We start from the raw sequence: 72,089 nt of genomic DNA, 5'->3' as shown, positions 1-72,089 counted from the left end.
AGAAACAATTAAGTGAGAGCCATGCATTTGAGATTTTATTTGGCGCGGCGCACCTCAATTCCATTTCAAAAGGATATTCAAACGAAAGCTCGGAGGGCCATAAACTATTTATTATCTACTATGGCTCACCTCAATCTATTTTGGCAAACCCAATATTTTATCTAGAGAAGATTTGTGGAGCTTCTACCCCATTTAAATAAAACCTCAACCCTACCAACTAAATAGTAAATATTGGACTAAAAAGGCGTTAACCCCAAGACCCAAATCCATTTTGACCTACCAGGGCCACATCACTTAGGAAATGAACGCTGGGCCCAAATGAACCCAAACAAAGTCTCCAGGTCGGTCACTGGAGGTCTCGTATTTGAGATCGAATCTCTCCATGGCCAGCAACGCATGCTGCAACCTTTCCCATAGTGACAGGCCAAGCTCCAAATTACCAAGTCTAAAACCTCATTTTACCAACATTAAAACATTTAACTGATTCGTATGAAAATTTAAAACAAAATGATAAGCAAATTCAAACTACATCTACCATGAATACATGTCTGAACCTCTCATGACAACCAATTCTGCATTTAATGATGTACCCTAATACTTTAAACATAATGGACTATATATCAACCACTTTTACCTCTAACCTATAGTTATCACAATAGCTGTTCTCATACAAAATTACCTACAAACAAGAGCACTTATTTCAACCAGAATTAGAGCTAAAACTCAGATGTTTGAAGAAGTATACTGCTGCAGTTCCTTGACAGTCCAATAATACCATACACTTAACTAACATGGCTTATCACAAAACCTAGCTAATGGTCAATATTTTTATCAAGTTCCTTGCCTCAACAATCCAAAACCAACTGTAACAACAAGAATATTAGAAAGCAAATAAGATTACTGCCAGGGCTATACTAACTTTAACAGAGGCAAATCGACTAATAGCTCCCATGTTGAGCATGCAACACATCAATTAACTCAAAAAAAACAACTGAAACTAAACTAATAGATTTGAATATGCAGAAACCACATTCGGAACTCCGTATTTCATTTTCATTTCTTCAAATCCACATTCACAATCAATAGAGCTTTATAGTGTGTACCTGGGAATGAAAAGACAAAGGGAAGAGTAAGGAATCAGCAATATCAAGTGCAGAAATTAGCACCAGCAACAGAACAGCCCAGATTCACTACCCAAGTTTAAACCATTTTTGACCTCAAATAGAATCAGCTATTGTTCAGAGAATGAAAGAAAACTTCAAAGTTCAAAGCAAAAATTCCAATGGAACAGTATTTCTCTCCAAATTTCAGTCGTTTGTTCTTTTCAGAATTTTCTATCCCTGAAGTTCTCTTCCTTCCTTGAAATGCAAGGAAGAGGTGCCTTTATAGGCAAGGAAGTAGGGCAGCAACTAAGTCTCAGTTTTGTAATTAAGCCTTTTTAGAATTTTCATTATAGCCTAGATACCCCCTTAATCTAATTTTCAGATTTCCAAACAGTCCCCAACCCACTCCTTAGGAAGCTTCCTATTCGGTTACAAAATATTCCCTACCATAGAATCCCTAAACTAACCTTAGACCAACTGGTTATTAGAACCCCTGCCCCCTCCTTTGAGACCCCATCTAAGTTTCTATGCTTACAATTAACCCCCATATGGATCGACAAACAAGACCACTCAAACAAAAAGGCCCTTAATCAGATCAAAACAAACTTTCAAAAACTTAGAAACTTTGACAATTTAAAAGTTAGAAAACGAACTTGTCGTGAACTTCACAGAATTACTAAGCCAACTAAGACATGCTCAACATTTTAACAGAAACAAAATCCGCAAACCCTAATCCCATTAAACTAACATGATTTAAACAGCTTTAAACACCTAAATTAACTGAAACGAATGTTTGAAGTCTCAATGACCAGTGATTTAATCATGCTGACATCTGAGGACAGAAACAATCAGAAGAAGAGAAAGACAAAAGAAACTAGACTACACTAGGCCGAGTTTTGCAAAGCAGAGATACACTTAAACATGGAAGAGGAGAAGAAAAGGAACACGAATCTCAGGAGCATAAAGGCACAAAGTTGTACCTGAGAACAGTATTAAGGGAAAATCTCGCTAGATTGAAACCAACGGCCGGGACTATCTCGAAATGACTGGAAATTGAGAATAATCAGTTGTTCTTTGACAAGAACAACTAATTAGCCTTTGTTTCCGGCCAATTCGAAGCTTGAAAATCACTCGGAAACATGGTGTGGATTCGTGACTTGGGGTCAATAGCAAAGTTTTCTGGAGTTTAGCCATGAAATCACAATGAACGAAGGCCACAAACAATGTAATTTGAGTTCTGAGTGATTTGGGGGAAAGTTAGGCTTTGGGTCTGATTTTCGATCCAATATTCCAGCCAAACTAGGGGGATTCGAGGGACATGGGTTAGGGATTTGGAAAGAGGAAGTAATGGGGATTCCGGGGTGTAATTTTGGTGGCGTTTGGAGGTGGCGCCGCCGGGTTGAAGGTGGTGGAGAAAGGGGCGACGGGTTAGGGTTCGTTGAAAGGTCTCTGAAGAGAGANTGAATGGAAGCTGGACCGGGTAAAGACGGGTTCTGGGCCTCAATTTGGATGGGTATGGAGGAAAAATAACTTGGGCCTGGGGGGTTTTAAATGAATTTGGCCCAAACAGCCTTCCTTCTCTCATTTTCCTTTCAAATTAATTCTTTTTTTTCTTTTTTTTTTCAAAATATAAAACTAAAATCCTAAATTAAGTTATAAAACCAAGTTAACATATCAAAATTACTAACTAATCCTAAATAATTACCACAATTAATAAATTAAAGAAAAACTACTCAAAAATCAAAATTAAAATTAAAAGGTGCAAAATAACTATTTTTGTGATTTTTTTTATAAAACAAACAAATAATTACCAATTAATTCTTTAAAATACAAAGTTAAATCCTAAATGCACATGCAACATATTTTTGTATTTTTTATTAATTAAATAAAATAAACGTGCACGGACAAATGCAAACAATTGACAAAAAATGCCACAAAGATTCACAAAATTGCAAACGATGAAAGGAATTATTTTATTTTGAAATTATGGGAGTAGTTCATATAGGGCAAAAATCACGTGCTCACAAGCCCTCTAAAATAAAATTCGAGTAGAAAGAATTACAGAAACTGAAATAAACACAGTAACACACAAGAAGATGAGACCAAAACAGGAGAAAATAATAACAACATTTTGCCATGGAAAAAAATAACATGCTTCACATCACTTTGCAAAAACTCACATATATGCATGCCGAAGAAAGAAGAACAGTAGCTTTAAAATGGTAAATTAAAAACAAAATAAACAAAAACGTTATTTAGTTGTTTCAACTTTCAGTCCTACGTCAAATACATCGCGTAAATTAGTGTGCACAATGCTGCTGTAGTGACAATCAACTCATTAGAACCTCATATCTTCTAGTGCTTCCCAAACATTCTTCTTCAACATTTTTTATTCAAGAGTTTCCAGTGCTTCTTATGCACTCATTTTCAACCTTTCTTGAATATCAACTTTGCGAATTTTTTTAGTACTAAACCTGTTAAAATATGATTGAACCCTTCAACATCAGACATGGCGATTAACCTACCACCTCCTCTGTTGTCACGACCCGGATTTTCCACGGCCAGATTCGTAATGGCGCCTAACCTTATGATTGCTAGACAAGCCAACATATAAAAATTAAATATGCTACCTCTTTAATAAATTCGCTAAAGACAATAATTTAAAACAATACGATTTAATGAAATGCAGAAGTTTATAATTGCCCAAATGTCTCAACACCACTACCCAAAATCTGGTGTCACAATTCACGAACTTCTAAGAGTCACTACAAACACTGACTGAAAGAAAAATACATCTGTCTCTTAATTTAAGTAAAAACAGTGAACTGGAATAATTGGAAGGGGACTCCAGGGTCTGCGAACACCGGCAGATCTACCTTGGGTCTCCTGTAGGACTGAAGGTAGCACCTCAACTCGGGTCAACACGGCCCAGTACCGAAATCTGCACAGAAACTGTAGAGTGCAGTATACGTACAACCGACCCAATGTACTGGTAAGTGGTGAGCCTAACCCCGACGATGTAGTGACGAGGCTAGGACACGACAATAACATGAACCTGTAGTTAAATCATATACGAGAAGATAACGACAAATGGGAAATTAGGAGATATTAACAGGAAGGGGAAAACATGCTGAGGGGAATATCAAATCCTGAAAATAGTACATCAAAGAAACGCAGTAAATAACATGCTTTGCACCAACGACAATAATGACATAGCAAACCAGCGCACAACATCACCCTTCGTGCCTTTACCCTCGTCCTCACCATACAAAACAATAGAAACGGTACGGCATCACCCTTCGTGCATTAACTCTCTCATAACATGGCACGGCATCACCCTTCGTGCATTAACTCTCTCATAATATGGCACGGCATCACCCTTCGTGCATTAACCCTCTCATAACATGGCATGGGATCATCCTTCGTGCATTAAGACTCACAGAATACGGCACGACATCACCCTTTGTGCATTATCACTCACTCACAAAACATTACACGGCATCACCCTTCGTGCTTTAACACTCTCCCTTACAAAGACAATGAACAATAACAATAGGGAGATGGAAATATCAAGAACCAGTCTTACATCAGCATTTAATTCCACAATACCAGCCTCATCTCTGAGTTAATACTCAATCAGTACACACTTTCGTAAAACATGATAACAGTTGCTCAACACATGGAATAACAAGTCTAAATATGAAATATATGATCAAAGAGTACAACAGTTACTAACTCGCATGCTATGACTCGACAACAATGTACAGGTACTCGTCACCTCACCTATACGTCGTACTCAACAACCAAACACATAGAAAATAAGGCAACAATACCTAATCCCTCAAGCTAAGGTTAGACACAACACTTACCTCGCTACCATGGCCAAACTCAAACCTCAATCACTGCCTTTCCTTTCACACTAGCCTCCGTGCCAATAGAATCTAGCAATTACCAATCAAACAATTCAATTTAAGCCTTAGGAACTACCCACGATTGCAAGAAATTCAATTTAGGTTATTTTTTTAAAAATTCAACAAAAGTCAACACCCGGGCCTGCTTAATCCAAACCCGAAATTCGGACCAAAACTTGATTACTCATTCACCCCCGAGCCCGGATATATAATTGGTTTTGGAATCCGACCTCAATTTGAGGTCTAAATTCCCAAATTTTGAAATTCCTAAGTTCTACCCAAAATCCCCAATTCCACCATGAAAACCCTAGATTCTAAGATGAAATCTTGCAAAAAAAAAAAAGAGTGAAAGAAGTGAGTTAAGAATCACTTATGATTTGGGGAAGAAGAAGTGTTTGGAAAATCGCCTCTTATGTTTTAGGGTTTGAAATATTGAAGAATCAATGAAAATCCCGCATATATAGCACCCTCTGATCCTCACTACGCAGTCTGCGAAACCCAAGGCGCAGCTGCGAAATCTCCACCGCGGCAGCGTTCCTCTACCGCGGTCCGCAAATTTCCCACCGCGGCCGCACTCCCCAGATTCGAGACCTGCAACTTTGCAACTATCCCACACTAGATTTTTCTAAGTCTAGACATCCTGTAGCATATTTGAAACTCACCCGAGCCCTCGGGGCTCTAAACCAAACACGCACACAAGGCTTAACACATCATATGAACTTGCTCGAGCGAACAAATCGCCAAAATAACACCTTGAACTATGAATTTAACGCCAAATTGCATGAAATCTTCAAGAGTGTTTTAAAACTTCTAACTTTTCAACCAAATGTCTGAATCATGTCAAATCAGTCCCGTTTCTCTCAAAATTTCACAGATAAGGTATAAATATCATAACGGACCTGTATCAGGCTCCGAAACTAAAATACGGGCCTGATACAACAAGATCAAATTCTTTAAATTACTACATTTTCAGCCTTTTAAATTTTCTTCAAAAATTTATTTCTCGGGCTAGGGACCTCAAAATTCGATTCTGGACATACGCCCAGGTCCCATATTTTTCTATGGACTCACCAGGACCGTCAAAACATGGGTCTGGGTCCGTTTACTCAAAGCGTTGACCGAAGTCAACTAAAATCAACTTTTTAAGCCAAAAATTATTATTTTTCTAAATTTCCACATAAAAGCTTTCTGAAAATGCGCCCCGACTGCGCACGCAAATCGAGGAGGAATAAAATGAGGTTTTGAAGGCCTCAAAACCCCGAGTTGGATTCTTAAACATAAGATGACCTTTCGGGTCATCACATTCTCCACCTTGAAAACAACCGTTCGTCCTCGAACGGACATAAAATAGTACCTGAGTTGGAGAAAAGATGGGATATCTACTTCGCATATCAGACTCGGTCTCCCAGGTAGCTGCCTCAACCCGCTGACCTCCACTGCACTCGAACCGAAGGATAACTCTTCGATCTCAACCGACGAACCTGTTGGTCTAGAATAGCTAGCGACTCCTCCTCGTAGGTCAAATCATTGTCCATCTGGACAATGCTGAAATCTAACACGTGGCTACCTCTCCCACTTTATCAAGGATCTCAAAAGGCCAGATGAACCTAAGGCTTAACTTGCCCTTCTTCCCAAATCTCATTACGCTGCTTACCGTGAAAATGGTAATAACAATTAAATTTGTTGATGGGACTCTAAAAATACATGATCTATTTTTATGCTAGTCGTGGAGCAGTTGATGCTGTGAGTGCGTAGTTTGAGGGTGAGACGCGAGCTAAAACAAAGTAGTAATCGAACCGAGAGATAGCCGTTCGGGGCCTCGAGCTGGTCGATTTGGGGCCTCGAGGTCGTTTCTCGAGCTCGGGCTCGAGCTATCGGGGGAAATCGGGGAAGGACTAACAGATGCAATAATATTAAAGGAGACTCTTTATAGCCAATGATAAGCAATAAACAAGCAATGAATATGAAACAAGTATGAAAATAATAGGATAGAACAACAGTGTCGAGGGAGTATCTTAGAGAGAAAGAGAGAGAGTTATCATATATTTCATGTAGAGTCTTTGGAGCAACATCGGTCCGTTACAAAATAGTTAGAATCCCCTTTATATAGAAGCGGAGAAGTTTATACGGTAAGGCACACATTAGCTGTAAAGGTGTGGAGATGGGACGGCTGAAATGACGCCTCGAGTAGGGTTCAGAATAGCCTGGCTATGCTTTTCCAGACTTAGCCGTGACAGATTTAGCCGTGTCTTGGAACTCCTATTTCTGCTTTAGCCCCGATCAATATCCTCACGAGGCCGGGTGCCGATGGGCCCCGAGGGAGAAGACTCGAGCACATCTTTGCAGCCTCGAGGCTTTGAGTCGATCTTCCGAAATGCTTAAAAGACGGGAAATTGGACCCTCCGATTTTGCCGTACACAGATAGTCTCCGCGTTTACCAGATCGAAGTGAGAGAAAACGAATTTTATGCCCAACTCTTTAAGTTCCCTACGCCGATGTCATATCGGTGACGCAACCTATGACGTGAGCCTTTGTGACAACCAGGAAATCCCTTGGATTTGTCTTTTCGACGCCATTCAACGCACTGTCGATTCTCATTTTTCAAAGCGGCAGTACCGCCGTCGATTTGGTTTTCAAGAATGCATTGATTGCGCCTGCCGATCTGTCTTTCGAAGACATCGAAGACCGTGTGATTCCTCCCTATAAATGGGCGAACTTTGATGCTATTTCTTCAGCTAAGTGTCTTATTTCCTTCATTCATCCGTTCCTCTTTGCTGCCTTTACACTATCTTCTCCTATTGTTAATTGCTATGTTTGGGGTTCATGACCCTAAAGTTGTATGGCAACGTCCTTATCAGCTGTATAGGGGCCTCCTGCCCGAGCTTCTCCATGTCGAACGAGATTATACCGTCTCAGCGCTGCTGCTGTTGCTAGTATGGCTGCTATTGCTGCCGTTACTGACTCGAGATGATGATACATGGGGGGCCGATTTCTTCCGGTTCGAACAGGCGTTCGGATTCTACACCGCTGCTCACTCTCCTATCCTGGCCTGGTGTGGCACCTCATCCCTTGGGTTTTTTCCCAAGGGATGCACAAGCGGCTATCGAGGCTGGGGCCCGCCGGATCTTCAACCTTTGGCTTCGGCGGGCTATGTCTCTTTTTTCTGCCTCTTCTGCGTCCTCCCTCTTTTCTCTTCTCCGTCTTTTCCCTCGAATATGTAATTCCGAGGGATTGAGCTAGGAACCTAGAGGAGGTGGCGGTCGAAGGTATCGCCTTTGAGGACGCAAGCTCGAGGAGGCGGCGCTTTGGGGATACTGCTACCGGAGATGAACCTTCGAGGAAAGACTAGGTTTATGCTTCGCATATCCCCCTTTGTTTCCTTATCTCTGAGTAGAAGCCTTCTGTAAGCTTTTGTAATCATATGTAAGGACCCCTCGAGAGCCGTTGTAAGCAAATTCCCATAAATATAAAGATATTTTGTGACTTCTGCCTTTGATGTTTACTATATTTCCTTTGATTTTTGCGAGGACCCCAAATGTATGCTTCTGCTGCCGATCATCAACACTCGGCTTGAGCGCGATATTTTTCTCGGCTTTGTTTGATAGAAATGGCTCCCTTTCGAGCCCACCGTTGTTTCTCAGACCGAGCTCGAACTGGTCTGATAGACCCAGGCCATCGGGACCCTCGAGTCTCATAGAGATAAGACTTTGAGACTTGAAGTTTTTGAGGGCGGTGTCTGAGTGAAGTTGGCTTAGGACGCCTGGAGATTTGCCTTGAACTTGTTAAAGATAACCCTTCTAAGACGCCGTAGATAGGTCCTAGATGATGGATTACCCGAATTTTGGCGGTGCTCTGAGGCCGGGCCTCTTTGGGCGGAGTTTCAAATTTCCTGTTCCTCCTCTTGGGGGGTTCCTTCGAGTTCAGCTACTATCTCGGGCCCCATAATGGTGTTGGAGGTTTTACGGAGCCTGGCTTCACGTTGACAGAGGTCCGCGAGGTCCAGTATTGCCTCGGGACTAGAGATGATGTTTGCTGGCTTCTTGTAGCTTTACGTTGATGGAGTTCCTTGAGGTCGAGTATTGCCTCGGGCCTATCATTCGAAGTCATTGACTTCCCAGGGCATATTTCGGGCAGGCGGACCGTTGCTGTTCTCGCGTATATATGGGGTTATTCCGCCTCTTGGAATATTCACTTTTTAGATATTTCCTCATGTTTCGGCGTCGAGCCCTTCGTTACCTTAGTACTAGAGTGTTTGTGCAGGTTTCTGCTTCGGCGCCTCTAGTCTTGCCATGGCTATGACTGCTGCTTAGGGGTCCGCTTGTCAGAGAGGGGAGAGCTCTGCTCCCAGTGCTCAGGATCCGCGGGAGTTTAACTTGAAGACTACGTCTTTGACAAGGGAAGAGCACCTTGAGTTGGTGAGGAGAGACTGCGGATGGGGGGAGGAAGTAGCGCTACAGGTGCTTTTCCCGGACGAAGTTATTGCCAACCCTGCCGATGGGTTCCTGAATGTATATACGTATCCCTTCACACTGGGACCTCTCGACACGGTCGTGCTCAATTTTTTTGTAAAGTATCGGGTTACCTTGGCGCAGGTGCACCCGTCATTTTGGCGAATCGTGTTGATGATGAGGTTTTTTGCGGAGAAAGCGGGGCTTGAATTCACGCTTAGCCATCTCGTCAGGCTGTACCGGCCTTCCCACCACTGAGGTCTGCTAAACTTGAGGTTCCGTTCGTCTACGCCTTTTGTTGTTGATGATGATGAAGGTGGAGATCGGGAGTGGGCCAGTCGGTTCGTCCTGGTCCGGACGGCCGATATTATCCCTGTGGAGCTTATGCCATTCCCTGAAGAATGGAACTATATGCGTGAGTGGAGCGTCTTGTGCTGTCCCAGATTCGTTCATGTTGAAAGCTAACCTCCTAATCGCGTTTCCTTCCTTTCTGCAGCGATTTCGTGGGCGCCAGGTGACGTTCCTGATCTACCTGGTTGGTTCCGAAAGCTGGCGACCCACTCAACTTGCAACGAGCGCAGGTGGCGAGCTGCATCCCGGGGCAGGTGGGAAGCAAAACGTCATGGTGCGTGTGTATATTGCTTTTCCTTTGTCCCTTGTTTATTCGGAGAGATATTCTCCCTTTTTTATGTACTAACCTTGATGTTGTAGGTATCGGAGAGCCTCCGAAGGCGAGGCTGTGTCCCTCCATAGAGGAGGAGAGGTTGCCGGCGTTCGGGGCAAAGTATGACAGTAATAAGCTCGAAATGCACTTGCAGGGAGATGGCGCTTGTGGCGAGGCGATACAGGGTCGGGCCGTTGAGACGGGAACATCGCCCGAGCCTATCGTGCCCGAGGTTACTGGTTCTGGAGAGATGGTTCCTTCGAACGGTCGTGTTTCGACCGGGGCCAACTCTTCCGGAGCCGAGGGTGCTAGATCGACAGATATGAGCTCGGTCTTCTAAGAAGTGTTCCAACTTCATTTTGAGGTGAGCTTCGTCGTAGGCCTCCTAAATTTGCATCTTCCTTTTCTTACCGAGTTTTCCATTTTGCAGGCCTTTGACAAGCTTAGATCCGAGCTGCTCCGTCCTGGGGCTAGGCTCCGAAAAGCTCTGGATGAGGGCAAATCCCTTAGGCTCCTGTGCGAGGAGAAGGAAATTGAGTTGGCATACTGGCGATGTGAGGTGTATCGGAGCCTGAATTACGAGAGCTATTTGATGGAGCAGGTAACTTCCTACCCTGGTTGAGTATGCGTTTTGTTTTTTATCTTCTAAGGTTAATTCCTCATATATCTCAGCTGCAGAAAAAGGTGGAGGCCTTGGAGCGTGTTAGGGGCAAAGCGGAACAAATCAGAAATGACTGTACCAAGCTGAGAGCTCGAGCGCAAGTCCAAGCTTTAGAGAAGAAAGATGCATCGGCTAGACTTTCGGCCCTTAGAGTCCATCTCCATTTAGCCCGTGGCAACGTTTCAGTTCAAATGGATATGATCGCGAAGCTTGATTCCGTTTGAAGGTTAGGGCTAAGATCGTTGATGTTCGGGCCGAAGCGGTTTTGAATCGTACTAGGCCCGATCAGGAGATGGCTCTTCATTTGAAGGACGCTACCGATGCTCAAGCCAAGTTGAAGAGGGTCCTTGATCGTGGAGAGAAGATCGAAGAATATGCGCGTTGCAAATCTCGGAGAAAGCTTCACGAAGAAATCAGTGCCAGGGGTTTTGTTCTCTCAGAAGAGTTGGCGCGAGCGAGGGCGAACGAGTGTGATGCTCAATTACTCCTGTTCGATGCCGAGGAGATTGAAGATGATGCCGATAGATCGTAGCTCTCGGGGGTGGGGCGTAGACCCTTCCATCCCGTACGTAGTATCTTTTTTGAGTATGTTTGTAGATGGAGAATGTATTTTTCCACGTATGTACCTGAAAAGAAAAAACCATTTTGCGGCTTTTTTGTTCTTCTGTACCTCTTTTTTGTTTCACTTATGGCTAGGCGGACTGGTTTCAGAGTCAGTGAGATTTATTAGATTCGTGGTATGGCCTTGGGGCTCATTAGGCGGGCCCGGGGGCTCTTACACGCTCGGTCGTTGCGACCTTTAGTGTAAGCAGGCATTCTGAGCACTTATGATTTTGCCCAACTGTTTCGGGTGGAGTCTTCGAGTTGGCTTTTTACTCGAGCTCATATATTTCTCGAGCCTTTTATGTTTGCATGGGCCGGTGGCCATTACGTTTTAACTCTCTTGGATCCAGTCTTCGAGTCGGGCTATGAGTCGAGCTCAGTTGACCCTCAAGTTTTACGTTTTTATTGGGCGGGCGAAAAACGCTCCTACACCTTCGATCGAAACGATCTTTTATGTAAGCTGGCGACAATGGCTCTTACGCTTCGCCCTTGTGCGTATGTGTATGGCCCTGAGGCTCGATAGGCTGGCGATAATGGCTCTTACGCTTTACCCTTAGGCATATGTGCGGCCTTGAGGCTCGTTAGGCTGGCAACAATGGCTCTTACGCTTCACCCTTAGTCGTATGTGTGGCCCTGTGGCTCGTTAGGCTGGCGACAATGGCTCTTACGCTTCCCCCTTAGGCGTATATGCGGCTTGAGGCTCGCTAGGCTTTATTTTCCTCTCGTTAAGGACTTTTGCAATGATTTTGCCTGACCTGTCGTCGGTTCGGGAAGAACCTCGATTTCCAGTCGTTAGCGGCGATGTTCGAGCACCTCGTAAAGTTCGGCTTGTAGGCTGAGTAGCTCAAAGCCTTATGAATTGGAGCTGACATGGTCGAAGCTCTTTTGCCTGTTGAGGGTAGCCTGTTTAACCGGTTCTTTTTGAAGTAGATTCGAAGTAATGGCCTATGATTTTGTAGTGACGGTCGGGCGTCCCCGAGTCGTGTTAGTTTGGCTGGTGCAGCCGTATGACCGTAGTCATTTATGTTTGGTCGGAGCCATTTTTTGATCCCGAGTATAGTAGTTTAGGCGTCTATATCGAGGGTATGCCTTTTTAAGGGTCTTACAAATTCGATATATATCCTAAACTTCGAGATTGATTTTATGCCTGTAATGAGGTCTTACAAAACTTTTCATGCCTTTTGAGGTCTTACAGTTTTTGCTGATACTTGATGCAAGTATGATTCATGCCTTGCTTGAAGGTCTTACAGTTCGTGTTGTTGCTTTGTGCAAGTCTTACAAGACCGAGTCTGCCCGCTCAAGGTTTTACGACCTCGGGTTTATTGCTGAATGGCTATGGGTGATAGTCTCCAAGTCATCGAGTTCATTTTGTCTTGAAAGCCGTTACTCGTGAGATCGGGATTGCCTCATTGAGGGCTTACTACTTTGGAGATTCCGACCATGAGGTCGTGCGTATGTGGAGTTCTTTGACGCCAGTCTCCGAGCATTCGGGACGCTTTCTTTTTGGAGATTATTAATGATTTTTGTGCTGCCTCGTTGGGGGATTTTTAGTCCAGAGTTTCGACCCTGAGGTCACGCGGGTGCCGAATTATCGACGTTAGTCTCCGAGTATCCGGGACGTTTTCCGATGGAGAAATCATTCTGGCGAAAAACGCTGGGTTTTCCTTGGAGCATGAATCCTGTTGGCAAAAAGCATTCTTTGATTATTTGACACTAGTACATGTGCCTCCGCCATCGGGGTGCGGTTGTGCAGACACGGTTCATTCGACCGTTTGGTCCAGTACAACATTTTCTCATCGGGATCCTATTTGGCATCTCTTGGCTTTTCTGGGCAGACGACCTTCCGAAAGGGCGTCCATCGGCGCTTGTGGTTGATAGCAAAAGAAGCCTTGAGGACCTATTAGTTTCCCTTCAGGTAGCATATAGGTGTTGCCTCGTTAAAAACCTTGCCGGCAAAACCCTCTTCGGGACAAAAAGCTCGGTCGAAGGAAAAGAGTGCAATGGATGTCTTTAAAACCAAAGGTTCTTCGGGCTGGGCGTGCATATCTGACCGCTTTGATCGAGTGCCTGTATAAAATGATTAGTATGAAATATAAACTGAAAAGGGAGATGGTTATACCTTATCGCGGGATGCGTTTGGCGACGTTCCGAGGTTTGGTATGCCTCTTTTGTTCGCGGCGAGGACTCAGTCGGTCCTCCGCCGTGTTTAATCGGGCTTAGCCGAAGATGTAGTTTGATTGTCCTTAGGCTCTCTCTAGAGCGGAGATATTGGCGCTGGTGCAGCGTCGTGCACTGCGAACATTTCCCTTGCCGCGTGTTGCATCCCGTGGACAGTTTTAATCCAATCTTTTGTTGGGAATTTCATTATCTGGTGGAGGGTGGACGGTACCGCTCTCATGCAGTGTATCCACGGTCGCCCGAACAAGGCGTTGTACCTCATGTCTCCTTCGATGTCATGGAATTTGACGTCTTGAGTCGCGCCGGCCATGCTGATCGGGAGAGTGATCTCTCCCTTTGTCTTCTCTCTTGCCATGTTAAATCTGTTGAGGACCCGAGTGGCGAGCACGATTTGGTCTAGTAGTTTGTGCTACTCTACTACCTTCGACCTGATAATGTTGGCCGAGCTACCTGGGTCCACGAGTACACATTTTATCTGAAATTTATTTACGAGGAAAGAGATTACCAATGCGTCGTTATGAGGTTGAGACAGGGTCTCGAAGTCCTCCTCGCTGAATGTGAGGGCATCTTCGGGTACGTATCCCCGGGTTCGCTTATCTCTGGTGATGGAAATTTTTGTCTTTCTCATCACGGGTTCTTGAGGAGCGTCGATCCCTCCTAATATCATGTGAATAACATGTCGTGGCTCTTTTACTTCATTCTACTTGGCTGCCTCCCTTCCTCGGAACTGATTCTTTGCTCGGTCACTCAAGAATTCTCTGAGATGACAGTTGTTGAGTAACCTGGCCACTTCTTCTCGTAGCTGGTGACAATCCTCGGTCCTGTGGCCATGCGTGTTGTGAAATTTGCATAGTAAGTTATGATTCCTTTGGGAAGGATCCAACTGTAAAGGCCTGGGCCATCTGGTATCCTTGATTTTGCCGATGGCGAACACGATGTCTGAAATGTCAACGTTGAAGTTGTATTCCGATAGGCGTGGTGCCCCTGTTGGCACTGTGTTTCCATCGAATGACTCTGTTAATGAACCCTCGGGGGTTCTGCCCTCGGTTGACCGATCGATCGTTGCGAGGTGGGTGGCGTCTCGGGTCGTTTCTCCTGTCTTTGGTGTATGGCTGATACCTTTCTTTGTTCGGCTTCGACTCTTTTGCTAAGAGCCTGTTTGGGTTTATTGAGCTCGAAGGGGCTCCCAATTGATCATCCTCGACCCTGATTTTTGACCGGTATTGGTTGTGGACATCCGACCAGGTTACGGCGGGATACTCGATCAGATTTTCTTTTAGCTGCCACGAGGCCACAGAACTCCGCTCGTTCAGGCCCTGAGTGAAGGCCTGTACCGCCCAGTCGTCGGAGACTAGGGGTAGTTCCATTCGTTCCGTTTGAAAGCGGGACACAAACTCTCGCATTATTTCGTTCTCCCTTTGTTTGATCTTGAATACGTCGGACTTCCTCGTTGCTACTTTGATGGCACCGGCGTGTGCCTTTATGAAGGAGTCTGCCAGCATGGCAAATGAGTCTATGGAGTTGGGAGCTAAATTATGGTACCACATCATGGCCCCCTTTGAGAGTGTTTCCCCGAACTTCTTCAGTAAGACGGACTCGATCTCGTCGTCTTTTATGTCGTTGCCTTTTACTGCACACGTATAGGCAGTAACGTGCTCGTTGGGGTCTGAGGTCCCGTTGTACTTCGGGAGTTCCGGCATTCTGAGCTTTTTTGGGATGGGTTTCAGAGCTGCATCCTCCGGGAACAGCCGCTTACGAACTTCCTTGAGTCTACGCCTTTCAGGATCGAGGGTGCGCCCGGTATTTGGTTGACCTTGGAGTTATAAGTTTCGACCTTCTTGTCGTTGGTGGCTATCTTCTTCTCGCCCGACTCGATCCTTCTGGAAAGATCCTCGAGCATTTTTACGATAGCAGGATCGGTCGTCGAACCATTATTGCTCAGTCCCTCCAGTACCTGTTCGGCTGGGGGAGTTGTTCCTGGTGCTACGGTGCTGGGAGTTTTTGGATGGCTTTGCAGCTGAGAGATAGCCAGTTGTTGTGCCTGTAACATTTCAAAGATAACATGAAGGCTATCTTCCTGTTCTTCCCGGGCTGGGGTTTTTTTGGCTTCCTGTTGGTCGTCTTGCTGTATGCTCCTGTCGGTGCGTGAGGTTTCGTCGATCTGCTATGCGTCTTGTGAACCCGCGTCCGCTGGAATCGGTCCAGGCGCGTCATCGGGGTTCAGTGGTGGCGTGCCGACGATCGGAACTACTACACCGTTTTCTCCGTGGTTTTCGAGGTTGTTGTTCCCAACTCTGTTCACTGAGCCAGACATTTTGACCTGCAACCGAAGATCTTGGACAAGAAGAAGTGTGAAAGATAACTTGTGTTGTGTGACGAAACTAGCAAGAAAATAATCACTATTATTTTTAGCCCCACGGTGGGCGCCAAACTGTTTACCGTGAAAATGGTAATAACAATTAAATTTGTTGATGGGACTCTAAAAATACATGATCTATTTTTATGCTAACTAGTCGTGGAGAAGTTGATGCTGTGAGTGCGTAGTTAGAGGGTGAGACGCGAGCTAAAATAAAGCAGTAATCGAACCGAGAGATAGCCATTCGGGGCCTCGAGCTGGTCGATTTGGGGCCTCGAGGTCGAGTCTCGAGCTCGGGCTTGAGCTATCGGGGGAAATCGGGGAAGGACTAACAAATGCAATAATATTAAAGGAGGCTCTTTATAGCCAATGATAAGCAATAAACAAGAAATGAATATGAAACAAGTATGAAAATAATAGGATAGAACAATAGTGTCGAGAGAGTATCTTAGAGATAAAGAGAGAGATTTATCATATATTTCATGTAGAGTCTTTGGAGCAACATTAGTCTTTTACAAAATAGTTAGAATCCCCTTTATATAGAAGGGGAGAAGTTTATACGGTAAGGCACACATTAGCTGTAAAGGTGTCGAGATGGGACGGCTGAAATGACGCCTCGAAAAGGGCTCAGAATAGTCTGGCTATGCTTTGCCACACTTAGCCGTGTCTTGGGAACTCCTATTTCTGCTTTAGCCCCGATCAATATCCTCCCGAGGCCGGGTGCCGATGGGCCCCGGGGGAGAAGACTCGAGCGCATCTTTGAAGCCTCGAGGCTTTGAGTCGATCTTCCGAAATGCTAAAAGACGAAAAATTGGACCCTCCGATTTTCCCGTACACATACGCACTTCATGGGAGACACCCGAAGCAACACTCTCTCTCCGACCATGAATGCCACATCACGAACCTTACGGTCGACATTACTCATTTTCTTGGACTGAGCTGTACAATGTCTATCCTAAATGATCTTAACCTTGTCCAAGGCATCCTGCACTAAATCTGTACCCAATAACTGAGCCTCCCCCGACTCAAACCACCCAACACGCCGATCGACACTGTCTACTACATAATGCCTCGTAGGGAGCCATCTGGATGCTCGACTGATAACTGTTGTTGTAGGAAAACTCCGCTAATGGCATGAACTCCAAAGTTAATAACACAGGCACAGAGCATATCCTCCAAAATCTGAATAGTACGCTCGGACTGTCCGTCTGTCTGAGGATGAAATGCTGTGCTCAACTCGACCCGCGCACCCAACTCACGGTGTACTTCCCTCCAGAAATGTGAGGTAAACTGCGTACCTCGATCAAAAATGATAGACACAGGCACACCATGAAGACGAACGATCTCACAGATATAAATCTCTGCCAACCACTCCGAAGAATAGGAAACTGCCACAGGAATGAAATGCGCTGACTTAGTCATCTATCCACAATAACCCAAACAACATCAAACTTCCTCTGAGTCCGTGGGAGTCCAACAACAAAATCCATAGTGATAGCTCCCACTTCCACTCAGGAATCTCAATCTTCTGAAGCAAACCACCAGGTCTCTGATGCTCGTACTTTACTTGCTGACAATTCAAACACCGAGCTACATATGCAACACTATCCTTCTTTATCCTCCTCCACCAATAATGCTGCCGCAAGTCCTGATACATCTTAGCGTCGCCGGGATGAATAGAATACCGGGAGCTATGGGCCTCCTCTAGAATCAACTCACGGAGCCCATCCACATTAGGCACACAAACACCACCCTGCATCCTCAAAACTCCATCATTCCCAACCGTAACCTGCTTGGCATCTCCGTGCCGCACTGTGTCCCTAAGGACAAGCAAATGAGGATCATCATACTTCCTCTCCCTGATACGCTCAAACAAGGATGATCGAGCGACTGTACAAGCTAGAACACGGCTGGGCTCAGAAACATCCAACCTCACAAACTGATTGGACAAAGCCTGAACATCTAATGCAAACGGCCTCTCACCGACTGGAACATACGCAAAGGCTGCCCATACTAGCTGACTTCCTACTCAAGGCATCGGCCACCACATTGGCCTTCCCGGGATGATACAAGATGGTGATATCATAGTCTTTCAATAGCTCCAACTACCTCCTTTGCCTCAAGTTGAGCTCATTCTTCTTGAACAAATACTGAAAAAACTCTTATGATCCGTGAACACCTCACACGACACACCATATAGATATTGCCTCCAAATCTTCAGCGCGTGAATAATGGTTGTGATTCTTTAGACGTCAATACCACACAAGAGGGGAGGGGGGGTGATTTGTGCGGTACCTAATTTTCCCACCAGAAGAACCTGGTTCTTCTAGGTGTTTTAACTTCTACTGTTTGCGGAATTAAAATACAGAAATAAAGAACACAGAGATTTTTACGTGGAAAACACCTGGCTCAAAAGGTGAAAAAAAACCACGACCTACTACTCAGTAGGATTTTCCCAAACTTCCACTAAACTTCAATGAGCCAAAAAAACAGCATTTACAAAACTCTTTGTAAACCTAAGGATTAACTCTAATCCCAGTGTAGCACACAGCCTCAACTGTTGCGACACTTTCAAGTTAACTCTAACTTGAATACTCAATGCACCTAATACAATTGCTTCTAAGAAAGCTGGAAAGGTACAATGTTAAAACACCTATTACAATTGAACTAGAAATAAAGAAAAGCACAATGGAATTGGTTCTTCACACTTAGTTCTTGTAGCTTCAGATTTGCACACTTGTATCACACACAAATTGCTTGCAACAATCGCCTAGCTCTTTTGCTCTCAATTTGGTTTAACTTCAGCTTATGTGCAATCACCTGTAAAAGAGAACAATCGTTATATTTATAGAGTTAGTAATCACAGTTTGATAAGAACTCAAATTGTGGATCCTTTGACAATTCGAGTCCAAGAACAACTCTAACTCCTAATCCATATTCTTGATCCGGACGTAATTCTCTTTTCATAAGGAGACTTCAACTCCTTATCCTATATGCAATCTTTTCGATCAGTTCAGAAGATATTTATCAAGATATTGCTGCTTGATCTCAAGGACTTATCTTCTTCACGTGCATCTCATGTGTATGGGCCATAACAACTGTGTCTCCTTAGATGAACCTGGTCCTTTACTGAGTTCGTTTGTCATTCTTTAAAACTTCAACTGATCTTGAGCCAACATGCTCACATTAATATTGATCTAACTGGATTACTAATGTCCAAATTAATAATCTTACGATCAAGAATAAATTTAGATTAAATTGTAAGAGACTTAACTCCCATTATCATGATCTCTATCACGATGACAAGTCTCAAAATTTAATCAATAACCTTATTAAATTAATCAAGCAATTAATACTAACTATGATAAAACAATATCAAATGCCATGTATATTTTTTATGAAATAACGTTTACCAAAATTTGTTCAAATCATCAAATATGATATTGGATCTAGGGCATATCTACTATATCCGTAACAATCTCTCACTTGCACTAGAGCCAATCGCTCTTGTATTTCATTCCTAATTTTCATTTGTGCTTGTCAAACTCTTTTGCACCAAGAGCTTTAGTGAATGGGTCTGGAGCATTTTCTTTTCCATCAACCTTTTGAATCTCGACGTCTCCACGTTCAATGATTTCCCTTATCAAGTGATACCTTCACAGAACGTGTTTGGATTTTGGTGTGATCTTGGTTCTTTTGCTTGAGCAATGGCTCCAGTATTGTCACATGACAATGGAACCACACCTTCGATTGAAGGAACCACACCAAGTTGAGCTAAGAACTTTTTCATCCATACAGCTTCCTTAGCAGCTTCACTAGCTGCTATATATTCTGCTTCAGTCACTGCATCAGCTACCGTAGCTTGTTTGGAACTTTTCCAACTCACTGCACCACCTTTTAAGCCAGAAATAGATTTGCCATCATCATTATTTGAAGAGAAACTTGTATCAGTATAACCTTGAAGTTTCAACTCAGAATCTTCATAGATGAGGAATTGGTCTTTAGTCCTTCTTAAGTACTTAAGAATGGTCTTCACCACTTTCCAATGTTCCTCAATAGGATTTTCCTGATATCGGCTAGTCACTACTAGTGTATAAGCCACATCAGGACGTTTACATGTCATGGTGTACACGACAGCTCCCATTATACTATCGTATGGGATCCTACTCATGCATTCTCTCTCTTTAGGTGTTTTAGGATAATCCTCCCTACTGAGAGTAATCCAGTGCCTATCGATAGATAGCCTCTTGTGGAATTATCCATGTTATACCTCTTTAAGATTGTATCAATGTAGAAAGACTGGGAAAGCCCAGGCAGCTTCCTAGTTCTGTCTCTATAGATCTTTATTTCCAATATATAAGTTGCTGCTCCCAAGTCTTTCATGGAGAACTGTTCAGATAGCCAAATCTTGATACTTTGCAATGCCGGTATATCATTCCCTATGAGTAATATATCATCAACATACAGTACTAAGAATATAATTATGCTCCCACTAACCTTTTTGTACACACAAGGCTCTTCTTCGCATCTAACAAAATTAAACTTTTTAATCGTCTTGTTAAAGCGATATTCCAACTTCGAGAAGCTTGCTTTAGTCCATAAATGGATCTTTGTAGCTTGCAAATTTTATTATGACCAAACAGAGAAGTGAAACCTTCAGGTTGTGTCATGTACACATCCTCTTCTAGCTCACCATTAAGAAAGTTATTTTCACATTCAATTACCATATTTCATACTCATAGTATGCTGCTATAGCAAGCAAAATCTGAATTGATTTGAGCATTGCCACGGGAGAGAAAGTTTCGTCATAGTCGACTCCTTCTTTATCTTTCTGACGATATCCCTTGGCAATAAGACAGGCTTTGTAGGTCTCCACCTTTCCGTCTGCTCCAATCTTTTTCTTAAAAACCCATTTACAACCTATAGGTTTTATATCCTTTGAAGGTTCAACTAAAGTCCATACTTTATTTTCCTTCATGGATTCCATTTCGGATTTCATGGTCTTTTGCCATTTCTCATAGTCAGAACCTTGTATCGCCTCTTCATAGGTCTTAGGGTCATCATCATTATGATCAACCTCATTTGATACATCATCCTGTACCATTAGATTTAATCTAGTTGGTACATGACGTTCTCGTGTATACCTTCTAAGAGGTGCTTGTTCACCTTGTGTTGGATTTGGTTGTTGTTTAATTTGGTTTGGAACTGGTTCATTAACCTGTTCTTGAACTATATTTAGTCTTGAACTTCAACTGTTGAAGATGGAAACTTCTTTTTCAACTTCAAAACATCCAATAAAGGTTCTTCAACTTGTGTCTCATGATCTTGACTTTGTGTTGATTTATTAGTTTCTTGAACTTTATTAAGTTCTATTTCTCTACTGTAATTTTCTTCTAAAAGAAATTTCCTTTCTGAAAAGATTGCTCCTCTAGGCACAAACTCTTTATGGTCAGAAGGGTGATAGAAATAATATCCCGTCGTTTCTTTGGGATACCCAATGAACCTACACTTATCAGATTTTGACTCGAGTTAATCAGGCTGCAATCTCTTAACATAAGCTAGACAACCCCAGACTTTAATATGTTTAAGGTTAGGCTTATGTCCTTTCCATATCTCATATGGTGTTGTAGAGACTGACTTAGTGGGAATTTTATTAAGTAAGTATGTTGCTGCTTCCAAAGCATATCCCCAAAAATTTATTGGAAGATTAGTGAACCCCATCATAGATCTCACCATATCTAATAAAGTTCGATTTCTCCTTTCAGACACACCATTGTGTTGTGGTGTTCCTAGAGGTGTGCACTGTGAGAGAATCCCATTCTCTTTGAGATACCTAATAAAATCTTCATTAAGATATTCTCCACCTCTATCAGACCTAGTACTTTGATACTTTTGCCAGTTTGTTTCTCAACTTCACTACGGAACCTTTTGAATATTTCAAAAGATTCAGATTTGTGTTTCAGAAGATACACAAATCCATCTTGACATATCATCAGTGAAGGTGATGAAGTAAGAATATCCACCTCTAGCTTGAATTTTTATGGGCCCACAAACATTTGTATGAATTAGTCTCAATAATTCAGAAACTCTTTCTCTACTTCCAGTAAATGGAGATTTGGTCATTTTTCCTTTGAGACAAGATTCACAAGTTGGATATGATTCAAAATCATAATTATCAAGGCACCCTTTCATCTACAACTTGTTAATTCTTTTCTCTCCAACGCCAAAGGTATGTATGATTTACTTGATAATCCCTTTTCCTCTTAATGATAGAAACATGCATAATCGAATTAGCATCTATATTAGGTAAGTCATAAACATGATGTTGGAGATAGCCATTCACATATAAATTATTACCATAGCAAAAATAGAGCAAATATCATTGCCTATGTTAATGCGAAACCCACGCTTGTCCAACATAGAAGCTGAATATTATGTTCGAGATAAATTTAGGAACATAATAACAATCATTCAGCATAAGTACTTTGCCCAAAGGCATTATCAAATAAATTGATCCTACAGCTATGGCTGCAACTCTTACACCATTTCAAACTTGTAGATTAAGTTCTCCTTTCTTTAGTATCCTGCTTATCTTTATTCCTTACAACATATTGCAAATGTTATAACCACTATTAGTATCTAGTACCCACAGTGAAGAATTAGTAGTAGCTAAAGAAACCTTGAAAATATTTTGCATTAATGTCTCATCTTGTTTCTTATCCTTTAGAGTTGCAAGATACTCCTTGCAGTTACTCTTCCAATGCCCTCTCTTCTTACAGTGAAAACACTCAACATCATCTACTGACTGCTAGATCAAATTTTCAGAAAGCTCTTTACTAATCTTGTACCCCAACTTCTCATGTTCTTCGGTAAGATCAATCACATGATTGATATGGGGTCCAACTGTGTATCAACCATCTTCTTAAGATATTCAATGAATGTAGTTGGATCCATATTCTGTTGTTTCCTCTGGAGTTCAGAACTCATAGAAGGGAGAATGATGCCTTCAATAGCAAGGCATTCTTCCAAGTATTTCTGATAAACCTTGGTGCTTTCAACATCATTCTCTGTTGGGACTATATTTAAAGGCTTATCGATCACATCAATGAACTTTTCATGCATGATAACAATTCTCAAACTTCTATACCAGTCATCAAAGTTTGGTCCTACCAACTTGTTGGTCTTAAGTATTACACGCAGTGATATAACAGACATATTGAAAAATCTAAATATAGAAATAAGTGTAATAATATAAGAACATATTTACATAATATCATAAAGACATGGACTTTTATCTAAATGATATTTCCACTAATTATTTTAAACTATTTACCTTGATTACAGTTTAAGAAATATTTATTTCTATTAGTGGAGTAAAGGAATCCTGTAACAATATATATGAGCCCTATGGAAGTCAAGTCGTTTATCATATATTTTAAAGTTAGGTACTCTTACCAATTGTATCCCCATATAATTTTCTTAAATAGCTCAATGTCAAATAGTCCCCTCATAGTCAGGTCGATCTTATTGACATATTTGAGTTCAACCATCATGATAGTAAAGAACTTATTAAATTTTATACTCCCCGGGTAGTCCAGGCGTCTAGTATAAGATTAAATAATTCTTTCAATTCATGTATCTAATGTAATAAATAATTTTAACATATTCTCGAACTATAAGTCTCATGGTTGTCAGGCCGCTCCTTATAAACAAGAAATAAATAAAATTATTTATTTTGATGGATAGCTTTACAATAAAATATCTTATATTTTTATTATTTAAGAACTCAAATTTTAGTAAGAGTGAATTGTTATTAAAATAACTTTTAATAACATGACGATCAAATCTTTTATAGCACATGAATTTAGTTCAAGTTGTCCACATGCTTAGTCCTAAATTAATTTACATCACATGTAATAAATAATTCAAAATTATGTAAAGGACAAGAATGCGACATGGAAACGAAATTCAACATTATTCTTACATGTTTATCTTATATATATCACATATATCATATAAAAATAATTCATGCCAGAATATTATTATTAATTAATATTTCATGAACTAATAACAACTAAAATAACAATAGAATCCAATAAACTATTATAGATTACCGTCGTATCCAAACTATCTCAGTAGTTTAACTTATATGTATACATATTTTATTCACAATAAAATAATATCAATCTAATACGCATTCAAATAATTTGACTATTGCACAATACACATATTATGGTTTGAACTCTTCAAATATAATCTTAAAATATTTCGTAAATAAATTTTAGATATGAGAAACCATGCTTCTAATACCATTGAAGGATTGCATTTAAGTGTTCGTAACACGCAGCAGAAGTAAATAACAATCCTAGAAAAAAAATTTCGTGTTTAAAATTTATTTACATGTCAAAGATCAGATCTAGGACGTAACTGGCGAGGAGAGTCTCGTTTCAAAATTTCTTCGATACTGCGAAGACTCTATGCATATCCACACCGAGACTGAACCTTGCTATCAACTCTTTGATCAATGAAACCCGCGAACAAATTGAATAAAATTCGTGTGCTGAAGTTTTCTCAAAAATTCAACCTAGAAATAAACGAAACAAGGAAAACAATTTCCTTGTCAAAAATATATAATCTCTTGAATATTTGTGCGGCTCATGCGCCTCCGTTCCTTTTTCCGTAGCCCCCTCGTGTTTGATAATATATATATATATATATATATATATATATATATATATATATATATATATATATATGAACTTGCAACACTTTTCCAATAGGACAAGGAAAAGTTAGAGGCGTTGGTTTTTCCTTCTCAAAGTCCATCCCAAAATTGGAATTATGAAATCTTTTTATTTGGAAAAATTGAATCCCATCCAAAATGGAATTTGTGTTGGCCGACACGTCCTTTAGGACTTACGTTGATCCAATTCAAAGTTGGATTCAACTTTTCAATCCTTTTATTCATATTTCATATACATTATTATATGAAATATTAATTATATATATCACATATATATTTCAATTAAGAGATATAATTTATTATTTCATTCTAAACAGAAAACGTCAATTTGTTCACAATATTAATTATATCCTTTGTGCTAGCAAAGAATATAATAATATTTCATTTGGAGTAATAAATTAATTTATTTGACTAATTAAATTCTTTAATTTAATCATCAAATAATAAAATAATTAATTATTTAGCAAAGATCAGAACACTCGCTAGTGTGCGACCCCATAGGTTCAATACTAAATCGGTAGTAAATTAAGCATATCAATATACTAATCAAGGGTGGCGTCTAGCAACACTCATTAACGACCGAATAGACTGAAATATACAATTCTCTCTCAAGAACCAGTAGAAGAATAAAGTGATATTTCATTCTGTCCTTATAGCTTTGAGTCACCCTAGGATATGGTTCAATTGTCAAATGTTAATAAGCGACCAACTATGTGATCATGTCAAATATAATCGATCATTGAATGACCTAAGAAACTCTTTTCTTCTTTCATTCAATCACCATGGCCAAGGTCTTAGTCTGGTCGTTTATAATTCATGACAACATAGAGCTTAAACTCATTAACAAGAGTCGATAGATCCTATCTTGATCAATCACTAATTCTACAAGTATTTAATCATACTCAATATCCTTTAAACTATTGCCCTAGGGTCATAGGTGTCTAGTATCAAAGCACAATAAATAACTTGTCAATTACTATGATGATCTCAGGTCAAAAGAAACTCTTACATCACATTCTTCAAGAGAATATCCTATTGACAGTATATGGTAATGTCACGACCCAAATCCTAACCTGTCGTGATGGCGCCTATCGATGGTACTAAGCAAGCCGACATTTTCAAAACACTTCGAATATTGCACAGAAAGATAAATCAAAAGTTCGTAAATAAAGCAGAGTTTTCAGAAACATGGTTTAAACTCAAAATACAAGTGCGGAACAATAGCCCCAACATCGGGGTGTCACTAAGTCATGAGCATCTAAACATAACTGGTCTAAATAACACGACTATCACAGCCTGAAACCAAAATACAACGAAAGGAGAGATAAGGGATAAGAAAGCAAGGTCTGTGAACGCCAGGCAGCTACCTCGCTATCTCCAACGATCAGCTACGAGAAACTATCAACACCCTCCGCGTCCAGAAACTCCTAGATCTGCACATGAAGTGCAGGGTGTAGCGTGAGTACAACCAACTCAGTAAGTAACAATAATAAATAAGGAACTAAAAAATAGTGACGAGCTACACAGTTATAATGTAGTTTCAGTAGTCTTAGCAAGGAAAATAGACATGCTTCCCAAAACCGGTAAAAAAAACAAATCAAATCAGTTTGTTTAAGTCAAGTTCAGGTAAAGCCGGATAAAAACATCTTTCAGAAGTTTTCAAAACAATGATATAAGGCAACTGTGTCCATCAATAATAAAATCCTATACAGCCTCTCAGGGAAACAAACACTCAGTCCTCCCATTCACTCCAACCTCACAATTTCTCGTTCCTCTCAGTCACTCAATCCTCACGATCACTCAACACTCGGCACTCGGCATCCGGCACTCGCACTCAGTAGGTACCTGCGCTCACTGGGGGTGTGTACAGACTCCAGAGAGGCTTTTATAGCCCAAGCACTATATCAAGCCAATCATGGCATGAATCAGTGAAACTTGTTGTGGCGTGCAGCCCGATCCCATAAATATCTTCACAATTAGGCCCTTGGCCTCACTCAGTCATCAATCTCTCCAATCTCTCGGGCTTGTCTAGACACTCTCCAAGTTGATAGGATCCAAATGAAAAAAGGAAATACAATGGTAGGATTTTCCATCTTTCTTATTAAATAATCAAAAACCAATTGATAAGGAAAGGTGTTGTTCATGGTGGTAAGCGACTGAAATCAGGAAAATTCAGCCCAAACAGCAAATATATGATGTATCAATAAGAATAGCAGAGATTGAGACATGATATGCGAGTAAAAACTGAGACTGAGGACAAATAGCATTTAGCAGGTAATTCAACATGTAACATGGCCTCTGTGGGTCCCAACAGTACCAACACAGAGCCTAAACAGTGTTTCTAACATGATTCACAGTCAAATTTCTATAACACATGGAGAACATATAGCTAACAACAAGTTATTCAACTTTACAACTTCCCGGGACGGACCAAGTCACAATCCCCTCGGTGCACACACACCGGTCACCTAGTATGTGCGTCACCTCCAAAATAATCACATGACACAAAAATCCGGGGTTTCATACCCTCAGGACCAGATTTATAACTGTTACTTACCTTAATCTGAGCAAAACTCTACTCTAAAATGCATTTGCCTCACGAGTCGGCCTCCAAATGTCCCAAATCTAATCACAAACAGTACAATACAATCAGTACGGGCTAAAGGGATCAATTCCACAAGAAAAATTAGCGATTATAGCTCAAAATCCGAAATCGGCTCAAATCCGGCCCCCGGACCCACGTCTCGAAATCCGACAAGAGTCACAGAACTCAAAAGCCCATTCATTCACGAGCCTAACATACCAAATTTACTCAAATCCGATAACAAAATCCCATTCAAAACCCTAAAAATCTAACTCAAGAACTCTTCCTCTTTTTCCCCAATTTTCCACCCCAAATCACAAATTAGATGATGTAATTAAAGGCATAATCATGGAATTTAGCTAAAACCAAGTAAGATCGCTTACCCCAATCAACTCCTCGAAAATCTCTTCAAGAATCGCCCAAATCCGTGGTCTCTAGCTCAAAATATGAAAAATGGGTTCAAACCCTCGATTTTGAAATTTAACACTGCTGCACAGATAATCCTTCTTCTTGAACGCGGCCTTTCCCTCACGTTCGCGTAGGCCAAATCTGATTGCCCCTCAACTAACTCTTCGTGAACACGACCAAAGCTTCGCGAACGCGGAGCTTTACCAGCTCTACTTACCGCGAACGCGACCCATGACTCGCGAACGCGTAGGCCAAGCACCTGGGGTCCCCAACTGCCTAAACTTCGCGAACACGACACCTCTCCCGCGTTCGTGATGCACACACAGATCATACCTTCGCATTAGCATCCTCTTCTTCGCGAACGCGAAGAAAAAAAATCTCCCTAGTTCACAAATACCTTATGCGAACTTGAGGCTCCTCTCGCGAACGCGTAAGAGGAAACCAGAAAAACACACCAGCAGATATTAGCCATCAACCAAAGTCCAAAAATGATCCATTAACCATCCGAAATGAAAGCGAGGCTCCCGGGACCTCAACCAAACATACCATCAAGTCCCAAAACATCATACGAACTTAGTCGAACCCTCAAATCACCTTAAACAACATCAAAACACGAAGTTCTCATGGATTCAAGCCTAATGAACTTTGAATTTTCCAAATTCTACAAACAGCGCTGAAACCTATCAAATCGCGTTCGATTGACTTCAAATTTTGCACACAAGTCATAAATGACACCACGAACCTACTCCAACTTCCGAAATCCAATCCGACCCCGATATTAAAAAGTCCACTCCTGGTCAATCTTTCCAAAATCCAACTTTCCCAATTCAAGCCTAATTCTACTACGGACCTGCAAAACACAATCCGGACGCGCTCCTAAGTCCAAAATCACCTAAAGGAGCTAACAGAATCATCAAAATTCAAATTCGAGGTTTTTTATACATAATTCGATATCCGGTCAACTTTTCCAACTTAAGCTTTCAATTAAGAGACTAAGTGTCTCAATTCACTCCTAAATCACTCCGAACCCGAACCAACTAACTTGGTAATTCATAATACAGCTGTAGAACACAAAATAAGCAGGAAATGGGGGAACGGGGCTACAACTCAAAGCGACCGGCCGGGTCGTTACATCCTCCCCTTATTAAACAAACGTCCGTCCTCGAACAGATCTAGAAACATACCTGGAGTCTCAAATAGGTGTGGATATGTGCTCCGCATCTCCCGCTCGGTCTCCCAAGTAGCCTCCTCCACGGGCTGACCTCTCCACTGCACCTTCACTGAAGCTATATCCTTTGACCTCAACTTTCGAATCTGCCTATCCAAAATGGTCACTGGCTCCACATCATGAGTCAAATCACCATCCAACTGAACCGTGCTGAAATCCAAAACATGAGACGGATCGCCAATATACTTCCAAAGTGTAGAAACATGAAATACTGGATGCACACTCGACAAGCTAGGTAGCAAGGCAAGCTCGTAAGCCACCTCCCCGATCCTCTGAAGCACCTCAAACGGCCCAATAAACCGAGGGCTCAACTTTCCCTTCTTCCCAAATCTCATAACAGCCTTCATGGGTGAAACCTTCAGCAGAACCTTCTCCCCAACCATGTAAGACACATCACGGACCTTCCTATCAGCATAAGTCTTCTGTCTCGTCTGCGCCGTTTAAAGCCGCTCCTGGATCAATTTCACCTTGTCTAATGCATCCTGAACCAAGTCTCTACCCAAAAGCCTAGCCTCACCCGGCTCAAACCAACCCACCGAAGATCTACACCGCCTCCCATATAAAGCCTCATACGGAGCCATCTGAATACTCGACTGATAACTGTTATTGTAAGCAAACTCTGCGAGCGGCAGAAATTGGTCCCATGAACCCCCAAAATCAATGACACAAGCGCGGAGCATGTCCTCCAGTATCTGAATAGTGCACTCGGACTATCCGTCCGTCTGAGGGTGAAATGCTGTGCTCAACTCAACTTGAGTGCCCAACTCTCGCTGCATGGATCTCCAAAACCGCGATGTAAACTGCGTGCCTCTTCTGAAATGATTGAAACTGGCACACTGTGAAGGCGAACAATCTCTCTGATGTAAATCTCAGCCAACCGCTCTAATGAATAAGTAGCACCAACTGGAATGAAGTGCGCGGACTTGGTCAGCCGATCAACAATTACCCAAATAGCATCGAACTTCCTCAAAGTCTGTGGGAGCCCAACTACGAAATCCATGGTGATCCGCTCCCATTTCCACTCTGGAATCTCTATCCTCTGAAGCAATCCACCCGGTCTCTAATGCTCATATTTTACCTGCTGGCAGTTGAGACACCAAGCTACAAACCTAACTATATCCTTCTTCATTCTCTTCCACAAATAGTGTTGCCTCAGGTCCTGGTACATCTTCAAGACACCCGGATAGAAGGAATACCGCGAGCTATTGGCCTTTCTTGGACGATACAGAATAGTAATATCATAGTCCTTTAGCAGCTCCAACTATCTCCGCTGCCTCAAATTGAGATCCTTCTATTTGAACAATTGCTGGAGGCTACGATGATCAATAAATAACTCACAAGACATACCATAGAGATAGTGCCTCCAAATTTTCAACGCATGAACAATGGCACCCAACTCCAAATCATGAATAGGGTAGTTCTTCTCATGGGGCTTCAACTGGCACGAAGCATAAGCAATTACTCTACACTCCTGCATCAAAACATACCCAATACCGATCCGAGAAACATCACAATATTGTATAAGAACCAAAAGATGATGGTAGAACTAGAGCTGGAGCTGTGGTCAAGGCAGTCTTGAGCTTCTGAAAGCTCGCCTCACACTCATCCGACCACCTGAAAGGAGCACCCTTTTGGGTCAATTTGGTCAAGGGCGATGCATTAGATGAGAAACCTTGCACAAAGCGACAGTAATAACCAGTCAAACCAAGAAATCTCCGAATCTCTGTAGCTGAGGATGGTCTGGGCCAACTCTGAACCGCCTCTATTTTCTTCGGATCCACCTGAATACCCTCACTGGAAACCACGTGCCCCAAGAATGCCACTGAACTGAGACAAAACTCACACTTGGAGAACTTGGCAATAAGCTTCTCCTCCCTCAATCGCTACAACACAATACGCAAATGCTGGGCTTGCTCCTCCTCGCTGTGAGAGTACACCAGGATATCATCAATGAACACAATAACAAACGAGTCGAGATAAGGCCAAAACACATTGTTCATCAGATGTATGAACACCACTGGGGCATTGGTCAGCCCAAAAGACATCACAAGGAACTCATAATGACCATAACGGGTTCTGAAAGTCATCTTAGTAATATCCGAGTCCCGAATCTTCAATTAGTGATACCACAACCTCAAATCAATCTTGGAGAACACCCTCGCTCCATGAAGCTGGTCAAATAGATTGTAAATACGCGGCAAATGATACTTGTTCTTGATTGTGACTTTGTTCAACTGCATGTAGTCAATGCACATTCTCATAGTGCCATCCTTCTTCTTCACAAACAGAACTGGTGCACCCCAAGGTGACACACTAGGACTAATAAATCCCTTCTCAAGGAGTTCCTGAAGTTGCTCCTTCAACTCCTTCAACTCAGCCGATGCCATACGGTGCGGAGGAATAGAAATGGGCTGAGTGCCCGGCACCAAGTCAATACCAAAATCAATGTCTCTATTGGGCGGCATGCCTGGCAGGTCTGCAGGAAACACATCCGAAAAATCTCGCACCACCGGAACAGACTCAATAGTAGGGGCCTCTGCACTGACATCCCTCACAAAGGCCAAGTAAGATAGACAACCCTTCCCAACCATCCACCGGGCTTTCAAATATGAAATCACTCTACTGGGAACATAGTCTAAGGAACCTCGCCACTCAATCCGTGGTAGCCCCGGCATAGCCAAAGTCATAGTCTTAGCATGGCAATCCGAAATAGCATGACATGGAGACAACCAATCCATACCCAATATCACGTCAAAATTAACCATACTGAGCACCAAAGGATTAACTCTAGTCTCCAATCCCCTAATAGTCACTACACACGACCAATACACACGATCCACAATAATGGTATCGCCCACTGGCATAGATACATGAATAGACGAAGCTAAAGACTCACAGGGGCATATCCAGATAATGAGCAAATTACGATGACACATATGAATAGGTTGAACCAGGGTCAAATAATACAGAAGCATCTCGATGACATACAGAGACAATACCTGTGATCACTGTGTCTGAAGCAATATCATCTTGTCTGGTACGAAGTGCATAAAAATGGGCCTGACCGCCACCTGATCGGCCTCCCCCTCTGGGGCGACCTCTAGCTGATTGGGCCCCACCCTGAGCTAGCTGTGCGGGTGGTGTAGCAATTGGTGCAGAAGATGCAGCCTGACTCCTCTGCTACGCTGAACCTCCATGACGACGAGGACACTGCCTCCACACATACCCAAACTCCCTGCACTCAATACAACTCCCGAGTGCTGATGACGGGGACTGAAGGGAGCCCCGAGCACCGGGATAACTGGTAGAAGGACCTGGCATAGATGAGCCCTAAAACAATGGAGCACGGGACAAACTCTGAGCTGGAAGGGCACTGAGAGATGAGTGACCCTGATGAGAACTGTGAGAACCATGGCCAGATGATGCACCACGGTGAACTGGGCGAGCCATATGAGCATGCCTGTAAAGGACGACCTCTGTCGTGGTGAAACTGGCCTCCAGAAGGAACACCACCAAAACTACCTAACCCACGAGACCTCTTGGCCTCCCTCTCAACCCGCTTCTGACTGCGGACCAATTCTATCTTCCAAGCAATGTCAACAACCTCATCAAAAGTAGCACCATACACCCTTTCTCTAGTCATAAGCACCCGCAGCTGAAATGTGAGGCCATCAATGAACCTCTTGATCCTCTCCCTATCAGTGGGAACTAACCAGACCGCATGACGGGCCAACTCAGAAAACTTCATCTCGTACTACGTCACGGTTATATCATCCTAATGCAACTACTCAAACTATCGGCGCAGCTCCTCTTTGCGAGACTGCGGCACAAACTTCTCCAAGAAGAGAACGGTAAACTCCTGCCAAGTAAGTGGTGCTGCACCGACCGGCCTACGCCTCTCATAAGCCTCCCACCAACTGGAGGCAGCCCCAGAGAACTAAAAAGTAGTGAAAGAGACCCCACTGGTCTCCAGAATACCTGCTGTGCGGAGCATCCTCTGACACTTATCCAAGAAGCCTTGTGCATCCTCTCCCTTTGTACCGTTGAAAGATGGAGGCTGGAGTCTCCCAAACCTCTCCAATATGCGCTATTCATCATCAGGCACGACAGGAACCACATAGTCCTAAGTAGCTGCAACTGACTGGGCTGGTGGTCCCCCCAGTGTCTGGGGTCCCTACATCGCCTGCTCTGGTGTGCAAGCGGCGGGAGTCCGAGTACCTCCCCCACCTGAAAAGTGGCTGATGCGGTCAAAATAGAGACCGCCTGAGCAAGACTGGTGCAGACGGTCAAAATCTGAACTAAGGCCTTCAGAAGGCCTGGAATAACAATAGGCACAGTTGGTTCCTGAGCTGGTACCGCTAGCGCATCCACAATTGGGACCTGATCCTGAACCGGGGCAACTGGTGGATCTGCAGGTGTTGCCCTAGCTGCTGTGCGAGCTACACCTCTGCCCATACTGCAGCCTCTACCGTGACCTTGGCCTCTCACAACCCTGGCTGGTGGTACTGGTGGTTGTCCGTCCTGCCCAGTAGTACGTATCCTCACCATCTATGAGAGAATAGAATAACAGAATTTTAGTTACCAGAATCAACAGATTCGCACGATAAGAATTCAAGAATGTGAAGTTTCCTAAGGATTCGGCAACCTCTCGAAGATAAGTACAGACGTCTCTATACTGATCCGCAAGACTCTACTAAACCTGCCCATGACTCGTGAGACCTATGTAACCTAGGCTTTGATACCAACTTGTCACGACCCCAATACTAACCTGTCGTGATGGTGCCTATCGATGGTACTAGGCAAGCCGACATTTCCAAAACGCTTCCAATATTGCATAGAAAGATAAATCAAAAGTTTGTAAATAAAGCAGAGTTTTCAGAAACATGGTTTAAACTCAAAATACAAGTGCGGAACAATAGCCCCAACATCGGGGTGTCACTAAGTCATGAGCATCTAAACGTAACTGGTCTAAAAATAACACGACTATCACAGTCTGAAACCAAAATACAATGAAAGGACAGATAAGGGAGAAGAAAGCAAGGTCTGCGAACGCCAGGCAGCTACCTCGCTATCTCCAACGATCAGCTACGAGAAACTATCAACACCCTCCGCGTCCAGAAACTCCTAGATCTGCACATGAAGTGCAGGGTGTAGCGTGAGTACAACCAACTCAGTAAGTAACAATAATAAATAAGGAACTAAAATATAGTGACGAGCTACACAGTTATAATGTAGTTTCAGTAGTCTTAGCAAGGAAAATAGACTTGCTTCCCAAAATCGGTAAAAAAAACAAATCAAATCAGTTTGTTTAAGTCAAGTTCAGGTAAAGCCGGATAAAAACATCTTTCAGAAGTTTTCAAAACAATGATATAAGGCAACTGTGTGCATCAATAATAAAATCCTATACAGCCTCTCAGGGAAACAAACACTCAGTCCTCCCATTCACTCCAACCTCACAATTTCTCATTCCTCTCGGTCACTTAATCCTCACGGTCACTCAGCACTCGGCACTCAATCCTCCCGATCACTCAACACTCAGCACTCGACACTCGCACTCAGTAGGTATGTACGCTTACTGGGGTATGTACAAACTCCGGAGGGGCTTCTACAGCCCAAGCGCTATATCAAGCCAATCATGGCATAAATCAGTGAAACATGCTGCGGCGTGCAGCCCAATCCCATAAATATCCTCACAATCAGGCCCTTGGCCTCACTCAGTCATCAATCTCTCCAGTCTCTCGGGCTCTCAGAAATCAGGAAAATTTAGCCCAATTAGCAAATATAAGATGTATCATTAAGAATAACCGAGATTGAGACATGATATGCGAGTAAAAACTGAGACTAAGTACAAATAGCGTTTAGCAGGTAATTCAACATATAACACGGCCTCTGTGGGTCCCAACAATACCACCACATAGCCTAAACAGGGTTTCTAACATGATTCAGAGTCAAATTTCTATAACACATGGAGAACATATAGCTAACAACAAGTTATTCAACTTTATAGTTTCCCGAGACGGACCAAGTCACAATCCCCTCGGTGCACGCCCACACTCCCCTCACCAAGCATGTGTGTCACCTCCAAAATAATCACATGACACAAAATCCGAAATTTCATACCCTCAGGACCTGATTTATAACTGTTACTTACCTCAATCCTAGCAAAACTCTACTCCAAAATGCCTTTGCCTCGCGAGTCGGCCACCAAATGTCTCGAATCTAATCACAAACAGTACAATACAATCAATACGGGTTAAAGGGATCAATTCCATAAGAAAAATTAGAGATTATAGCTCAAAATCCAAAATTGGCTCAAAACCGGCCCCCGGGCCCACGTTCCAAATTGCTACATTTAAATCTCGCATCCATTAGAACCATCCTTGACAGTCATCCATTCTGCTCAAATCTTAATTAACTGATCAAACGGATTGGACGACATGTGCCCCATTTGCACACCAACACCCTAAGAAGTAATTGATGATAGGCTATAATTACGTATTTTAGTCGCTTATTACACTCAAATTTACTGCACCTTAATTGAGTTTGAGTTTTAATCGCTAGTGTCTTGCACTAATTATGTGTTTTATGCCTTGTAGGAGTGATTCCGAGATATGTAGATGTTATGGATTGAATTCAAGTGATTTGGAGCTTTGAAGTATGAGTAAAAGCTCAAGGAATTAAGCCGGGATCGTGTTCGGGGGTCAACGGATGATAGTTGGAACAAACAAAGAATCGAGTAGGCATATTGCGCACTGTCTAGTAAAACGCACATAACGTTTTGCTCAGAACTCCATTTGGGCTGCACAATATATGGTTCGAAAGCTAACTCAAAGGGCTACAACTTTCATATTTTACGTTTTTCCAAATTCCAAACGGAATAGGGTGAAAAGTGCGCGTCAATAGCGCATCTGCGCTCAGGCCGCGCTAAGGCCGCGCTCGTCGGGCAGAATCAAAGTCGATATGCGCGGTCTGAGCGCGGTACAAGCGCGGCCACGCACGTCCTGTCCGGAAAATGTGTCCTTTTTCGCGTAGGAGAAGGTGTAATTGTTTGGGCCTAACCCTACTTGGTATATATACATGGAAAAACGGTAGTTTTAGGGGTTGGACATATTTTTGACAAAGATTCGACCTAAGGAGGCACAGACACAATAGGAGCAAGGCGGGGAATTCTTCTACGAGTTTTTCCTTACTCTTCCTATTTTTCATTGTTGTTTATGACTTTTAGTATTGTAGTTTTACATACTATTATGAATAGCTAATTTGTTATCTAGGGTTTTGATGGAACGTTTTGAAGAATAAATTCTTGTTATGTTTTTATATAATTGAGCCGTAGTATTTTCTCTATTTATTCAATTATATTATTCTTGTGGTTGATTTAAGGGCCCTCAATTAGCTGTGCCTATTTAGTATGTATTACTCGGGAGAGAGTGCATATTTAGGTAGTTGTTGAACAACATCACTCCCGACGTATGTGAGGAATCAATAACCAAGGGTTTAAAGGTGGGATTAGGGATAACGAAACCTTGGGTGCAATCTAAGTGAGCTGTAATTAAAGCTAGCTAGCGTAACTCGAGAGAGTATGTCTAGTAAATTATCGTAATTACTTGGGAGAGAATTACAACACACAGAGCGCTCATGATCGGTAAAGAATACTTAGGCGAAATTATAGAAGATATAGAGGGAAGGATTCCGACAATTGGAAAAATCATAACTCTAGACCTCCTTAATCTTTTCTCCAACCTATAGTATCTTTAGTGTTAATTTATTATTTTAAGTTGTTAGTTAGTTAGTTAAACACAAGAATCTTAATATCTATAAGTTAGGAATTGTTCAAGCTTGTATTCTCGGTGATAGTGAACAACTGTAGCTAAGCCTTAGTTCTCTGTGGGATTCGACTCCGGATTGTAAACCGGACTATATTTGCAACAACTGCTTAGTCCTTTTTATAAGGCATAGTTGGGCGTGATCAAATTTTGGCCCCGTTGTCGGGGAACTAACGGTGTAGTTGTAGTTGTATATATTGCTAGGGTTCAAGTTTGAACTTTTTTTTTGTTTTTTTTTGTTTTTTTTATAACTGTTGATTTGAGAAACATGACATCTTGGAATTATGGGAATTTAGGTGTAGATAATTCTACTATTGATCTCAATACATATTGTGAAGGAAACCACCCGTGGCAAAAAATTTCAAAACCTGAGAGCGAGTTATGTGCACCAACTCAATCTTATTTGTGGAATGTGTGTGATGTGTGTGGCGGTAAAAATGGTCACTTTTATGGTTGTGCTTATATTTCTTATCTTCCCCCAACCCCTTACTATGATGGTTCTACCTTTTCTTGTGAAGTTAACAAGAATAAAGAACCTGAGGATGCAGACCTGAAGGAGATCAAGGATATGTTGAAGTGCCTTCTGAAACAAAATAATAAAAAAACAATTGCAGATAGAAAGGCAAGAGGCAACTATTCGCAAGTTGGAGGCTCAATTGAGTCAAGTGGTTGGAGCTTTTAATGCTCAACAAGTCAATATTGAGGATAGTAGCCAAGAAGAGCATGAATTTGATGTGTTAATTCGGGAGGTCAGAGTAGAACATCAACAACCTAGCCAACTACAATTTGAGGATGTCAATGTTGAAGAAGTGAGACTAGAGCCAGCCAAGGACATTGAGGATATAAATTTTGTTAACTCTAGTATCATTGATTTTGAGGATGCTGAAAGTCCTGAAGTTCATGTGTGTGAGCGCATTGGTCCTCACTCCAAACATTTTTCTACATTGTGTTTGGATGACGACATGGAAATAGAGTCATCCGAGCCGATTGAGAAGTCAAGGAATAAGGAACAAGGTGCCTACATTCTGGAATTTTTCTTGCCAGAAAGACAAGACTACATACCTCATCAAAAAGCCAAGAAGTGTAGAATAGTACAATGGTTGCTTGGGCCAATTAGATTTGTTCATCCACCCCTAGAGCATAATCATAAGCTCGAAGCAAAACTTGGGGTTCAATTCATAAGCTCGAGGTGTAGGCAAAAAGTGATTCGCATCGTCACGCGATATTAAATCAAGCGCTTGTTGGGAGGCAACCCAACTTTATTGCTTCTTTTGTTTTTTTATTATTTTTTTGTTGTATTATTTCTGTAGTGTCAATTTTTTATTTTCTAGGAGCATGGAAAGCAAAGGTATTGGAAGGATGCAACAGCAAACCAGATGGTTGGAACTAAGTGTGAGGTACCCGCACGAAGGACCAAGCCTGGGAGAAGTCTGAGTACCCCATGAGCTGCTAGTGCTTCGGCCTTTGGCCTACCAGAGAGTTTCTTTTACCCTCTTGTATGTATGGGTGTGCATTGGGGACAATGCATAATTTTAAGTGTGGGGTGAGGAGATTGTCTTGGTGACTTTCTATGCTATTTTAGTTGTGTTAGTTTAATTGAATAATTTTTTTTAAAATAGAAATATTGGATTTTTCCCGACGATGGATCTATTAGACAATTTTCTTGAGGGATTTAAGTCTAAAGAAAAAAAACAAAAAGAATTTTTTTTTTGTTAGGTAGTGTAGCAATTCCCCTTTGGTTTTTCTTTGTGCCGCGGTTCTTTTCCAAGGGTTTTATTTGAACCGGGTATAGTTAGTATTTTTTTAGGAACAGGAGCCATTGTGTTGTGTTTTGAAATGAAGCAATATCTCTTGACTTTGTTATGCCTTGAGAATAGTGAGTACTTTGGTTGTGACGCTTAGGCTCAGTTTTTGACTCTTGTATAAGTACCTTGAATTGTATGATTTTAACTTTGCTTAACTTCTTTGACTAGAGTGTCTTGATGAATCCAATCCTGAGTGAGTTATGTGCCATGTGTGTGTGAGGTTTGGGTGTTATTCTGTGCATTGCATTTGATGCCTAGAACTTGCCCCGTGTGTTTGCAAAGCGAAATAGTAGTTTTGTTCAGTCTTGGAAGTGACATAGGCGTTTCTTTGTTGAGCTAGATATGTATATTTTACCCGCCTAATTGCTATGTATCGTAGTTAACCCCTTTGAGCCTGTAATCCTGTTTCTTTGGCAACCACATTACAAGCCTTACCCATTTGTTTGAATTAACCATCTATTTGAACCATTGTAACCTCTCATGAGCACTTGAATTGTTATGAGTTGTGTAAAAGTTAAAGTGTGGGGTGGGTGGTTTGGATTTTGAGTGGAACTAATGAAGTGAGGAGAAATGTGCACTATTTTGAAAAAGTAAGAGCCACATGAAAAGGAAAAAAAAAAGGAAAAAAAGTTGTATTGTTGTGGAAAAAAAATCCTTGATAAGTGGTGACTCTTGATGTAATTGTGCTTGTGCTTAAAGAAGTATGGGGTAAAATACATTGATGTGAAGGCGGAGTTTTGTTTGACATAAGTATGGGATTTGAATGTTAAAGTATAGGTATTAAAGTGCTTAGGGAGGTGTAGTTACTCTTATATCTAAATGTATCCTACCCATCCCGCAGCCTACATTACAACCAAATAAAGTCCTACTTGATCTTAGACTGAATGAGCTCGATTAGTAGAGTAATACACTACGGGCAAGCCTATGGTGCATCTTTTGTGGCATATGAATATTATTTCTGAGAGTGAGTGAATTCTTTCTATCTTGAGTTCCTAAGTGCTCTTAAATTTTATTGCTTGGAACTACTCTATTTTGTTGTGTGAGGGCACTTGATTCATGAAGGAAAGGTAATGTCGGTGATCTCCATGTTAGATTAAGTGGGTGAGTTTTGAATAATGCGTGGTACTTGTGAGTCAAATCTTGAGGTGAAGATGTTACGCTTTTGTGCTTAGTCTATTTTAAATATTATGAGTTAGGAGAATTGTTTAAAAAAAAGGTGGTGTCTATATAAAGTGTAGTTTGATTGATCAAGGACGAGCAATGGTTTAAGTGTGGGGTGTTTCTCTATTTGTTCGAGGACGAGCAATGGTTTGGTTGAAGAATAAATTCTTGTTATGTTTTTATATAATTGAGCCGTAGAATTTTCTCTATTTGTTCAACTATATTATTCTTGTGGTTGATTGAAGGGACCTCAATTAGCTCTGCCTATTTAGTATGTATTACTCGGGAGAGAGTGCATATTTAGGTAGTTGTTGAACAACACCCGACGTAAGTGAGGAATCAATAACCAAGGGTTTAAAGGTGGGATTAGGGATAACGAAACCTTGGGTGCGATCTAAGTGAGCTGTAATTAAAGCCAGCTAGCGTAACTCGGGAGAGTATGTCTAGTAAATTGTCGTAATTACTTAGGAGAGAATTACAACACACAGAGTGCTCATGATCGGTAGAGAATACTTAGGCGAAATTATAGAAGACATAGCGGGAAGGAATCCGATAATTGGGAAAATCATAACTCTAGACCTCCTTAATCTTTTCTCCAACCTATAGTATCTTTAGTGTTAATTTATTATTTTAATTTGTTAGTTAGTTAGTTAAACACAAGAATCTTAATATTTATAAGTTAGGAATTGTTCAAGCTTGTATTCTCGGTGATAGTGAACAACTGTAGCTAAGCCTTAGTTCTCTGTGGGATTCGACTCCGGACTTGTAAACCGGATTATATTTGCAACAACCGCTTAGTCCTTTTTATAAGGCATAGTTGGGCGTGATCAGTAATCCACACCTCTAAGCAACCGAGAGAAACCCCACTCCATGCACTACATCCTTTACGCATAACAACTCAATTGTTCCACGTTTCCCATATCCTCATAAAGCATAATACAACTCGTATCCAGAAATTCCTTTACTCGATCTCACCCTCAGCAGAACATAACTTATTCACAAGTATACCTCAAATCAAAACCAATGCAACACATAACCGTGTAATCAATTTATCAATAGCGGACTCCCCCACTTGGCTCAAAGCCATAGATCAAACACAATAACTCACAATGCCCATACTTTATTACAGCCATAGTACCGCTGTGAGATTCAACTAAATCCTCCATAAGCTCATGTAACACAAACCATCTAATATCTCAAATCATCTGCAAATCTCGCATTCACCCTTGTAATAGTCAAGCCAACTCTCATAAATGATCCAAACTCAAACTGCAACACATATAATTCACTGGTAAAAGAGAACTCGCTACAAAACAACATAGGGATCACACAAACCTCAGGACACCCCGCAGGAGATAACCCACATGCTTTGCTTCAAAATGACATCTCTCTATTTCCTTCCACAGTCATAACTATCACGCAACACTTAATCTTCCTGAGTCTGAACTCATATCACGACATGAAAATCTACTTCACTCCTCAACTAAACAACATGAAAAGATCCTTCAACACACCCGTAGCTCGAGACTATACGTCAAATCAAGACGGAAATGAAGCACCCAATAGTTCTTTCTACACCTCAAGCAAGCCCTTCTCGTCATATTAAAACCATATAAACACATCTCGCAGTCACATCATACTCATCACGTAGCCATCCAGCCACAAATTCCACTAATGGGGACACTACCGGACATATAAATCAAAAAGTCCATGCTCACACAATCAACACCTATGTGCTCAAGCTACAGTCAAAACCCGGCCTCAAGTCCTCTAGACTGGCCCATCATCAGCATACTGAAATCACATCTCGCACCTCATCCAGGGAATCACAAGCCGTCGATGCACAGTTGATACCGAGCGCTCAAGTGCGCATATGAATGCCTGGAAGGAATTCAAAGGATTACGCTTCAAGCTGAATCACTGCCGCACGATAAGGAAAGAAATATGGGAAGTATATCCTAAATGCCCTGTAGCCTCTTGAAGATAGGTATGGACGTCATCATATCGATACGCAAGACCCTACTAGACACTTGCTCATGACTTGTAGAACCTATGAACCTAGGGCTCTGATACCAATCTTTCACGACCCAAAATCCCCTAGTCGTGATGGCACCTAACCCAACCCGCTAGGTAAGCCAACTAATAATTTTTCAATTTCCAATAATATTAACAAGACAATTAACAAAAGGAATTTTTTTTCCGAATCTTATATTTCCCCAAAGATTGATAGTACAAATTATGAGCTTCTAAGAATAGAATTTACAAAGCTGATATGAAGTAAATACTTCTTCTGTTTGAAAAGTATATAAATAGAGTTTTTATAAATCTAAGGCTACCCTAAACAAGAGGCAGCTACAACAGGAACGCAGGTACGTCTTCAAATCCGGCAATCTTTAAGCACAACAGCAATAGCAGCCAACATCTGCACGCAAAGTGCAGAAGTGTAGTATCAGTACAACCGACCCCATGTACTGAGTAAGTAACAAACCTAACCTTAGGTTGAAAGCAGTGAGGAGCTGGAACATAGGTCGGGTCCAGCACCAATAACCAATAGCAGTTCATAACAACGTAGAGCATATAACTAAGAAAGTAACTCAGAGATAAAATGCTCAACTTTTTCACAGTTTTCTGAAAATAGTTCCACCTTTCAGGAGTATCAGTAAGAACTCAAATCTTTTACCAAAATCGTCGTAAAATATGCGATAGTTTGAAAACTGAACATTTTCTCAAAAATCCTTTCCATAATAAATTAGATGTTTCGTTTTCTTTTCAGATAGCAAGTGTGAAATACCTCTCTATGACATATCAATGTGTGTAAAAAGTCATGAATGACGTGATACCGTGCAGCATGAGGAAAAATACATCTCTATGCCTGTATGTCATGTGTGCATGACAATGCCATGTATCTCATAGATGAATCATGTATTCACACTCTCAGAGTACTCAATCTCACTGTCTCACACTTTCCACTCATCATGCTCAACCACTCGGTACTGTATATGTCCCATACGGCCCAGGGAAATCTATCCCAGAACATATACAACACTGACTATAAGTCACCCAGTACCGAGGAAAAAGGGCAATCCAACCCTGTGGAGAAATCCATCTCCAGGTATCAAGTACTTAGGAAAATCCATGTCTAGGGAAATCCATCCCTCAATAATATCATCCCCACCTACTGGGGGTGTGTTACAGACTCCGGAGGGGCTCCTTCAGCCCAAGCGCTATCATAAATTAGAATAATCGCTGCGGCGTGCAGCCCGATCCCATAACTGTTACTCATAATCAGGCTCTCGGCCTCACTCAGTCATCAATCTCTCCAGTCTCACCCACGGGCTCACAATGTCATGAAAATAGTCCCAGAATGATGCTATGATGTATCAATAAATAACCACTGAGACTGAGATGTGATATGAATGCATGAATATGACTGAGTATAAAATATCAATGAAATCAGTAAGATGACAACAAGCAACGACCGCTATGGGTCCTAATAATATCAGCATAAAACCTAAACATGATATCTAGCATGATTGACAGCTCAATTACTTTATCACATGGGGAAAACACAGATATCAACAAAATAGGGCCACTATACAGTGCCGTGGAAACAACGGAGTCACAATTCACAAGGTGCACGCCCACACACCCGTCACCTAGCATGTGCGTCACCTTAACATCAATCACATAACACGTAATTCATGGTTTCATACCCTCAGCACTAAGTTTAGAAGAGTTACTTACCTCAAACAAGCAAATTCCAATGTCGAGCAAGCCAAGTGATGCTCCATGAATGGCATCACGCGTGTAGCAACCTCGAACAGCTCAAAACTAGCAAAAATCAACTCAAATACATCAAATAAAGCCCAAGGAAACAATCCCAGATGATAAAGATCGAATCCTATAAATCCCAAATCCGGCCAAAAATCACACCCGGGCCGCACCTCGGAACCTGATAAAACTTACCAAATCCGACAACCCGATCAATTACGAGTCCAACTATACTAGTTTCACTCAATTCCGACTCCAATTTGATGTTTAAAACTCAAAAATTCATATTATGAAACTTTAGGCCAAAACCCCCAATTTCCTCCTTAAAATTCATCAACCAAAAGCTAAAATCGAAGATAGATTCATGGAATATAACCAAAACCGAGTAGGGAACACTTACCCCAATTCATATGGTGAAATTACTTCAAGAATTGCCTCGATCCGAGCTCCATAGCTCCAAGAATATAAAAATGACAGAAACCCTCGAAATAGAGTACTTTATACTTCTGCCAGACATCCTCTTTCGCGAACGCGGGATAACCATCGCGTTCGCGATGAACAAAAATTATCAGCCACAAAATACTCTATGCGTTCGTGGCACAAGCCTCGCGAACGCGATACACATTGGAGACAAAACTAAGCGAACACGACACGAGCCAAGCGAACGCGATGAAGAAAGAACCTCCAGCTCCAGCTCCCAGCTCAACTCTACGCGAACGCGATCTCTCATACGCGAACGCGAAGGAGACTAGCCCCAACTCTTCGCGAACGCGGACCAATATTCGTGAATGCGATGAACAAAATGTCACTGCCATCAAAATACACTACGCGTTCGCGACTCTTGCCACGCGAACGCGATGAAGGATGGAGACACCAGAAAACCAGTAGAACACAGCAGCGAAAACATGAAGGAAAATGATCCGAAATCAATCCAAAACACGTCCGAACCCCTCGGGGCCCCGTCCATACATACCAACAAGTACTCGAGGCCTCAAAACACACATAACAACATCGAAACGACGAATCACACCTCAATTCGAAATCAATGAACTTTGAAACTTCAAACTTTCACAACTGATGCCGAAACCTATCAAATCATGTCCGATTGACCTCAAATTTAGCACACAAGTCACATTTGACATTACGGACCTGCTCCAACTTTCGGAATCAGAATCCGACCTTGATATCAAAAAGTCCACTCCCGGTCAAACTTTCCAAAATTCCAACTTTCGTCATTTCAAGCCAAATTCTACTACGGACCTCCAAATCACGATCCGGACGCGCTCCTAAGTCCAAAATCACCAAACGGAGCTAACGGAACCATCAGAAATCCAATCCGAGGTCAAATACTAAAAGGTCAATACTTGGTCAAACCTTTCAAATTTAAAGCTTCTAGCTGAGAATCATTTTTTCAAACCAGTTCCAATAACCAGAAAACTAAAATGGACGATTCACATAAGTCATAATACATCATACGGAGCTACTCATGCCCTCCAACAAGCGAGCGAAGTGTAAATGCTCAAAACGACCAGTCGGGCCGTTACAGAATCACTTACCCCAATCAACTCCTCGAAAACCCCTTCAAGAATCACCAAATCCGTGGTCTCTAGCTCAAAATATGAAAAATGGGTTCAAACCCTCGTTTTTGAAAATTAACACTGATGCCCAGATAATCCTTCTTCGTGAACGCGGCCTTTCCCTCGTGTTCGCGTAGGCCAAATCTGACTGCCTCTCAACTAACTCTTCGCGAACGCGACCAAAGCTTCGTGAACACGGAGATTAACCAGCTCTACTTACCGCGAACGCAACCCATGCCTCGCAAACGCGTAGGCCAAGGATCTGGGGTCCCCAGCTGCCTCAACATCTCTTCGCGAACGCGACACCTCTCCCGCGTTCGCGATGCACACACAAATCATACCTTCGCGTTCGCGTCTGCAAACGCGAAGAAAAAAATCTCCCCAGCTCACAAACACCCTTCGCGAACGCGTAAGAGGAAACCAGAAAAACACATTAGCAGATATCAACCATCAACCAAAGTCCAAAAATGATCCGTTAACCATTCGAAATCAACCCGAGGCTCCCGGGACCTCAACCAAACATAAGATCAAGTCCCAAAACATCATACAAGTCAAACCCTCAAATCACCTCATACAATATCAAAACACAAATTTCACACAGAGGCTAATGAACTTTGAAATTTCCAAATTCTACAAACGACGCCGAAACCTATCAAATCACGTCCGATTGACTTCAAATTTTGCACACAAGTCATAAATGACACCAAGAACCTACTCCAACTTTCGGTAATCTAATCCGACCCCGATATCAAAAAGTCCACCCCCGGTCAAACTTTCCAAAATTCCAACTTTCGCCAATTCAAGCCTAATTCTACTACGGACCTCCAAGACACAATCCGGACGCGGTTATAAGTCCAAAATCACCTAACGGAGCTAACAGAATCATCAAAATTCAAATTCGAGGTCGTTTACACATAACTCGACATCCGATCAACTTTTCCAACTTAAGCTTTCAATTAAGAGACTAAGTATCTCAGTTCACTCCGAAATCACTTCGGACTCGAACCAACTAACCCGGTAAGTCGTAATATAGTTGTAGAACACAAAAGAAACAGGAAACGGGGGAACGAGGCTACAACTCTCAAAACGACCGGCCGGGTCGTTACAAGTAATTTTAACAATTAGGAAATATCCAATGAGTCGGTTCAATGATCTTATCTCTATATACAACGTCTATCTATGTGATTTAGTTAATGAGATCAACTAATCTTTATCCCATAAAGACGATCACATAAATATTGATCTAACTGGATTACTAATGTCCAAATTAATAATCTTACGATCAAGAACAAATTTCGATTAAGTTGTAAGAGACTTAACTCTCATTATCATGATCTCTATCACGATGACAAGTCCCAAAATTTAATCAAGGACCTTATTAAATTAATTAAGCAATTAATAATAACAATGATAAAAGAATATCAAATGACATGTATATTTTATATGAAATAACGTTCACAAAAATATGTTCAAATCATCAAATATGAGATTGGATCTAGCACATATCTACTATATCCCTAACATATTATACTTTGGGTCTATTCGAACCTCGCATTTAATAAAGGGATAGCCATTTTGAGGGATGCTATTTAGAGATAGCTAGTATTTATTTCGTCCGTAAATTTTAAATTAAAAATCTTAACTTCAGAATAATTCAGGACATTTTTATCCTAAAAAATTGAATTGAAAAACTAAAATTCAATGCAATGCAATGACGAATTCCTAAATAGCATCTAGTGACTACTTAGTGTCATTTCTACTATTTTCTTTCACGGCTTTGAATAGACACAGCATAACAGAGAGTAAACTTAATCATTTTCCTACGATGGAAGGACATTGCAATTTATTGTCAATAGAAATAAGTACACACGCAAGCAAGTTTTACACACATATATTCAAGCATAATATAACGAATTAAAATTTATACAAGTTTAATAATATCTATAGAATCAGGTTGCGAAAATTTACTAGAAAAAGATATTACACTAACCACTATGTGTAAGATGATAACTTTTAAAACAGAGTAAATAAAATAACATATGACTGCAAATCAAATTATATTGAAGATGTAAGTAAATTCAATCCGAATTCACCCACACAAAAAATAAAAAATTGAACAACAGGAAAAAGAGTAAAAGGCAAACAATTATTATACAGAGAGATGCGGAGGCATGATTAGTGGAATGGTAAAGTGGAAAAACCAAGACGTGGAAAAATCAATTTTATATTATACAATTCATATATCATATCATATACTCCACCACCTCAATTCAAAAGATGATGGACAAAACATCTCTCATGAGTACTGACATTTCCGCCCACCGTTCTCATCTGTTGTCCTATTCCTGACGAACATCAGTTGTTTTTCGAGATCCAATACCCCTCTTATGATGCAATCATCTACATTATTCCACAAAATTTATCAAACACCTATCAAGTGTTAACCAACACCGAAAGTTATTAATACTACACTTCCGGCCCCACAGAATCTCTTCTTTCACGTGATTCGCACGTGCTACCGACTAACGCCATTCTGCCCGCTAATTTCCCCTCTTCCGTTCACCATCCATCCATTTTCGCCTGAATTCCCTTAGTACAAGGTCTCATAAGAACCGGCCGCCGCGTCTACCAGCGCCGTGCGGTTTTCTATTATCGACGCCGCCATTTTTCGGTACCGGTGAAATTCTTCTGCTCTTCGGTGTTGTAGTAGATCTGCAACTCACGCAAGGCGATAGGCTATAGATGGAGTCAATTCTGGCTCGAGCTTTGGAGTACACATTGAAGTACTGGCTAAAGTCATTTAGCCGAGATCAGTTCAAATTGCAGGGCCGTACGGCCCAACTTTCCAATTTAGGTACAATTTTCATCTAATTGCAATTATTTAAGCTTGTTTCTTGATTATACAGCTCATATTTGATGATTTTGGTAGATATAAATGGAGATGCATTGCATGCGAGCGCCGGATTACCACCGGCACTGAATGTTACAACCGCAAAAGTCGGGAAATTGGAGATCATAGTTAGTAGCTCTGTCTTTCTGAATTTTTTTTATCTTTATTAAGTTCAAATGTTTATTTTTTTAAAACTTTTTTGACCTATACTTTGGTTTTTAAATTGAAAGCTTCCATCAGTAAGCAATGTGCAAATAGAGCCAATAGTCGTGCAAATTGATAGGCTCGACTTAGTTCTCGAAGAAAGAGATGATATTGATACATCTAGAAGCTCTAGCAGGTACCTGGATAGCATTTAATATAGGACTCTCTTAAGAGCTTGTTTTGATTATTGTTGTCTCACTTGATATTTTGCTGTCAGTGCGGCATCATCTGGTAGCTCCTCAAAGGGCAGTGGATATGGATTTGCTGACAAGGTTAGCAACATTAGAGAATCAGCTCACTTGGTTTTAATGTTATGGTTGAGTGTTTGAGTTAATTGCTTACATCGCCATGGGAATTTGTATACATAATTTGTTGAGATTTGATTGATATCATGCACAATTTGATGCAACAATTTAAAGTTGACAATGAAATACTGGCAATGCTATGATTCCCATCACATAGGTGTTCCAAGGAAGGATGAAATACTTAAAAATGCTTTGACGTTTGAAGATAGCTAATGTATAGTATAATCCAATGGAATCAGTAGACCCTTAGTATTGCTTAATCAGCTTAAACCTCAGAGGTCTGTGGATGATCATATCTTCCAGAATAAGTGGGTTAGTTAAAGCATAAAGGTCTTAATTTAAGCTCTTGTTTCAGCGTGTTGTAATTATTCTTTTGTTTCTTCATATTGTCCATCACCAGGCCGAAAAGGAAAGTCGTATATACATAGGGCTCTTCGACTAGTGAAATCATATGATATCTAACATGCAACGAATTGATAGTCGCAAAATTGCTCTTTTCTGTTAAGAAACCCATGTAACGTCTATGCTCTTTCATTTTCAATTTTTCTTTGGCTGAAAACTCAAAGCAGAGACTGTGTTGTATAGATAAATTTATTACATCATGTTTACTCTACTTTAGTTCGAGTGCTTTCATTATTCTACACTGACTGATTCCTACATGTACTACATTCATCACCAGTCTTCTTATTTTCCTTGTCTTTGTGTTTAAATTCTCGATCCTGGAAAGATCATATACTTGTAAAGAGATTTGGTTGGGCGATCCTTCGGGATGAGTGATCTTGTATGTTGGCATTTTATTGTCAGATTGCAGATGGCATGACATTACAAGTGCATACTGTTAATCTTCTACTTGAAACTCATGGAGGTGCTCGACGCCGGGGAGGAGCAAGCTGGTAAGTGTTCAATAAGTTCACTTCTGATTTTTTAATCCCATTTTTTCCTGTTTCTTTCTCTTCCCGAGTTCCATCCTCCACTCTGCACCTGTTTCAAAATCGGACTGGATATTCTTACTCCTTAATGCTTTCTGATTCCCTTTACTCCTGAATGTTTTTTTTTTTCTGAATGGTCGCAAATTTTAATTTATCAGTGCAAAAAACTATGCTAAAAACCATATGTAGAGATGTGGAGCTAAATAAAATGCTAACCTTAACTATTTATAGAGCTTCTAAAATTTCTAGAATAACTTCAATATTCACTAGGCCTTCTTCTTTTCACCAAAAATGAAATATCAAAAGGGAGTTCATCTTGGTCTTCTGAATTGGATTACCTGTGCCTTCAAAGCATCTAAAATTTCTTTCCCTCCAAGCAGTCCTCCAAATGCAGGGTAGTATCATCTTTAATGTGCTCTTCTGCCTGGTTAAACCTCCTTCCCCATTCCAACATCTTAATAGCTCCAAAGAACCTTTTGGCATTGCCCATTTGATACCTCTCATGTCCAAAAATATGTTCCAGATTTGGGAAGTCACCTCACAGTTTTTTTTTTAAAAAAGATGACAGTTTCAGCTTTCTTACCACAAAGATGGCATCTTGGACATAGCTGTATGCCTCTCTTCTATAAGTTTTCGTCTGTTAAGCATGCCTCTTTAACTACCAACCGGATAAAGCATGTCACTTTATATGGAATTCTAACTTTCCGTATATATATATATATATATATATATATATATATATATATATATATATATATATATATATATATATGTGTGTGTGTGTGTGTGTGTGTGTACTAACTTTCCAAATACTCGTGGATGCTTTCTAATCCATGGCGCCATGGCGTCAAAAAATTAAGTAAAGGCATTAATGTATCAATCATAGTTACCAAACATTCGTGCAATGGAACATATCTATTTTCTTTGATAAGGTAAATAATGGGAAAATCTCCCGCATACAAGCAGTATAAAAAAAAAAGCAGTATTATCAAAGGTGAAAAATGCAAAAAAGCTCTAAAGTCTGTTGGGGTTTTAAGCGAAAAGCGAAAATAAAACGTGAGCTTTAATGGTGAAAGGCGCAAATGAAGGAAAAAAATATAAATATGTATGTGTACTCCACGACTTATAGTTAAAAGCATGAATAAAAACAATATGGACAAAGACATTGAAACAAAATACGATAAAATGAAATATCAATTGTCTAGTGTCGCCTCTTTAGCATTACGCTCATCAGCAAGAAAAAGTATGCTTTAGAGCCTTGATGATGACACTAAAGCGAGGGAAAACGCTCAATATGTTTTGCACCTTACTTTCGGGATTAAGCTCGCTTTAAGCACGCCTTTGACAACACTAGAAAAATTGTAGAGAATTTGCATTATAATATATTCTCCGGCAAAAGACAACCAATCTTCAATACAAAGTGGAAGCTTATGTCATCGGTGCACCAAAAAGAAACTTAAAAAAAAAAAAGTGGCTATTCGTCAAAAGTACATAATCATTCTCCATCCTCTCGAACTCTCTCCTATTTCTTTCCTTCCACAGGATCCACGCATGTACTTGTGGGTTAACATCCCAAGCTCTCCAAACGCTTTTCCTTCTCCTAAATTAACCGGCTTCCTCTACTAATTTGATGTCCTAATGAGCTTCTTAATCCTTCATTTTTCTTATCTAATTAGACGTACTTAATACATGGATCACCTTTGGTTTCTAGGATGATTGTTCCCTCTATGCTGCCTATAAACTAGAATGCAGCTTACTTGGGGTAAACTTCTTTTTATCATGATTCAATACACTTAAAGAACTCTTGAGGAAATTGATAAATTGTTTTTTTTAATGATAAGAGAAAGTAATGATTCTTGTTAAATTGCAGATAGTCTAAGAAGTTTAAAATACAAAAAAAGAAAAAAAAATTGAGAGGTTGTTGGAGTCACATTTTTTCTCATATACTTGTCTGTTTCATTATGTGAAGGTGTATGACGGGGCACGAAGTTTAAGAAAGAAGGACTTATGGAACTTGTGTTCTTAAACAAGGCATCACATTTCCGTGACTATAAAATTATGTCATTAAGGGTAAAATGGAAAGTTTAAACTTAAATTGTTTCTAAATACACATTAAAAAGGAAAGAGTGTCATATAAGATGGAACACAGGGAGTATAAAAGACAAAAATCGCTATCTTCTTAAAAAAAGACAAAAATTGCTAGAAGACAGTAAAACAGAAGGAATAGTTCAGAGCGTCAAATTTATTGTTCTATATAGTTGATGTATTATTCAATGTTGTCGAAAGCGAAAAGCTTAAAAAGCACTTTAGGTATATGGCGCTTTAAGCACAAAGCGCAATTAAAATGTGGGCTTTAGTAAAAAAGCCGCAATGTGTGTGTGTGTGTGTGTACATATATATTGATTCATACTGTTTTCCTTAACAATTAGTTTATCTTTTTGCCGATTATATTTACTGTTTAGTACCTCTCAATTTATGATAGAACTCATCGGCAATGAGGTGCATGCCTTAATGCCTTGCCTACACTGAACCACGGGTTAAACGAAACGAAGTGCCCTCCCCGGAGCTCTTCTGAGCTTCAAGGCTTAAGTGCGCCTTAAATGCCTTTAACAACACTGGTATTATTTCTGTTATGATGGGATGCAATTCACAATTTCCTTGGTAATTAGCAAATAGTAGTAATTAGTGACTTAGGACCAAATGCTGTTAGAATTTTAAAAAAAAAAAAAGTTGCAGTCCAAGTGTTTTTGTCTTGATTCATGAGGAGCGGTAACTGATTGGAAAAAACACTTGGCCTTATACGTCCTAGACAAGTTTCTCTTAATCTTAAGCCTATCTTAGTGCAAACCCAGAAACTATGCAGGATATCTGAAAGTCTTCACTAGTCAGCAAGTGGAATTATTTAGAAGTGATTGAGCTGTTTCCAGAATTATTCTCCGACTGCTGGATAGAATTTAGCACCAAATGAAAGGAGTTTGAAGACTAAAAGCCTCAGAGAAAAAAATTGATCTCAATGTACCCTAATACTTTTACATGCATCCTGGTGTACTTACTGTAAAAGAAATTAATCCCTGTGCAAGTTGGGGACTGTTTTCTGTATGATAGCAGCAGTTAACCCCAGAAATTGAGGATAGAAGAAGCAGGACACAGAAAGCAGAGGTTTATAGGTCCAACCACATATAGTGTAAGAATGACCTTTAAGATGAGGCTGCTAAAGCAACAAAGCTTCTCCAAAAGTTGATAGAAATTCTTCAGTAGGTTTCAGTGATTTGCAAGCTTCTTATTGCTACTAGGAATTTCACTGTTATGTACAGAACCTTTTAAATCGAGTTTTAAGTCGATCAAGGCTGCAACTTAAATAGGAAGATCTTGAAAAATTAATTAAAGACTTTAACTGAGAGCTAATTTAATGCAAATGCTAAATTTCCAGTTACATTTTGAATTTAAGAACTTATAGTCAGTTAGTGTGGTTATACTTATATTTTAGCTCATCCTTTTAACGAATGACTTGAACTACAACTGCTGAAAATTCTAAGTGAAATTATGCTTTAAGATTTGTCAGGCTGATTAAAATCATTGCGGATAATAATAGGAGCAATCTGCGAATAAGCATACTGAAGAGACCAATCTATCTTAATGAATGCTGTTACACGTAGGAACAGGTAAATAATATGGGTTTAGACTTTAGACTGAAAATGGCTTCAGAAAAAAATATGGTTTGGACTTAGAGATGACCAAGGCTACTCTAGGTTTGATTCTTTATAGAATTATAACTAGATAAAACAACGTAAATCAGTCCAGAAGCCTATGGAAATAAAACTTAAAACAAAGCATAACTATAAAATCATTGACGTGGTTCAGATATTAGTTCATTTAAAGCAAGAAGTTGCTCTTATTTCTATTTTGTGTGCAGATCAAAGTCCTGTATTATCCTTGCTTGAGCCTTTTGATACTCAATCCAATTTACCTATCAAAAAAAGAAGGAAGAAGAAAGGCAAGCTTCTTGGTGCCTAGAAGTCTGTCAAATATGTCATAAGTGCTTTGGAACATCATAAATTTGTTAGGTCATCTAAACCTGAGAAAATTCCAGATTAACAATTTGACACTATTATTTGCATAACGTTTTTCTACACCAATATATAAGTGCACTCTGCTAGAGAAGATTCAATCAGCAGTGTGCAAAACAGAATATCTAAAGGTTCCTAACTTGTAAATCACATACTATTTTTTAATGCTCAGACCCCTTGCATCTTTTGGCGGGGCTTAGCAAAAACTTGTGACGTGAGCATTTTTGTTTATCTGCTAGCTGTGGTTTCTTGAAATCATGTGATTAAGTTTTCCCTATTAGATAGTTTTCTTACTCTTTAGTTTGTCTATTTCACCAGGGCATCACCTATGGCTTCAATCACTATACGTAATCTTCTTCTGTATACTACAAATGAGAACTGGGAGGTTGGTTGCATTTATTTTGGTTAAGACTTGTATGATTGTTGCTCAAGAATGACTCAAACAATCTGCTGTTGCAGGTTGTAAATCTGAAGGAAGCAAGGGATTTCTCTAGTGGCAAGGAGTTCATATATGTGTTCAAAGTAATTACATTTCCTTTTCTAATATTTAGCTATTTTTCCCATATTGTTTACGTGAATGGGATTCTATAATTCTTCTCAAGGTAGTCTCTACAGGGTTGTGTTGGGTACCTTCTTTTTTTGCAGTGTCCTAAACCCTTTATTACTCATATTTGCATCTTATGTAATGTTGCATAATCTACTTTTCTCTTAATAACAGAAGCTTGAATGGGAACATCTATCTATTGACCTGTTACCTCATCCTGATATGTTCGCGGATGCACATTTTGCGAGCTCTCAAGGAGGAGGACGTAACAAGAGAGATGAAGATGGAGCAAAGCGAGTATTTTTTGGTGGGGAGAGATTCATAGAAGGAATATCTGGAGAGGCTCATGTAATGCCAATCAGGGCCACTGTTTTCTTCTATGAATCTTATTTCTCAATTGAGCTTAGCTTATGGATTTGAGGCATACATGCTGTTGATATTGATATCTTTCTCGCTGTTACTTTGTTATCAGATAACGATTCAGAGGACCGAACTAAATAGTCCACTAGGGCTTGAAGTTCAACTGCATATCACAGAAGCTGTTTGTCCAGCTCTAAGTGAGCCAGGCATGTTGAAAAGATTATGCATTATTTGGATGTTCTTGTGTCTTGTTCTTTACAATCTACTTATTACTATTTTGATTCTGCAGGATTACGAGCCTTTCTTCGCTTCTTGACGGGATTGTATGCATGTATTAACAGAGGAGATGTCAATCCAAATCAGCAAGTATGACTGACACCACTGTCATAAAACTTTTGCAAATTGGTTCCTAATGTTGACATTATCTTAGAAAGTTATAGACCGATGTGTACTTAACCTTTCTGACTTTTCCTATGGGTTGTTAACTATGGCAGCATTCTACAGAAGCAGCAGGGCGGTCTTTGGTCTCCATTGTTGTGGATCACATTTTTCTGCGCGTAAAGGACATAGGTTAGATTGCCACCTCAAGTACATGTACTATTTTCAGTAATTGCACAGGCAGTGAGGATAACTAGCTATCAAAAGCTAATGATCATCTATCTGATTAAACCAATTAAACCCAAAAAAAAAAAAAAGAATAGAAATTCAAATTTGTACAGTTTACTTTAAGGAGCATACTCAAACAGTACAATCTAAAAGTAAAAGCATAGTCAAACTTCAAGGATGCAATACACGATGAACTTTATCAATCAAGTGACTGCATTCTGAGGTCAGGAAACAAATACCATTATTTATGCAAAAAATTAGTTTACAAAGGTATGAAGATTTAAATTTGGTGGGTAAATAGACAAAATATAACATCTTCTTTGATAAATAAAGCATATATAGTTTGTTGGAGTTCATTTTTGGTGGAGGAAGATTTCTAAACAACTTTGTAGTTTGTAATATTTACCTCTTATCTGCCTTTCTAATGATCTTATTTATTTAATTTTCTTTGTTGGATCATTTTTCCATCTTTTTTTATCGCTAAATCTTTTCATCTTTTAATGTTTGATTTTGTTAATTTCAAGTAAACCTCAGTCTTCGGAGAAACCTAATACAAATAAATAAAAGTGGGTCACCTCTCTAATAGCTTAAGCTCTTAGATGAGGTGGTTCACTCCAGAGCAGGCAGAGATCTTGGCTTCGAGCCTCACCATCACCCAGTTCTTGGCTCAAGAAGTGAATCAGGTCCGCATGTAAGGAGGCCGTGTCCTCTCTAATGGCTTAAACGTTCTGAGGAGGCAGTTCACACAATTCGCCATCGTCCTTGTTTAAGATTTTAAGTACATGGATTCCCGGACTTGTGGGGATCTTAAGTACATTTTGGATTCCCGGACTTGTGGGGATCTTTCATTGACTAAAGTATTTTCTTTAAAAGGTTTTTTCATTAATAAACACCAAATGGTGTCAAAAGTATATAGAAAGTGTGTGCGATTAACCACATACATCTGTTATTATTCAAATCATCTATACATATTTTACAAAGAAGAAAGAAGAAATGAGAAGAGATTTTAATACATTTTACATTCCGAGCACTCTTTCACAGGACATTCCATTTCTTTCACTCCAAGTTGGCCGAAAATTTTCAGGAAAGGCATTCATCTGTTTCCTTCCCTTCATTGCCAATCCTCTGTTAACATCCCAACTTGCGAGTGCCTTTGTCACATTCCTAGTTAACACCTGTGCTATGTTGAACAGCGAGATGCTGATTTCAAAAAAGATGTTAACAAAACTACAATGCAAGGGCATATGGCTAGTCTCCTCTCTGAACTCCTCGGACAAGTGGACAAAATTACCATTATCTGCCTCCTTGCCTAAGTTATATGCCATAAATGCTGCACTGTGTGCTGTGAACCATATGGAAAAAGCTACATTTTTTGTGCTTTTATGTTCCACACTTTCTTCTACACCACCCTCCTATATATCCTTACAAGTGATTTCACCGGGAATAGCTCCCCCCCCCCCCCCCCCAAACAAATACCATCTTGCCTAGCATATATTTGTATAGAAATACTTCAACCTCCTCCACTTCCAGTCCTCAATAGTTATTCCCAAGTGATTCTGTAACTATCTGCCCTTAAATATTCACCCATCATTGCCTATGTATAACTTGCCACTCCAAACACTAACAGACAGCCTCCACCTGTACCATTTGATTGTGTTCAATCCACCGACAGACATCTGGTTCTTTTCTACTTTTTGCTTTTGAAAACACTGAATTTCGGTTCGTGGAGACGAGATTGTTACATCTTGTGCATGAGTTCACTTCAAAGAATTTTTGGGTCACTTGGTGGTTTCCTATTCTTTGCTAGAAGACAGCTGAAAAAAGTAATGCTTCAATGTAGTTCAGTGCATCAACTATCAGCTACCCCTCAAGCAATATATAATATTCAGATTGATTGGGTTACAATATGTTTATTTGAAGTTCTATATTGGATATTATGCTTGCCTTCTCTGCGAAGTCATTTATCTACATGGAGGATATTGTAATCGATCTGTAAGGTTTCTATTTCTTTCAAAATTCCACTAATATGTGTCAGTTTGCTTTGCAGAATTTCAGCTTGAACTGTTGATGCAGTCTTTAATCTTTTCTCGGGTATAGCTTCTTATTTTCAAAAAAAAAACTTATCTTTTATAGTGATTCATGAAACGATGCAACACATTTTATGTTGGTGGAACCAGCTGTTCTTTTTGCTTAGTTTGTTGTTAGGGCCTTTATATTGGATTTTCCCTTCTGTAGGGAAGTATCTCAGGTGGAGAAAGTGCAAAATGCTTGACTCGTCTTATGATCGGGGGAGTCTTTTTAAGGCAAGTTTCCACGATTCTGTCATCATTCACACAAATTCACATACTACACAATTTACAAAAATCATTGACTGCAACTTTAGCTTAATTCAGCAATAAGATTTTATTGTTTATCAGTAGCTGGTATGTTACTCGGACTCTTCAAAAATGTTGTTGGGTGCGTGTCGGATCCTCCAAATTTAGTGCATTTTTGGAGGATCCGACACGGGTGCGGCATCACTTTTGGAGAGTCCGAGCAACATCACTAGCTGCAACCAAATAACCGTGTTTTCTTTGAATGTTATGCATTCTATGTATAGGACTCTGGTAACTCCTTTTTTCTAAGCTTAACATTAGTTCATGAGGCTCAGAGATGTCTTGAGAGTAATTTTACCTTCATAGTCATACAAGAGTTGAATTAATTAAGTGTGATTGTAAATGCTGTTGGCGCTATAGCTATAGCTTGAATTATGCTAGTTTTCAAATATGGACAGTTTACCTTGTGAATGACTGCGAGGCTAGGAGGCTCAATTCACTAAAACTATCTCGTATTATGTTTTGTACTTCATGGAGAGTTAACTGAATCTGAACTAGCTTCACCTTACTGCTCAGTGTGTTGATTCTCTGAGCAAGCTAACTGCTTTGTTAATATGTTTTTGTATTTGGACCATTTGTGCTCATCAAATACTGTTGGGTTTGACCCTCAACACGACAGGGTAAATGTAGTTTCTCTTTGTTCTATTCCTAAGCTATATCTACTAGTCTGGAGTTCATGCAGTAAGTTTTAACAGTTTTTATCTTACCCTTATGGCAAGAGGAATACGGAGCCAAGTCTCTCAAAAATAATTTTACCTTTTGCTGGAAAAAAGTAAACTCTAATTTAGTCAGATTAGGGATCCGTTATTTCATAACAATCTGGTTAAGTGGATACAAAGTCGTCCCTGAAAAATTCTTTTGCTGGAAGTTAAGAGTTGAATTTAATTTTCATAGCACGTTCTAAGTGCACCGATTGCTTGAAATGCAGGGATACATTTTCACACCCTCCATGCACCTTGGTGCAGCCATCAGAGCTGGCGGATTCTGGTGATGTTTTGCACATTCCAGACTTTGGTACTGTAATCAATTTTGGAGGAAATACGTTATGTCTGGATAGAAAGCTTAGTCTAGAATATATGGTTAAATTTGACGTATTTCTCTTGTTACTTAATCCAGGTAAAGATTTTTGTCCTCCCATATATCCTCTAGGGGACCAACAGGGGAACTTCAGTGCTGGGGTCCCCCTGATATCTCTCCATTCTCTTCAGCTCAAGCCTTCACCATCTCCACCAATTCTTGCCTCTACCACAGTTATCAATTGTCAGCCCCTTATGGTATTCATATACTATTCTAGATAACAACCTCATATTGTCTTTTTCTTTTGACTACCTGATGAACTTATGTTGTTCTTCTTGATTGGTTGTCAGCTTCATCTTCAGGAAGAATCATGTTTGAGGATATGTTCCTTTTTAGCAGATGGAGTTGTAGTGAATCCTGGAGTAGTTCTATCAGATTTCTCTATTAACTCCCTTACATTCAATCTTAAGGGGATAGATATTACTGTCCCATTAGACATGGGAACACCAAATCATACAGTTTCAGGTGAAAATAACACTTGTCAGAGTTTGTTTGGTGGGGCAAGACTTCATATTGAAGATTTCGTCCTTTCTGAGTCACCTGCTCTTAAGCTCGGGCTACTACACCTCGAGAAGGATCCGGCATGCTTCTGTCTATGGGAAGATCAACCAATTGATGGTAGCCAGAAGAAATTGAGTGCTGGTGCTTCAGTCATTAGTTTATCTCTACAAACATGTAATGATGCAACTGGACTCCAAAATTCTATTACATTATCTTCAAATTTATGGAGATGTGTTGAGCTGAAAGGTGCTTGCCTTGAAATAGCTATGGCTACTGCAGATGGAAGCCCTTTAACAAATGTCCCACCCCCTGGAGGAATTGTCAGAGTGGGAGTTGCCTGTCAGCAGTACCTCTCCAACACTTCGGTTGAGCAATTATTTTTTGTCCTAGATTTTTACACATATTTTGGGAGGATAAGCGAAAAGATGGCAGTAGTTGGGAGGATCAATTCGCACGAGGAAGTAAGTCAAAAATCTTCAGGTGGATCATTAGGTGAAAAAGTTCCCGGTGATGCTGCTGTAAGTTTAGCAGTGAATGATCTGCGTCTAAGATTTTTGGAGTCTTCTTCCACTGACATTTCAGGAATGCCTTTGGTTCAATTTATAGGCAAAGAGCTGTCCGTCAAAGTTACTCATAGAACCTTGGGTGGTGCTATAGCCATTTCATCAAGTTTGCTTTGGGAAAGTGTTGAAGTTGATTGTGCAGACACTCTGAGTAGCTTGCCATGTGAGAACGGCTTGGCATGGACTTCAAACCAAAATGGCCAGTTGATGGGGAATGGATGTCAACTTAGATCTGTCTTTTGGGTGCAAAACAGGAAGATCCATCAATCAAATGGAAACTTTGTTTTAGTTCCCTTCTTGGACATAAAAATGGTACAGGTGATTCCATATAAAACACAGGACATGGAGTGTCACAGTCTAAATGTTTCAGCTTGTATTGCTGGTGTCCGCCTTGGAGGAGGAATGAATTACACAGAAGCCTTACTTCACAGGTTTGGAATTCTTGGGCCAGATGGTGGTCCTGGGGAAGGGCTTACTAAAGGTTTGGAGCATTTGTCTGCTGGGCCTTTGTCTAAACTTTTGAAAGCAACACCTCCTACCATCAATGAGCTTGAAGACGGTTAGACTCTTCAACTTATGATGTTATATACTCCTGCCATCCGAATTCGGTTGTGCACTTTTGGTTTGGCATGATCATTAAGAGAAGAGTTGAAAATATGAGCTTTTTAGTACTTGCGAGGAAACATGTGGAGCCATAGTTTGAATTTTATGCTTCAAAAGAATAAATTAGAGGAAAAAATGATATGTAAAAGAGTATAGGTGGTCCAAAATTCTGTCTTATTTTGAATGTGAAGTGTTTTTGAACAACTTACAAATAAGGCACAGGCAATTCGAGATGGATGAGTATTCATTTTCTTTGTCGTCTATGTGTTCAGTGATTAACTTTGCTTGTGATCTTTTTGTTCGATGGTCATCTCATTTCTTCATGCTTTTCTTCTTTCCAGATGGAAAGGACACTGGAAGATTACAGTTGGAAACACCTGATGATGTGGACATATCCATCGAATTCAAAGATTGGTTATTTGCTCTGGAAGGTGCACAAGAAGCAGCAGGAAAGTGGTGGTTCTGTGATCATGAAGATTCCATCACAGAAGAGAGGTGTTGGCACACAACTTTCCACAACATTTGTGTCAAAGCAAGCAGCTCTAAGCATGTAACAGATGGCAGCATAAAATTGTCTGGCAAGAAAAGATACCCCCTCGAGTTGGTTACTGTAAGCACTATATTCTTATTGTGCAATATAATTGCCTCTGTGGAAATTGATAAAACTTGACTCGTGTTATAAGGTACTTTATATCTTGCAGGGTAGCTTTTGTTTTGAGCAGTTATTGCATGTTGAGATTTTTGACAGTAGCTGTAAAACAATGCTTAGACAAGAAACATGGCAGTAATTATTTCATAGTTTTGCACCTATCTTTATAGCTTCAGAGGTTCCAAATACTTCTTAGGTTTTTTTTATGTTTGGGTTACTTTTGTCAGTTGTGGCCCTTGTCTCTTGAGGTGAGCACATGAACAGATTACTATGTTACCTTGGTTTTATGCAAATAACTAATTGCTGTTGTTCTCTTTTTCACAATCATTTTCGATTCATGGAGCATTTTTAGACAAGTAACAAGTCTAGGAACTGTTGCAGGTTGGTGTGGAAGGTCTGCAGATCTTAAAACCGCGCTCTCGACAGAGTATCCTGCGAGATGTTAGTCCTGCAGGACCTATTAAAGAGACTGCTGAGACATTTGGTGGTATGAACATCGAAGTAGACATAGTGAATGCCGAAGACAATATTGATGATGGAATGGGAAAGTGGATTGTCGAAAAGTTGAAATTCTCTGTCAAACAGCCGGTACGAAGATTTTGTGAGTTTGTCCTTTGATTTTTATCTCCCTGCTCTGTCTATGTATTAAGTATGTTGTATTTGGCAGATTGAGGCAGTGGTGACGAAGGCTGAGCTCCAGTACCTTGCTTTCTTGTGCAAGTCTGAGGTTGACTCTATGGGTCGGATTGCTGCTGGAATCCTGCGTGTACTTAAGTTAGAAGGTTCTATCGGCCCAGGAGCAATCCGTCAACTCAGTAACTTAGGTAAGTTTTGCATCTTATTTGAAACTTTGTTTTCACCATATATCTCTTCATTCTGTAGTCTGAGATTCTAAACCTAAATGTCCTAAGTTTACTGAATCAGTAGCACTTATCCTTATAATTGCTAAAATATAAGTCTCTGCCGTAAAATAGCTGAGCTCGGCTCCAAAAACCTTCAACGAAGAGCAAGGCCATGTTTGTAGGATAGCGCATATTAGACATTTAGTAAATGATGCTATCTCATGGCCTTGTTCTGGACTTGTCAGATTAACTGTTCTAATGCTTTGTATTTTGGTTGATGATTTAGTGACTTGGACCAATGAATTCTTGCAGGAAGTGAAAGCTTCGATAGAATATTTACCCCTGAAAAACTCAGCAGGGATAGTAGCAGCAGTAGTATAGGACTAAGTCCGTCGTCAAATTTAACTGGTGGAAGCCGGAACTCATGTATAGAGTCAACAGTAGCTTCTGTTGAAGAGTTAATCAAGGAATCACAGATCAAATGTGCTGCTCTAAGTGTTGAACTAGGTAGTTCTACATCTTCTATTGATGATTTTAAAGAGCTGAGTCAGAAACTGGAGAATATGCAGAAACTATTGATGCGATTGCGAACTCAAGTTTGATTCAATTCTCCTCTCCCAAAGTTCTCTCTATTGTATGTTGTTTTTCTATAGTTCAAGTTTCATACAGGTTAGCCATTCTTTGTTGTAGATATGTACTATCCGAAATATGTTGAGCATGTAGCACAGCGAGAAATGTGAAAAAAGAAGCCGCGGTTGCATAGAAAATTTTGTATTGATGTATGATCGAATCCATCACCCATTTATATAAGGGTGTATTTATATTTTATTGTTGTATTTTGCCATCAGTAAATGCAAGATCGTTATGTTGGCCACATTGAGCATCATTGATTTTCCTTTGCTACAATAATTTTGTTTTGGGTAATCGAGAAATGCCCAGATTGATTTTGCTTTGCTACATCATTTTTTTTTTTGGATAATCGTGCCATACAGTTGGACATTAGATGGATAATGAGTCCATCTTTAAAGTTTTTGTCTGTGATAGAGTTCAATATCATGACATGCATCTAATGCACACATAATATGCACTTTTACCAATAGACCAAAATCCTGGTACCCCCTTTGCTGCAATAACTTGGATTTTCATCATTAAAGAGTAAAGTCGTTCTTTAACAGACAGAACAACATGCGCAAGACAAGTAAAGATTTTCAATTTATAAGCCCATCATATTCACACATCACAATTACGGTTGGTGTCCTAACTTAAAGCTAGCCCATTAAGCAAGGGTGAGCCGATACAAATATGTCTAGTACATACGCAAACATAGATGCGACTTCTAAAATTTCTTTTAGCAACGCATCAGACAGAAAAACTGGAAAAAGCCTATCAGAAGAGAGCGCCAATTCAGACAACAAACTAAGACTAGTATCACCTAATTAGCAAACAAATCTCAGAACTTTCCACTCAAGGCAACACTGAATTTTTGCCACTACAAAAATTAACAACTACATCCATCTTCAGCAGTAAAAGTACAAGTTAATTCACTAGTACATTTAGTTAGTTTCACAAGAAAGAGGTTAGAGATAAACTTAAGTAGCATTTGGCAGGTTTGCTTGCATGTTAGATATGTTCTGGATCCTTCAAGTACCATATTCAATAAAAGTCTCCCGTCACTGTCGATTGTCTTTGGCAGCTGCTGTGAATTCAAACATTAAGACAGATGTCCTGCTCAAACCCCTAATGAAAAGCTCAAGAAGTTGCTACCACATCCCAGCGCCATATAGTCCCATCTTCACAGCAGCTAAGTATGGTGCTGAAGAGAAAAGACATTGATTAATTAATGCACAGATTGCGAAAGAACATACAGAAGAAGCAATTAAAGTGTTCTTGGATATTAACCTCCCATCAAAAGACATGGCAGTCTGTCTAATTGGAGATTTAGATTGAACATGAGATAACCTGCAAAAATGAAGCACAAACACTTATAATCCAAATCATAAATGAGAAGGATCAGAAACTAGGTAGGGGTGCATGGATGGAGATCAACCTTGCAATCATAGCTGGTGGACTGGTTTGTAGTTCCCAGACAAAGATCTTGCCTTCCCTATTCCCTGTTAAATGTAAGGCTCAAAGGGTTCATTCCAGTACAAGCTTGGAAGGAAACTTGAAAGGAGAAACATAGCATGCATGCAGACCGCGCATATGTAGTTTTCGCGTTGTATTTTATTCTCAAATTTTCATAATCTTGATTCCAGATGGTCACAAGTTACTAATCACCAACCTCAGCAACAACATGGTGTTGCACGAGCAGTAAATTCTTTAGTAGAAACAATGATGACAAACGCTCATTAAGTCGGGACATGCAATATTTTGATTAACACTTCGTATTACCTATAGCTGCTGCTTTGTAGTGGAAATCACATGAAAACTTGATGAACCAAATATCACACTCTGGGACAGGATACTTTTGAAGGATGTCAACTGTGCCCTAAAATTAGAGCAATATACATTAGGAAGTTTAGTGTCAATGTTTAATATAGTTATCAAAAAGAGATTCCAGGATCATGATTTCTAACCTCTCCAGGAGACTGTTCTTTCATCTTTGGTTCCCATAATACAATTTCATTGTCAACACTCTGAGTTCCGACAAATTTAATGGATCAGTACAGGTAAAAATATGACAACAATATATAAAAAAAAAGAGAACATATCACAAACAATTAACATATCATTTCCAACTTGAGGTAGACATCTCGGAGGTTAAAAAAAAGCAATTCAAGCTAGTCTTTGATTTTACAGAGGTTCTCAGGTTTTCCGATTTTCCCTCTCTTGATAAGGGGAAAGGAAGCTAATGCCAATCAAGAATTCATATAGCAGAACAGTTAGAGAAAAGAAAGAAAGAACTCAGGTCACGAGCAGGTCATGCTATTCACCTTGGACAAGATAAAATCACCAAGCCATCTGGTACAGTCAACATAGTTGGAATGAACTGATGCGATGAATATCTGAAATGATAAAGAGGGGGTTACAGCAAGCAAAAGTTACCCAACAAAACTTTCAGAAGAAAAAAAAAGCGGAGAAGGTGAGAAGCTACAAGAAGAATACTCACTGGAAACTGTACATATTTTGTGGGAAACTTGGAAGGAAGATCAGTCCAAGTAAACGATTTCTCCACATATGTCCAGAACTCTGCAACAAGAAGGTCATCATCAGAAAAGAATTGCTAGCTTAAATTGATGTTACATTTTAGTTTTCAAATTCGAAACCACTGAGCATCAATGGAATAGATGATGCAGTACAAATCTGATCCACAACCAACTCTGTATCCTCCTACCAGGAACAGTAGAGTATTTGCTGATACATATGACCATATATGGGTAGTAAAGTAGTCTAGGTGACAAGCATTCTCAACACCAGAATATGCAATGTCTAGGAGAACTGCATGCTGACTCATATTTCCTTCTAGGTAGTTGGTGCATTTCTTGGTGCATTTATAACAAGCAAATCTTTGACTTATTGACATCATTTTCACACTTGTGACAGAAATATCCTCATGGAAATATCTCTTAATAAATTCAACGTATTCTATACTATACATTGGGGTACAAGTCATTAGTTTAGCACCTCCCAGAAGTCGTGCCAGGATCAGAGAATATAGGCGACATCATCAAATTGGGAAAAAGTACAGGAACACATCAACAACAATATTAATACCATTAGGAAGGTTCAGGACAAACCTTGAGAACAAAAACAATCACAAGTTGTTCCTCTAGAGATCACTCTTTTTTTTTCTTTTTCAATGTTCTAGTAGGTGATGACATTCCTTTAGTCGTATATCATATGTCATTTCAACAATCTATAGGAAAATGAAAATGACCACATATTTACCTTTCATTGACCAGATCTTAACAGTATTATCCATTCCACAGCTAGCAATACGATATATGTCAGAAGGATGGAAGTCCTACAACCATCAAAACCAGCTGATATGCTCAACATCCTAGTTCACAGTATTCTTGACAATAGATGCGAAAGACGTTACTTTGTTACCAGCTCCATCCTTGGAGTGGGACTGCAGTAAATACAATAACTTACCACACTGAGTACTTCATTCCGGTGACCCCCAGCACCAGCAAATATCAAAATGCATATTCCAGTATGAACATTCCACAAGCGAACAGATTCATCCTGGCCAAATCTCGATGATTAAAATATGCCATATGAAACAGTTCCAAAATTGATCTTTATTCTACATGCATCTTGCAACAGTGCAAGAAGTAACCCATTTAAGAGAAACAAAATTTCCTCGTGGAAGAAGAAATAAGACAAAAAGAAGGATACTTGAGGTACATACTTTGCTGGCAGATACTACAAGAGATGGTTTCAGGACTTGAGTCCTAATTTCATTTATTGAGTCTCCATGTCCCACAAAGCTCTGTTCAATCATAAACAAGTGGGTGGAAAAAGGTGAATAGACATATGCTATTAAGTTAACATGTAACTAGTTTCAAAAGCATCTTAATTTTTCAAACTTGTATTGTTTTGACTGGATATCACTTAACATGGATTGAATCATGGAGGAAAACTTAACTTGCTTATATCACAATGGGAGGACAATGGGAAGCGACTCAGAGCATTTCCCGGTTGTTATGGGGTTATACCAAGAATCTGCGCTCAGCCCGTTCTTATTTGCCCTGGTGATGGACGCACTAACACACCATATTCAAGGGGAGGTTTCATGGTGTATGTTATTCGCTGATGACATAGTTCTGACTGATGAGACGCGAGGCGGTGTTAACAACAGGTTGGGGGTTTGGAAATATACCCTTGAGTCTAAGGGTTTCAAGTTGAGCAGGACTAAGACAGAGTATCTGGAGTGCAAGTTCAGCGTCGAGTCGGGGGAAGTGGGCATGGACGTGAGGCTTGGATCACAGGTCATCCCCAAGAGAAGTAGTTTTAAGTACCTGGGGTCAATTATCCAGGGGAACGGAGAGATTAACAAGGACGTCACACACCGTATAGGGGTGGGGTGGATAAAACGGAGTTAGCATCAGGAGTCCTGTGTGAAAAGAAAGTACCACCGTTACTCAAAGGTAAGTTCTATAGAGCTGTGGTTAGACTGGCTATGTTGTATTGGGCAGAGTGTTGGCCGGTTAAGAACTCTCATATCCAGAAGATGAAAGTGGTAGAAATGAGGATGTTAAGGTGGATGTGCGGCCATACTAGGATGGATAAGATTAGGAATGAAGTTATTAGGGAGAAGGTAGGGTGTGGCTCCTATGGATGACAAGATGCGGGAAGCGAAGCTCAGATAGTTCGGGCACGTGCGGAGGAGGAGCCATGATGCTCCGGTGAAGAGGTGTGAGAGTTTGGCCTTGGCGGGTTCGAGAAGAGGTAGAGGGCGCCTAAGAAGTATTGGGGAGAGGTGATTAGACAGGACATGGTGTTGCTCCAGATTTCCGAGGACATGACCCTTGTTAGGAAGGTGTGGAGGTCGAGCATTAGGGTTGTAGGTTAGGACGTAGTCGAGCCCAGGGTGTAGTGTTTTTGATAGCGCGAAGCGCAAAAAAGCGACAGGGGCTCGCCTCGCTTCAAAAGCGAAGCGCACGGTTCATTGAAGTGAAGCGCAATTCTTAAAATACATATAATATATATAATAATATACTCCCTCCGTTCCAATTTATGTGAACCTGTTTGACTAGGCACGGAGTTTAAGAAAAAATGAAGACTTGGAATTTGTGTACCTAAACAAGTCAAAAAGGGGCCCAAAGTATTTGTGTGGTTATAAAAGCTTCTCATTAAGGGTAGAATTGTAAGTTTAAGCTAATTTGTTACCAAATTTAGAAAGGGGTCATTCTTTCTGGAGCGGACCAAAAAGGAAATAGGTTCACATAAACTGGAACAAAGGGAGTATATAATAATTAATTTATAAACTGAAATACATATTAAAAAAAATCAAATAAACTAAAATATAACACACACAGACACACACACACACACACACACACACACACACACACACACACACATATATATATATATATATATATATATATATAATAATTAATTTTCTAAACTGAAATACATTTTACAATTAATCAAACTGAAAATATAACATATATATATAATAATTAATTTATAAAGTGAAATACACATTAAAAAAATCAAATAAACTACTCCCTCCGTTCCAATTTAAGTGAACTTGTTTGAATGGGCACGAAGTTTAAGAAAAAATGAAGACTTTTGGAATTTGTGGTCCTAAACAAGTCAAAAAGGGCCCAGAGTATTTGTGTGGTTATAAAAGTTTTTCATTAAGGGTAGAATTGTAAGTTTAAGCTAAATTGTTACCAAATTTAGAAAGGAGTCATTCTTTTTTGAACGGACCAAAAAGGAAATAGGTTCACATAAACTGGAACAGAGGGAGTAAAGGGGGGAAAAAAGAAAACAGCGTCTGCCCTAGCTGTGCAGACGCTGGACGAGAAAAAGTGAAAAAGAGAAGAGAAGAAGAAGAAGGAAGAAAGAAGGAAAAAGAAAGAAAAAAGGGAGAATCTGGACAAGAAGAAGAAAGAAAGAAGAAAGAAAAAATAAGAAGGAGAAGAAGAATTTACCTGGACCGGAGAAATGGCAAAAACCCTAGTTTTGCGATGAAGATGAGAGAAGGCGTCTGTTTACACTATGTTTTGTCGAGGATCTGTAATAGCGAGCTTAGGGGTCTGTTTTGTATAATTTACAAACAGACCCAATCTTTTTTTTTTAAAAGGCCCAGCTGCGAATTTTTAACAGAAGTGATCGCTTTACTCGCTTCGTCACCCCGTCGCCTTGTCGCTTTTTTCACTGAAGCGTGCGCTTCACACGATCGCGTCGCCGCCTCAGGCAGTAAAAAGCAATGCCTTGTCGCTTCGCGCTTAAAGCGACGAAGCGATTGCTTTTCCAAACACTGCCAGGGTGAAGCTAGTTCGATAGGGTTGGCCTTAGACTGCTAGTGGTTAATGTTGTGTTCACACTATCCTTCCGTATTTCATAGCATCGGGGCTTATTTTCTAATTTTGTTATTGGATTTCAACTATTTTCTAGTTCCTATGATGTTGTTATTATTCATTTGGTTTCTATTTGATGGTACTAATATATTGTCTCTTCTCTTCTCTTCTCGTCTTTTCCGTCTTCTTAAGTCGAGGGTCTTTCGGAAACAACCTCTCTACTCCTTCGGGGTAAGGGTAAAGTCTGCGTACACACTACCCTATTTTACTGGGTCGTTGTGGTTGCTGTTGTTGTATCACAATGAATAAGATGGATTGGATCATGGAGGAGAAGAAATATATTACTAGTCAGATAAAAATTAATTAGATGGATGTTATGATCATTTGCAGAAATTCACTCTAAAATTAAACAAGCAGCTAGTCTTCTTTAACCATGTAAACGTGCAAGCCAGAGTTTCATGTACAAGACCTTGTGTATCTTCTCATTGCCAGCATCAATAACACGGAGAATTCCATTTATTCCTCCAGCCACTATGAATGGACTCCCATCAATATTGCAAGCCCAACTTACAGTGTAAAAGGATTCATCTTTCTGATCTACAAAGCACATGGAAAGGCCAAAAGCTTTTTAAGCATACAAATCACATATGTAAAGTATAAATGCAGCAATAGAGAACTTGCAACTTCTTACATCTTCATCAATATAAGACTGCAGCACAGCAATAACACCACCTTCCAGACATTGGTAAACAGTCACCTGACAAGCCAACAGAAAAATTGAAGACTTGAGTCTGAGCTATCACTATTGGCATACAATGGATAAATATCATGAAGCTAGCACTCCTATTCTTCTATTATTGTTTATCTTCTTTCAATTTCCCTAATTTTTAACAATTCTCAGATGGCATAATCTACACTAAGAAAAGACACCCCATTTACACGAGCATGCAGCCTCTCCAAATTCTGAATTTATTTTAAGCAATAAAAGATTGCTTCATGCATAACTCTCAAGTTGAACAGAAATACAACAAGTTTTATAATTCCATCATTCTCACGTTGATAAGAAATTATACAAGATTTCTAGATTACAGGCAATTTTAATAATCATTATCTTTGGCATGAACAAAGGGGTTATATTAGAAAGGTAAAGCACTAGGAAAATATTTGCAATCGGTAAAACATGTGGTACTCTGCAAATATGGAGATACAAAAGAACCAATCAACAGTTACTGTGTATAAGGTAAGCATGAGCTAAAAGCAGGCATAACAATCCTAAGTAAATAAGAAGGTTTCAGCAATGAGTTTAACATTTTTGCTTCTAAGCATTAAAAAATGAATGTGTGGGGGGAGGTTGGGGTCCTCCATTCTCGAGCCTTCAATATTAAAGTAACTTGCAGAGAAACATCTGGCACATTTAATTGAAATGAAAAAGAGAGAGCATTATTGAACTTGAGGTTTTAACAAATAGGCAAAATGACCAAGATGGAAAAAAGATTGATGCTTTTCTATCTAAACATTGCACCTTCTCCCACATAACAGTCAACAAGTAGTAAAGGCCGAAGCACACTCATTAGTTTTCATGTACTTCTCATCCCTAAGGGAAAAGAAGAAGGTGAGTTAAATCCTAAATAATTTTCCAGCAACACAATAGGCTTCAATACCAAACTAGTGGGATTCAACTATAAGAATGATCTATATCCAATGGGGTATTCAATTACTCGTAAAAGATTCGGCTTTAAGGAAAATTAGGGCTTATTTAACTACACCGCTGAGCAGAGAAAAACAAAATAGGAGGTTACCCAAAAAGATAAGAGAAACAAAAAGAGAAGAAGAGAGGAAGAGGAATAGTACTCTATTTCCGCCGACGGTAGCAAAGACATTGAAGTAGCGAGAGTCGATGAAGTTGAAGACGACGGCGTATAACGGACGTTTGCCTTCTTGGAGTCTGTTAGTGACTCTGTACTCTTTTTTCTTTGACGGCGTTAACGATCCCACCACCGGCTCGCACCCTATGGGTATCCTCGCCATCACTCCTCAACTCAGTCGTCAGTGAGCCTTTGTGAGTAGTAAAAACCACGTTTTTGTGTTTCCGCCAGACACGGCGCACCAACACTTCCTTTTCTTCTTACAACAATTATACCCCTGTCGCTGGGCGTCCACTATTTTCCTTGGAAGAATGAGGTAAAAAAAAGACTTTTGAAGTTTTGTGTAAGAATATAGATTAACAAAAAATGTGTAATTAAAGAGGTTTGGGGTCAGATCAAATATAATAAGAATTATGGGTAAATATTAAAATTTTCTAAAATTTTAAAAATCACCCATTCAAATTATTTCAAATATTTATTTCCCTCTTCTTTCTCTTCTTTACTTCTTCTTCTCCTTCTTTCATCTTTCTTCTTTCTTCTTTTTCTTCCTCATTCTTTGCCCTTTCTTTCTTCTTTCTCTGCAACTTTCGTTGATGTTGTTGCTGCTGGTTCGTGCATGTCATCTTCTTCTTCATTTTCTTTTTTCCCTTTTCATCTCATTTTCACCTTTTCTTCTTTGTTCATTTTTTCTTTTCTTCTAGTAGTTTAAAATATACGAGAGAAAGAGAAAAATATGAAAATTTACAAAGTAAGTATTTTTTAAAATGCCCTCAATATATTTTGAGACATCCCCATAAATGAGTATTCTGCTGAAATATCCCCGGGGATATTTGAAACATCTCCCGGGATGTTTCAAACATCTCGGGAGATTCTTCTGCTTCTTTCTTATTTTCTAGTATTGTTCTCATTGATCTTTTTTCCACGGACGTTTCAAACGTCCTTACAGATGTGTGCAAATGTTTGAAATATCTCAGTAGATGTTTGAAATATTTCTCTAGATATTTGAAACATCTTTCGTAAATGTTTGAGAATTAGGAGTGGCGGAGGATAGAGAGGAGTGTTGCGAGATGGAGGAACAAGGGGAGGAGGATGGGGGGGGGGGGGGGGGTAAAGTGGGGAGGAGGGGGAGGAGGAATAGGGGGTGGAGGAGGAGGGGGACTTTTTGTAAATAAGAAAACTTTAGAATTTTTAAAAATTATACGGAAAAGGCCTAAAAATGTCACTCAACTTTCAGAAATGGTTTATCCATGCCATCCGTTAAAAAATTGTTATTTCCATGCAACTGCCGTTAAAGAAATGACTCATCCATGCCATTATTAACTAACCGCTCAATTTTTATTTGGCCCATCCATGCCACTGCCATTAGTCAATAATGGCATGGATGGGCCATTTCTTTAACGGCAGTGGCATGAAATGAGCTATTTTTTTAACGGATGGCATGGATAGACCATTTCTGAAAGTTGAGTGGCATTTTTAGGCTTTTTCATTAACCCTAATCACAAAAGTGTCTCTTCTACCTCTTTCTTAACACTTTTATCTTAAAAATTGATATAAGTTTTGAAGTGTCTTAAAAATTTAATTCCCCCCTCCTTCCTTCGTTAGTCTTTTAATGGAAGTAGTAAATCTTTATTTGATTGTCAAAAATCACTTATCGAAAAATCCAAATCATACAAGTTCTTTACTTGTTATCCAAAAGCAATTCCTAATT

General features: G+C 40.2%; 2 protein-coding genes across 3 annotated transcripts; one reads left to right on the top strand and one right to left on the bottom strand.

Moving 5' to 3' along the window:
• Positions 1-47,282: 47,282 nt before the first annotated feature.
• LOC109210994 lies at positions 47,283-62,413 on the top strand. Its single transcript, XM_019374481.1, has 20 exons — positions 47,283-47,878; positions 47,954-48,042; positions 48,145-48,254; positions 48,336-48,390; positions 49,228-49,316; positions 53,738-53,804; positions 53,879-53,941; positions 54,138-54,311; positions 54,436-54,529; positions 54,613-54,689; positions 54,818-54,893; positions 56,977-57,020; positions 57,165-57,232; positions 58,233-58,318; positions 58,421-58,578; positions 58,672-60,004; positions 60,390-60,658; positions 61,079-61,285; positions 61,365-61,521; positions 61,852-62,413. The coding sequence occupies exons 1-20, from the start codon at positions 47,767-47,769 to the stop codon at positions 62,139-62,141; spliced, it is 3,618 nt and encodes a 1,205-aa protein (XP_019230026.1). The 5' UTR covers positions 47,283-47,766; the 3' UTR covers positions 62,142-62,413.
• A 487-nt stretch (positions 62,414-62,900) lies between these two features.
• On the bottom strand, positions 62,901-70,738 carry LOC109210995 (polycomb group protein FERTILIZATION-INDEPENDENT ENDOSPERM). Of its 2 annotated transcripts, XM_019374482.1 has the most exons (13): positions 70,368-70,736; positions 69,208-69,273; positions 68,986-69,108; positions 65,894-65,974; positions 65,635-65,727; positions 65,428-65,503; positions 64,649-64,728; positions 64,473-64,544; positions 64,116-64,175; positions 63,931-64,027; positions 63,587-63,650; positions 63,439-63,498; positions 62,901-63,352 (listed from the first exon to the last, which is right to left on the bottom strand). In XM_019374482.1, exons 1-13 carry the CDS (start codon positions 70,542-70,544, stop codon positions 63,289-63,291), a joined length of 1,113 nt encoding a protein of 370 aa, XP_019230027.1. In that variant the 5' UTR covers positions 70,545-70,736; the 3' UTR covers positions 62,901-63,288. The 2 variants fall into 2 exon arrangements, with proteins under 2 accessions (XP_019230027.1, XP_019230028.1); XM_019374483.1 differs by lacking the exon at positions 65,894-65,974 and having other exon boundaries at positions 70,368-70,738.
• Between the last annotated feature and the right edge of the window lie 1,351 nt (positions 70,739-72,089).

The sequence above is a fragment of the Nicotiana attenuata genome, unplaced genomic scaffold (genome assembly GCF_001879085.1).
Source record: "Nicotiana attenuata strain UT unplaced genomic scaffold, NIATTr2, whole genome shotgun sequence".
Lineage (NCBI taxonomy): Eukaryota > Viridiplantae > Streptophyta > Magnoliopsida > Solanales > Solanaceae > Nicotiana > Nicotiana attenuata.
The sequence above is the reverse complement of the archived record's forward strand: the minus strand, read 5'-3'. Positions and strand labels throughout refer to the sequence as shown.

Coding starts and splice junctions, on each gene's coding strand:
- LOC109210994 (XM_019374481.1), top strand. CDS start 47,767: ATGGAGTCAATTCTGGCTCGAGCTTTGGAGTACACATTGAAGTACTGG. Junction 61,286..61,364: donor AATTCTCTGTCAAACAGCCG/GTACGAAGATTT, acceptor TGTATTTGGCAG/ATTGAGGCAGTGGTGACGAA. Junction 61,522..61,851: donor CCGTCAACTCAGTAACTTAG/GTAAGTTTTGCA, acceptor GAATTCTTGCAG/GAAGTGAAAGCTTCGATAGA.
- LOC109210995 (XM_019374482.1), bottom strand. CDS start 70,544: ATGGCGAGGATACCCATAGGGTGCGAGCCGGTGGTGGGATCGTTAACG. Junction 65,728..65,893: donor TTGTAGTATCTGCCAGCAAA/GTATGTACCTCA, acceptor AGATTTGGCCAG/GATGAATCTGTTCGCTTGTG. Junction 64,028..64,115: donor AAGAACAGTCTCCTGGAGAG/GTTAGAAATCAT, acceptor CTCTAATTTTAG/GGCACAGTTGACATCCTTCA.